General features: G+C 41.0%; 2 pseudogenes; one reads left to right on the plus strand and one right to left on the minus strand.

Moving 5' to 3' along the window:
- Positions 1-6,288: 6,288 nt before the first annotated feature.
- LOC128573455 (sphingosine-1-phosphate phosphatase 1-like) lies at positions 6,289-60,128 on the minus strand (annotated as a pseudogene).
- An 11,304-nt stretch (positions 60,129-71,432) lies between these two features.
- Positions 71,433-72,089, plus strand: part of LOC128573710 (diphosphoinositol polyphosphate phosphohydrolase 2-like) — a 2,311-nt pseudogene continuing 1,654 nt past the window's right edge.

Genomic DNA, 72,089 nt, shown 5'->3' on the forward strand with positions numbered 1-72,089 from the left:
TACTCAAGTCATGTTTGACTTCTGTAATTATAAGAGGTATTCAATGTGATTTGTATCATCTTTTGATACATTGGTATTGGTATATCCTGAGTATTAGATTGGTTATTGGTATATCCTGAGTATTAGATTTATATGCAGTAGATATTGACTTGTGTGCTTTTCTACAATACTTACTGATTACCATCTCTTAGATACTTACGAGCCCATAAGCAAATTTAAAGAAAACTGAAGGCTCGTAATAGCCAAGTCATGGAAGAAGCCCAAATGCCATTGGCCCATGAATGGATTAATAAATTGTGGTATATGTATACCATGGAATACTATGCAGCCTTAAAAAAGATGGAGCCTTTACCATCTTTAAGGCTTTATGTTTACATGGAGGGACCTGGAACATATTCTTCTGCATAAAGTATCTCAAGAATGGAGGAAAAAGTATCCAATGTACTCAGTACTTCTAAGAAACCTACTTATATTTACTCACACTTTCTTATGAAAGATAGAACACAACTATAGCCCAGGATGAAGGAGAGAAATGGAGTGGGGAGGGAGGGGAGGGAGGAGGTTTGATAGAAGGAGGGTAAATGATGGGACCGCACCTATGGAGCATATGTCAAGGGTACAAGTCAAATCTGTCAAGTGTAGAACATAAATGTCTTAACACAATAATCAAGTAAATGAGGTGAAAGCTATGTTGATTGGTTTGATCTAACCATGTCAGATTGTATATTAAAAAAAAACCCAACACGTTGTACCCCACATATGCATAAATGTATTCGTGATCTATGGGTATTTGAGTTAATAAAAAAAAAAGAAAAGAAAAGAAAACTGAAGGCTTACATACCAGCAATTGACACCCCATTTCATGCCTTAGAGGTGGGAGGGACACTGAATGGTGTAGGGAGCATTTTGATGGTTGCTTTGAGTTCTCATTTTATGCAAATTCTTCCCCCTAGGGAACTTACATGAGCCAATGGCCTTAAAGGTTTGCCACAGTTCAAGTTTTGATCTAGCCCCCAACATGTAATTCATGAACCCAAAGAGCAGATGGTGGCCATTTACATTGGAGTAACCCCAGAATGTCTCATTAGGAATTCACAGTATTTTTTTCCTTGGGAGAAATATTAACATACATTTTACAGGACCACTGGTCAATTTACAACCCCTATTTAGGTTTTTAGAATTCTACGACTGAACCTGGGATGTTCTGAATTCAGAGTATCATCCTGTTTTGAGCTCCAACAAAGAGCGAAGTCTAAGGACCATCATCAGCTTTACACTTCAACAGTATCAACTGCCTACAGTTGAATGGTGGTTTCCAAAGCACCATTCGTCTTGTGCTACAGTAGAAACAGAAATCACACACTGGCCTGACCAGGTGCTAGAAAGCATGGGCATTAGCAAAACTATTTGTAAGTGGCTGAAAGACAGACACTGTGGAACCAGAACTAGGGGATGAAGAAACGAAAAATAAAAGCATAGTACTTTAAGATTGCGAACACTCTGAGAATGTTAACATACTTGTCACATAATTGAAGACTTAGTTCTTGATCTTCAGCGTCCAGGGCCCTGCTCAGTCCAGGCTGAGTTCCAAGCCTTGCTTTTTCTGCTGCAGTAGGTGCATCTTGTAAGAGCCTTAGGGTTTATTCTGCATTATAACATAAACATCACATTTACAGCAGGAATGTAAGCTTATCTACTTATCATTGCCTTTCTTTTCTAAAGTTATAACGATATGTTGCTGGACATTTGACTATGCTAAATTATATATAAAAGGATAAACCTTATTTGGGTTACATTTTTCTGAGCAAACATCCATTAGTTCATTGAAAAATGAATCATTATCTGTTTCTCAAAGTAAACCCAGTAGAGCCTCTGTAAACTGACCACCAAAACACACCCAGTAGTCAACGTCAGGCACTAGGCCTACTGTGTGATACGTCATGTGACACATGTCCAGTCTATGAAAATTAGGTCAACTTAAAGAGGTGGTCAAGTATGGAGGTTTTACTGTAATTTCTTGTTTTGGTTAAGAATTGAGTGGCCCTTTTTCAAAAGCACATGCTGGTATTTTTCTGATTATGGGGACTTGGAAAGAAATCCCCAGTTTTTTGCAATATTTCAAAATGGGTTTCATGGAAACAGGAAGAAAGAAGGCACCAGAATCTCTTTCAGATGTGGCTTCTTCGTGAGCCAAGGATGTGCATCTTGAGGCTGGGTTTGGGTTTGGTTTCTCTTGGGCTCAGGAAATTAGAATCACAGGGAGGTTCTGCTGACTTTTAAAAACTCACTATGGGCTCGGTGCCTGTAGCTCAGTGGCTAGGTGCCAGCTACATACAGTGCAGCTGGCGGGTTCAAATTCAGCCCGGGCCTGCCAAACTCCAGCCAAAAAAGAGCCAGGTGTTGTGGCGGGCGCCTGTAGTCCCAGCTGCTTGGGAGGCTGAGGCAGGAGAATCGCTTAAACCCAAGCACTTGAGGTTGCTGTGAGCTGTGACACCACAGCACTCTACCCAGGGCAACATAGTGAGACACTGTCTCAAATAAATAAATAAATAAATAAATAAATAAATAAATAAATAAATAAATAAATAAATAAATAAATAAATAAAATGAAATAAAATAAAAAAATAAAACTCACCATGAAGTATCACCACTAAGTGTCTTCCTTACTTAGATAGTACCTCACCAGACACCTGGTTCAACACTTCTGACACCTTTTCCCCCCATAAGCCTCTTACCCCTCCTCCCAGCAGTCATAAGAGGAGATTGTCATTAGCAGGGAACTGATGGTTCCCAATCAAAACCTTCTGTGGGTCCCTTTCCATATTCAAAGCCCATTCCACTCAGCTCCTAATTCACCCTGCCTGCACCCTCCCCACCTGTGTTTACTTGCCTCTGTCATGTCTTCTCCTCCCTCAGACCCTGGAAGGCAGCCCCCATCCACCAAAAAAAATATTTTTTAAAAAAGGCTCAGTGCCTGTAGCTCAATGGCTAGGGTACCAGCCACATACACCGGAGCCAGCGGGTTCAAACCCAGCCTGGGCCTGCCAAACAACAATGACAACTACAACAATAACAAAAGTAGCCAGGTGATGTGGCAGGCACCTGTAGTCCCAGCTACTTGAAGCAAGAGGATCGCTTAAGCCCAAGAGTTTAAGGTTTCTATGAGCTGTGAGAGCCACGGCACTCTACTGAGGGCAACAAAGTGAGACTCTGTCTCAAATAATAAAATAAAATAAAGACATAAAACTTGAAGAGACGGTGTGGCACTTCTGGGCTCCGTGAATATCACTAGCTAGTGAAGAGCTTTGGACCATGGAGATAATTTTGCCCTCTGTGGTACACTCTGCAGCAGAACTGTTAACTTGGAACCTTCTTGCTTTAGGACACCAGTATTTAATAGTATGTTTTTCTAATGATGGCAGCTGGCTCTGGGCCCTTTTTGTATTGCCAGAACTCCAAGAACTCCTTGGCATTTATATGAGCTGAGTCTAGTCCTAGAGTGAGAGGAAATGAATTTCTTTGTGATGTTATTACAGCTCTTCATAAATCAGCCTCTTTCAGGGGCCCACAGAAGACAAGTCTCATTGAACACAGGTGTAGACTTCAGCCTTTATAAAGAACTTGCTTAATAGCCTGGAACTACGACCTAGGGAATCACTTAGAAAAATTAGCCTATGGGCCGTACCTGTGGCTCAAAGGAGTAGGACACTGGCCCCATATGCCGGAGGTGGTGGGTTCAAACCCAGCCCTGGCCAAAAACTGCAAAAAAAAAAAAAGAAAAAGAAAAGAAAAATTAGCCTAAAACACCAATTCTATGCCATTGCTATGACATTCAGGTGGCAAAAGAACTTGAGCATTTTAGAATTTTTTTTTAATTTAAAACCAATCTCTCTAGTTAAATTTTGATAATGTCATTGCTATTTTTTTTACAGAACTTTTTATTTTTGAGCAGTTTTAGACTCATATAGATGTTGCAAAAATAGTATGGTTTCATTCAGCTTCCTCACATGGTAATAACGTTTTACATAACCTTCTTACAATTATCAAAACTGGGAAACTGATACAGGCAGGATACTAAAGTACAGGCATTATTTGGAGAGAACTAGTTTTACAGGCACTCATTTTTTATGGTGGTTGTATAGTTCTATAAAATTTTATCATATATTATATATGTCAATACCACAATCATATTATTTCTTTTACAAATCAAAGATTTTTATTTTTACTTGAATACATTTTCAAATATGCAAAAGAGTATAGAAATTAATATAATAGATATCTGTTTTCAACTTAACATTTTGACACTTACATTTCAGAATGTTTCCAAGAATTAAAATAGCAAGATATTGCTAAAATGCCATCTGGTCCTTTTCCCTCTCTCTCTTTCTCCTCCTCAGTAAAGATTATTTCTTTGCAAGCAAACTTAAGCAAACAAACAAACTTACTCTGTAAATGCCCCTTACCTAGAAAGTTAAATCGTTACGGGGTGGCGCCTGTGGCTCAAGGAGTAGGGTGCCAGTCCCATATGCCGGAGGTGGCGGGTTCAAACCCAGCCCCGGCCAAAAACCACAAAAAAAAAAAAAAGAAAGTTAAATCGTTATTATGTTCAGGCTATTTTTCGCTCATCAGAATTTTAAATTGTATTGTAAAAGATATTTATCTAAGTTTTTTTAATGTGTGATAGATATTAAATAACAATAAAGGATGTGATAATAAAAATAAAGGATTGCATAAAAAATAAAAAAATAAAGGAGTTGTTTACCATAGTGCCTCAGGCACAGTAGAGACGTTATAAAGTTGTATTGAATTATAAATGAATAGATAATCAAATATTTCTCTGATAAATTTATTTTACATTACAACCTCAAGTCATGTAAGAAACCACTTATAAATATTCACTTTCACCAATTGACTTTTTCAGTGGATTGACCATTTTACTAAATGGGACCATTTACAATTAACCTATAATTCATGACCACAATCCTAAAAGGGCTCTCTTTGGAAGACTGGGAGAAGAGAAACAGCCAGGAAGACTTCCATCCTACTTTGTTTTATTAAATAATAGCTTTATTTATAATGCACATACCATAAAACTCACCCTTTTAAAGTATACTGCTCTGTAGCTTTTAGTATAGTCACAAGTGTGTGCAATTATCACAACTATCTAATTTCAGCATTTTGATTATCTCACAAAAAATCCCCTTTCCCATTAGCAGTAACGCCCCGTCTCCTCCTACTTCCAGCCCGTGGCAACCAAGAATCTACTTTTTGTCTCTATGGATTTACCTATTCTGGACATTTTATATAAGTGGAATCATACAGTATTTTGTGACTGTCAGTGATTTACGACAGACTAATATCCCATTATCTAGATATGATATGTTCCATAATCACTCAGCTGATGGGCATTTGGGCTGTTTCTACTTTTTGGCTTTTATAAATAACGCTCCTACAAACATTCTTACACAGGTTTTTGTGTGGATATGTTTGGGCTTTTATAAATAATGCTTCTACAAACATTCTCACACATGTTTTTGTGTGGATATGTTTTTTTGTTTTTTTTTTTGGAGACACAATCTCACTCTGTCACCCTGGATACAGTGCTGTGGCATTATCACAGCTCACAGGAACCTCAAACTCTTATACTTAAGTGATCCTCCTGCCTCAGCTTCCTGAGAAGCCAGGACTATAGGCGTCTGCCACCATGCCCAGCTAATTTTTATAATATTTTAAATATTGTATAATATACATAGGTTTCAACAATATTTTGTGGATATACCTAGGTCTGGAATTACTGGATCTTACAGTCACTCTAACATTTTAAGGAACTATGACCATCTCTGTGCCTTCATCTGCAGAATGAAAGCTCAGTCTAGCTTCCTTAACCTATTGATATTTTACGCTTACCACTTAAAAGTTCTCATTAAAACTAGAAAGGTATAAATCTTTCTAGTAGGTGATTAGAAATCATCCCTCAGTTTGTGTCTGGGGCTGTGTGAGGTTTTATTTGGCAACACAGACGTTTACTTCTGTACCATGAAAGTTGAGAGAGAAGGATTGGATATTTGTATTAAAATAAAAATCAATGCTGTGTTGAAACTCACGATTATACAGTGTGGCTGGGGCACCTGACATGTTGGTTACAACATCACAAAGTTTACTACTTGTCAGAGCAAACCATGTTCTTACCTTGGTAATAAAGAAAAAAGCAGGTAAGCAAGTAAGGGCAGAATTCCTCCAGATGAGAGCAGAAAGTGCAGAACGCACCTGCACCTTTGGAAAAAAGCTTCAGGAGAAAACAGTCCACTCTCTTGGGATAGCAGGCCTGCGAGAGGATATCCCTGTACTCGGCAAGGAGAAGACACCATCACATACCAGGCGCTGCAGCACCCGGCCCAGGCAGAATTCCCTCAGGATCTTCTCTTTGTAACTCACTGAGGTCTCTGACAGCCCCCAGTTCCTCTTTTCCTTTTCTGTCTGTGTCTTCGCTTCACAGTAGTAAAACCAAGACTTGGCTCCTCTTTCAAACATCCCGGCATGTGGGGAGCTGGGGAAGTCTCTCCCTCCAGGGCCTTGCTGCTTGGGGTCTTCCCTGGACAACATCCGCACCACAGGGACACCTGGAAACAAAGCTATCCCTGCCATCTGGAATTACGATAGATCTGCAGGAAGCAGGAAAGCTCCGGATTAAACCCAGGGGGCCACAGTGCTGCCCTTCTTGTCCAGAGAGGATTGAGCTGTACTCATTAATCCTTCACAGCAGTAAACTTCGAAAGACAATCCAAGAAATGTAGTCTGGCTAACCCCTGTTCAATTCTTACTTTCAATCCCAAATAACCATTTCCCCAAAGTCCTCCCTGCTGCCACCAAACAATTATTTTCTTGTTATTTTATTTTTGGGGATTCATTGAGGATACAGAGAACCAGGTTACACCACTTGCATATGTGGGTAAAGTCCGTCTTATAATTGGGTCCCTCCCCCAAGAGGTGTGTCACACATCGTGACCCCTCACCCTCCCCCTCTCTCTCCTCCCCCATTTCCCCACTCCCTGCCGTGTACTAGCATCAATTGTCCTCATATCAGAATTGAGTACATTGAATTCTTGCTTCTTCATTCTTGTGATGCTTTACTATTCTTGTGATGGGTTTCTACTCCATCCAGGTTAATACAAAGGCTGTAAAGTCTCCATCTTTTTTTGTGGCTGGATAGTATTCCATGGTATACATATACCACAGCTTGTCAATCCATTCCTGGATCTGTGGGCAGTTAGGTTGTTCCCACAATTTGGCGATTGTAAACTGAGCTGTAATAAACAGTCTAGTGCAAATGTCCTTATGATAAAATGATTTTTTTCTTTCTGGGTAGATGCCCAGTAATGGGATTGCAGGGTCAAATAGAAGGTCTAGTTTGAGTTCTTTGAGGGTTGTCCATACTTCCTTCCAAAAAGCATACTTTCTTCCAAAAATGTTGTATTGGTTTGCAGTCCCACCAGCAGTGTAAAAGTGTTCCCTTCTCTCCACATCCACACCAGCATCTGCAGCTTTGAGACTGTGATGTGAGCCATTCTCACTAGGGTTAGGTGATATCTCCAGGGTGGTTTTGATTTGCATTTCTCTGATAATTAGGGACAATGATCATCTTTTCATATGTTTGTTAGCCATTCATCTGTCTTCTTTAGATAAGGTTCTATTCCTCTCTCTTGCTCATTGATCTAAGGGATGGTTGGCTCTTTTTAAGTCAATTAATTTGAGTTCTCTGTAGATCCTAGTTATCAAGCTTTTATTTCGGATTCATAATATGCAAATATCTTTTCTCATTCTGATGGTTGTCTATTTGCTTTGGTTGTTGTCTCCTTGGTAGTACAGAAGCTATTCGGTTTAATGTAGTCCCACTTGTTTGTTTTGTTGTTGTTCCAATTGCCACTGGAGTCTTCTTCATAAAGTTTTTCCCCAGACCCATACCTTCAAGTATTTTCCTTATACTTTCTTCAAGAATTTTTACTGTTTTATGCCTTAGATTTAGGTGTTTTATCCATCTTTAATCAACCAAATGTTCGTTTTCAGCATTACGAATATACTGTGCTCAGAGGCTCCATCGTAAGCTAGAAAGATGCAGCAGGGACTGTGCCGTCATCTCTCTCTGGACTTTCAACACCGTAGTTGGGGTTAGCCACTGTGCTGTGCAGGAGAGCTATTGATAGTGAAGAAAAATAGGTAATGTCAGTTGTTCAATAGGTGTTGTAGTTTTATTAAACTGTCTAGCCTGGGTGTCCTATACCCCCCCCCTTTTATTTCTCTGCAGCAAATTGGAAGAATAAAAGTTGCCTCAGGCCACACATTAAATATCTGGACACTAAAGATAACGATGAGCAAAACAAAAGGTCTGCGCATACTTTTTGCAACATCTGCCACCACAAATAAGCAAAAACAGGGCCCCGATAAGTTAGCACATGGCTCGCAGGCCCTGGGTCAGACACCCCTGGGTGCTGCATTCTCCTTCTTAGTAACATAGTTCCTTTCTGTTTTAGAAACTCAAAAACTTGCAAGTGATCACTTGGTTAAATAATTCAATCCATAAATGACCTCTCTCTTCTGATCCAAGCCTCGTGCCCACTTAATGAAACCAGATTAGGAAAAGGGATTATGGTCAGCTCAGGGAGGTTGCCGCCAAAAGCGATGCCTCCCTACGGATTGTGCAGATACTAATACAATCACTCCGAGCCAGCCTTCGTGTTTACACCTGCCTGGCACCTGGCAGGCCCTGGAGCACCCTCAGAACACTCCTGGGCCCCATCTGTCCGGTGCCTCAGCCCTGTTTTTCCCCAGGGGTGGATCCGAGTGAGTTATGGCATGGGGGCCCTTCTCCCACTCACAGTGCCTGTGTCTTTCCTCTTTAAGACCATGTACAGATAAAAAGTGATTTAAAGAAGCTCACATATTTCTTATTTTTTTCCAGTTAGAAAACTGGGGAAAATATTATCATAACCAATGTGGTCATGGTAAAGTTCTTGGCAAATAAACCTTTTCTGTAGCATCTGTGTGGAAGATTTACTTTTCAGAAGATCAAAGCTCCTTTGCATGGCCAGGTCGTAGTAACTGTAAGTAATAACTTTTGCTGGCTTTGCTTCTGACCTTGTGTGTGACCTAGAGAGAATAACTTTGTCCCTACACTTCATCATGTTCACCATAGGGTCTGGGCCTTGCCGACCCTGCAGACACTACCCTTCCCAGGTTGACCAATTCCCAGAGTTAGCAAAGGACTCGCCTGGAGCCTGCCTTTCCTATGCAAACCAAACAACTCGGAGCCTGCTCCCCAAGCACCTGCCTCCTTTATCATATAACAATATCTGACTTCTTTTCACCCAAGTAGTTTTAGCTTACATGCCACCTCCCCACTCTATGAAAGGTAGCCCTGCCCCCATTCTGTTGGTATCTTTTCCCTACATTATTATTGTTATTTGTCAACTTGACTTTTTTCTAATCCTACCTGTACCACTTTCCAGGAGGAGAAAGGCTGTCTGCACTCTGGGCTACCTAATCACTCCAAGGGCCTGGTACCCAACACTAGTGACAGCTAGTATTGCCCAGAGCCCTGAAATTATTCAAACTAGCCAGTCCTAAACTTGCTTACTCTGCCTCACCCCTTCCTTCCCACGGAAACCACAATAAGGCTCATGCCCATGTTTCCTCCTGGTCCCTCTATCTCCTGACCTACCTGGTGCCACCTCCTCTCGGGAGCTGAGTAACAAGCTAGCTTGTAGCACTCATCTCCTCATCTGTTGGCCTCCCCATGCCTGAATAAGAAAAACTACATCTAAAAACACTGTGGCTCAAGAGGCTAAGGTGCCAGCCACATACACCTGAGCTGGCAGGTTCAAATCCAGCCCAGGCCCGCCAAACAACAATGATGGCTACAGCCAAAAAATAGCCAGGAGTTTTGGCAGGCACCTGTAGTCCCAGCTACTTGGGAGGCAGACGCAGGAGAATTGCTTGAGCCCAGGAGTTGGAGGTTGCTGTGAGCTGTGATGCCACGGCACTCTACCCAAGGTGACAGTTTGAGGCTCTGTCTCAAAAACAAAAACAAAAACCCCACACCCATTGCAAGTACAGACCTGGGGCTGGGCCAGGACAGTGCTGTGAAGCACTTTGAGCTTTGTGAAGAACTGGGGCAGAGACAGTCACAGAATCCCTGCTATGTTCTTCAGCATCAGCAATTTCTGTGAACACAGCCCTCATTGAAACTTCTGAGAGAAACAGTGCCATCCTGTGGCTTTTTTGTAGCCTCTCAGGTCATTAAAACACACACACACAAGAAAAACAGACTATTTTTAGAGAAGTGGGGTTCCCATATACCTCCTGCCATCAGCATCACTTCCAGACACATTTGTTACAATCATTGCACCTCCACTGATACAACATTTTTGCCCAAAGTCCTTAGTTTCTGTGAGGGTTGCATCTGGGTGGTGTACATTCAATGGGTTTGGACAAATGCGTAATAACAGGTGTTCACCATTAGTGCATCACACGGACGGTTTCACCACCTTAAACACCCTCTGCACTCTGCCTATTCATCCGTCCCTCCCCTCAGCCTCTGCCAACCACTGATCTTTTGACTGACTGCGTAGTCCTGCTGCAGGCCGTTTTTACTCCCATAGTTTCTTTATTTGGCTGCCCACTTTGTGCAGGGTGCATGAGGTAGAATAATGGTGAATCAGACAGATAACGTCCCTACTCCCGGAAAGAGGTGCAAGTAGGATTAGAAAAAAGTCAAGTTGGCAAACAAATAACAATAGTAATATAGGGAAAAGACACTAAAAGATACTGACGGAGAATGGGGGCAGGGCTACCTTACATAGAGTGGGGAGGCAGCATGTAAGCCAAAACGACTAGGGTGTAAAGAAGTCAGAGATTAAGAGGGGGCAGAAGATTTTAATATAGACTCGGAATGTGTGAAATCACAGACACAGAAGAGGGTGGGATGTACCCAAGCACTTACGAGTTGTATGAACTAGCAAGTGGGGTTGCAGGGTGTGGAGGTCATGTAGTAATGACAGGAAGGCCACCCGGAGCTCAACCACACTGGCCTGGTGGGTTTGGATAAGGAATTTGGATTTTACTCCGTGGACATTAAAAAGCTCTGGAACCCTTTACCCAGGGGAGTAACATCATATGTTAGATGTCTTAAGAAGCTTATATTTGAGGCTAATATTTTACTCTGTTTTAACATTTGTTCCCTCTCCTTAAATTATCTGGGGGAACCATTTGGACCTAAGTTACATATGTCATGATTAAATGCATCCCTTTGCTCTAAGGATGGAGACATATGTCTTTAGAATAATTACCGACTTCATAAATTTACATTAACACAATGCTTTTATCTAATATGCAATCTGTATTCTAATTTTGTCAGGTGTTAATAATGTCCTTTATAGCATTTTTATTCTGCCCCGGATCCAATCTGGAGTCAGGCATTGCATTTAATTGTTGTGAGTCTTTAGTTTCCTTTAATCTAGAGCATTTCTATGTACTTCATCTTTTATGATAATGTTTTTGTTGTTGTTGTTGCAGTTTTTGGCTGGGGCTGGAATGTTTTTGAAGAATACAGTTCCTCTTCCCCACCACTGCAAAAATATATATTCTTCATTTTGTGTTTGTGTGATGTTTTCTTTCAATACTTGTATCATCCTTGTCACTTGTGTTCTTCTACATTCAGGTATGAAATTTGTACAGGATGTTACACCTTCTTGAGAATATTACACATAACATACCCCTGTTTCTTTATTTTATTTAGTCATAGCTGTGTATATTAATGCAATCATGGGGTATAATGTGCTGGTTTTATATACAATTTGAAATATTTTCATCAAACTGGTTAACATAGCCTTCATAGCATTTTTCCAGTTACTGTGTTTAGACATTTATATTCTACATCTAGTAAACTTCACATGTACCCTTGTAAGATGCACTTTAGGTGTGGTCCCACCAATCACTCTCCCTTCACCCATCCTCCTTCCTCCCCTCCCCTCCATCTCCCCTTTCTCCTTCTTCTTGGGCTATAATTGGGTTATAGCTTTCAAGCTATAAACTGGTTTCATAGTAGGGCTGAGTACATTGGATACTTTTTCTTCCATGCTTGAGATACTTTGCTAAGAAAAATATTTTCCAGCTCCATCCATGTAAACATGAAAGAGGTAAAGTCTCCATCTTTCTTTAAGGCTGCATAATATTCCATGGTGCACATATACCACAATTTATCGATCCATTCATGGGTCAGTGGACACTTGGGCTTCTTCCATGACTTAGCAATTACGAATTGGACTGCAACTAAACATTCTGGTACAAAAATCTTTGTTATAATGTGATTTTTGGTCTTCTGGGTATATACCTAGTAGAGGAATTGTAGGATCGAATGGCAGGTCTATTTTTAGATCTCTAAGTGTTCTCCAAACATCTTTCCAAAAGGAGCATATTAGTTTGCATTCCCACCAGCAGTGTAGAAGTGTTCCCTTTTCTCCACATCCATGCCAACATCTCTGGTTTTGGGATTTTGTAATGTGGGGTAATCTTAGTGGAGTTAGATGATATCTCAAAGTAGTTTTGATTTGCATTTCTCTGATGATTAAGGATGATGAGCATTTTTTCATGTGTCTGCAGGCCGTGCCCCTGTCTTCTTCAGAGAAGTTTCTCTTCAAGTCCCTTGCCCAACCTGAGATGGGATCACTTGTTCTTGCTTGTAGAGGAATGGACACCATGCTTGCAAAGGATAATTACTGATTCTTATCACATTAAAAGGAAATGCTGAGAATGGGACAGTCTCCTGGCAAGCCTAGAGACGTTTTGTGACCTGGGGGCAGTCCCCCAAGTAACTCAGTGTTCCAGGATGAGATAAGATCAGTCACTCACTAGTAAGCATGTGTTAAACATTGATGCTTTGTAGTTCTTCATGAGGGTTGTGAGGAAAGAACACGTGGGGAAAGAGTATTTGAGGAAAGAGCAAGTGGGAATCCTTACGCATGCAACTCTCTACACCTGTTGTGCATGTCATGCCCTTAACTCTCCACACATGTTGTGCATAACCTTAATAAATAGCCATTGCAGAGGGGGCTCTGGGCTACCCTGCACTTAAGGTTAGCTCGCTTCCTGCAAGCTTGTACTTCTAATCCATGTCACGCCTGGTTCCTTCCTGCAGCGACCGAGACCAGTGCCTTAGGGGTCGTGACACTTGCTAATACGTTTGAGTTTTCTGTGGATTCTGGTTATTAAACCTTTGTCGGAGACATAACCTGCAAATATCTTCTCCCATTCTGAGAACTGTCTGTTTGCTTTACTTACTGTGTTTTGGGCTGTGCAGAAGCTTTTTAGTTTGATCAGGTCCCAGTAGTGTATTTTTGATGCTGTTTCAATTGCCCCGGGGGTCCTCCTCATAAAATATTCGCCCAGGCCGATTTCTTCAAGAGTTTTCCCTGCACTTTCTTCTAGCATTTTTATAGTTTCATGTCATAAGTTTAAATCTTTAATCTAGTGAGAGTCTATCTTAGTTAATCGTGAAAGGTGTGGGTCCAGTTTCAGTCTTCTACAGGTTGCCAGCCAGTTCACCCAGCACCATTTGTTAAGTAGGGGATCTTTTCTCCGCTGAATGTTTTTTAATTGCCTTGTCAAAGATCAAATAACGGCAAGTAACTGGGTTAATCTCTTGGTTCTCTATTCTGTTCCATACATCTACCTCTCTGTTTTTGTGCCAGTACCATGCTGTTTTGATCAATATTGATTTATAGTGCAGCCTGAGGTCTGGTAGTGTAATTCCGCCTGCTTTGTTTTTATTTCTGAGTAATGTATCAGCTATTCAAATTTTTTTCTGATTCTATATAAAACGAAGTTTTTTTTTTTTGAGATCTTTAAAGCATAACAGTGGAGCTTTAATAGGGATTGCATTAAAATTGTATATTGCTTTGGGTAGTATACATTTTAATAATGTTGATTCTTCCCACTCATGAGCACAGTATGTTTTTCCATTTGTTAACATCTTCAGCTATTTCTTTTCTTAGAGTTTCATAGTTCTCTTTATAGAGATCTTTCACGTCCTTTGTTAGATAAACTCCCAAATATTTCATCTTCTTTGGCACTACTGTGAATGGAATAGAGTCCTTGACTGTTTTTCAGCTTGACTATTGTTGGTATATATAAAGGCTACAGATTTGTGAATATCAATTTTGTAACCTGAGACACTGCTGTATTCCTTGATCACTTCTAAGAGTTTTGTAGTAGAATCCCTGGTGTTTTCCAGATACACAATCATATCATCTGTGAAGAGTAAAAGTTTGATCTCTTCTGACCCTATATGGATACCCTTGATCACCTTTTCTTCCCTAATTGTGATGTCTAAGACTTCCATTACAATGTTCAAAAGCAGTGAAGACAATGGACAACCTTGCCTGGTTCCTGATCCGAGTGGAAATGATTTCAATTTAACTCCGTTCAATATGATATTGGCTGTGAGTTTGCTGTAGATGGCCTCTATCAGTTTAAGAAATGTACTTTCTATACAAATTTTCTTAAGTGTTCTGATCATGAATGGATGCTGGATATTAACAAAAGCTTTTTCTGCATCAATTGAGAGAATCATATGATCTTTGTTTTTTATTTTGTTTATGTGATAAATTATATTTATAGATTTACGTATATTGAACCAGCCTTGAGACCCTGGGATAAAACCCACTTGGTCATGGTGTATAATTTGTTTGATGTGTTGCTGGATTCTTGTCCATTAGGATCTTGTTGAATATATTTGTATTAATATTCATTAGTGATATGGGTGTATAATTTTCTTTTCTTGTTGGGTCTTTTCCTGGTTTAGTGATCAAGGTGATGTTTGCTTCATAGAATGTGTTGGGTAGTATTCCTTCCATTTCTATATTTTGGAAAAGGTTAATATAGGTACTAGTTCCTCTTTAAAGGTTTGCTAGAATTCTGATGTGAAGCCACTGGTCCTGCGCTTTTCTTTTTTGGAAGATTTTGTATAGCTGATGCTATTTCAGAACTTGATATAGGCTTGTTCAACAATTCCACTTCATTCTGTCTAAGTCGTAGAAGGTGGTGTGCTTCCAAGTAATGGTCAATTTCCTTCAGATTTTCATATTTCTGAGAATAAAGTTTCTTTAATATTCATTAAGGATTTTGTGAATTTCTTTTTTTTTTTTTTATTGTTGGGGCTTCATTGAGGGTACAATAAACCAGGTTACACTGATTGCAATTGTTAGGTAAAGTCCCTCTTGCAATCATGTCTTGCCCCCATAAAGTGTGACACACACCAAGGCCCCACCCCCCTCCATCCCTCTTTCTGCTTTTCCTCCCCCCCATAACCTTGATTGTCATTAATTGTCCTCATATCAAAATTGAGTACATAGGATTCATGCTTCTCCATTCTTGTGATGCTTTACTAAGAATAATGTCTTCCACTTCCATCCAGGTTAATACGAAGGATGTAAAGTCTCCATTTTTTTTAATGGCTGAATAGTATTCCATGGTATACATATACCACAGCTTGTTAATCCATTCCTGGGTTGGTGGGCATTTAGGCTGTTTCCACATTTTGGCGATTGTAAATTGAGCTGCAAGAAACAGTCTAGTACAAGTGTCCGTATGATAAAAGGATTTTTTTCCTTCTGGGTAGATGCCCAGTAATGGGATTGCAGGATCAAATGGGAGGTTTAGGTTGAGTGCTTTGAGGTTTCTCCATGCTTCCTTCCAGAAAGGTTGTACTAGTTTGCAGTCCCACCAGCAGTGTAAAAGTGTTCCCTTCTCTCCACATCCACGCCAGCACCTGCAGTTTTGAGATTTTGTGATGTGGGCCATTCTCACTGGGGTTAGATGCTATCTCAGAGTTGTTTTGCTTTGCAATGATCTAATATATAGAGATGATACATTTTTTCATGTGTTTGTTAGCCATTCGTCTGTCATCTTTAGAGAAGGTTCTATTCATGTCTCTTGCCCATTGATATATGGGATTGTTGGCTTTTTTCATGTGGATTAATTTGAGTTCTCTATAGATCCTAGTTATCAAGCTTTTGTCTGATTGAAAATATGCAAATATCCTTTCCCATTGTGTAGGTTGTCTCTTTGCTTTGGTTGTTGTCTCCTTAGATGTACAGAAGCTTTTCAGTTTAATGAAGTCCCATTTGTTTATTTTTGTTGTTGTTGCAATTGCCATGGCAGTCTTCTTCATGAATTCTTTTCCCAGACCAACATCTTCCAGTGTTTTTCCTAGGCTTTCTTTGAGGATTTTTATTGTTCAGTAAGTTTCAGAAATGTGCCACCTATGCCTATACTCTTCAGTGTTCTAATTAGAAAAGGATGCTGGATTTTATCAAATGCTTTTTCTGCATCTATTGAGAGGATCATATGATCTTTATTTTTGCCTCTGTTAATATGGTGGATAACGTTTATGGACTTGCATATATTAAACCAGCCTTGCATCCCTGGGATGAACCTATTTGATCATGATGAATGACTTTTTTGATGATAAGCTGTAATCTATTGGCTAGGATTTTGTTGAGAATTTTTGCATCTATATTCATGAGTGAGATTGGTCTGAAATTCTCCTTTTCCTGGTTTTGGTATCAGGTTGATGTTTACTTCATAGAATGTGTATATAGTAGGTATATAGTCTTCTACACCCAGAAGACCAAAAAATCACATTATAACAAATATTTGTACCAGAATGTTTATTGCAGCTCAATTCATAATTGCTAAGTCATGGAAGAAGTCCAAGTGCCCATCGAACCACGAATGGATTAATAAATTGTAGTATTTGTACACCATGGAATATTATGCAGCCTTAAAGAAAGATGGGGACTTTACCTCTTTCATGTTTACATGGATGGAGCTAGAACATATTCTTCTTAGTGAAGTATCTCAAGAATGGAAGAAAAAGTATCCAATGTACTCAGCCCTACTATGAAACTAATTTATGGCTTTCATATGAAAGCTATAACCAGTTATAACCTAAGAATACGGGGAAAGAGGAGAGGGAGGGGAGGAAGAGGGGAAGATGGGCAGAGGGAAGATAATTGGTGGGTTTACACCTATGGTGCATCTTACAAGGGTACATGTAAAACTTACTAAATGTAGAATATAAATGTGTTAACACAATAACTAAGAAAATGCCAGGAAGGCTATGTCAACCAGTGTGATGAAAATATGTCAGATGGTATATAAAACCAGTGTATGGTGCCCTATGATTGCATTAATGTACACAGCTATGATTTAATAGAAAAATAATAATAATAATAGGGGAATTCATTTGTTGTGCAGGTTGAGAAATCCAAGGTCATGGGCTGTAGCTGGTGAGGGTCTTCTTGTTGGTGGGGGCTCTCTGTGCTGCTCCACAGGGTTGTGGGCATGATAGGGTGAGGAGGCTGACTGTGCTAATGTGCTGACTCAGGTCTCTCTTCCTCTTCTCATAGGGCCACCTGTTCCCCTCCCATGGTACCCATTGAGACATTCACCTGTTAATCCATGAATGAATTTATCCGTTACTGAGGGCAGAAACTTATGATTCGGTAACCTCTTAAACCCCCCTTCCGTCATACTGCCACGTTGGCTATTAAGTTTGTATATGAGTGTTGGAGGGGACATGCCAACCACAGCATTCCACCCCTGGGCCTGTAAAACTTATCCCCTTCTGACATACAAGTACATTCTTTTCATTTTCATAGCTACAAACTATTAAGTCCCTCCAGCACCAGTTTAAAAGTACAAAGTCCTATCTGTGAGCCTGTAAAATCCAAACCAGCTATATCCTTCCAAGATATAGTGGTGGTCCAAACATAGGCTACGTGATCCCATTTAAAAGGGAGCAATAGGGAAGAGCAAAGGGGTGACAAGGCCAAGCAAGTCTGAAACCTAAGACAGCAGACATTGGATCTAAAGCAGTGATTCTCAACCTATGGGTCACGGCCCCGTTTGGAACAAGGCAGTAATTAGGAAGGTTGAGAACCACTGGTCTAAAGGCTCCAGAATAATCTCCTTTGACTCTATGTCCACTCTGGTGTGCAGGATGAGTCCCCAAGGACTTGGGCAGTCCTGTGCCTACGGTTTGGCTGGAATGAGTCAACCTAGCTCTCCGTGGTTGGTCTTGCACACTGGTAGCTCTTTGGTTGTGGGGTCTTAGTGGCAGTCCTGCTACCATGGTTCCACTGGGCATCACCCTAGTGGAGACTCTTGGCAGTGGTGTTGCTCTCACAGCTTCAGTAGGCATTGCCCTCATTGTGAAAATTTCCCTCTATGCCTAGTCTTTGGTCTCTGAGTTGGAAGAATTAAACCATAGACCACACAGATAACCAGCATGATAGAGTTCATTGACAGGGAAAGATTAATAGAAAGAGTGATAAGCCAGTGGGAAAAGAACCTCCAGCAGTGGAGGCGGGGAATCCAATATGGAAGCCCCCTGAATTTTCAATGTAGGGGGTTTAAATGCTGCTTTTCCTATCCTGTGGGCGGGGGGGGGGTTAGGGAAGTATGGCACAATTAGCCAGAGGACTATGTGCAAAAAAATGATCCTGAGGCATCCAACCTTTCAGGTTTTGAATGAGGGAGCCTATTTGTGTTTTGCGAAGGGGGTCTGTAATGATACTGCTTTCTGTGTTCACCTAGGGTGAGAAAATAGGGTTCCCGGTCCTGCCCTGAGCAGCAGAGCACTGCATCACTCTAATAGGGACTCTCTGTGGCAGTTCCAATACCTACTTCCAATTGGCACAGCTTTTATGAGGATTCTCCTACTGAGACAGATCTCTGTGTGGGCATATCGGCTCTCAATGACTCTCTTAAGTTTTAAGCTCCTTTTCTTTTTATTGCAGGTTTTGGGCAGGGCTGGATGTGAACCCACCACCTCTGGTGTATGGGGCTGGAACGCTACTCTTTGGAGTCACAGGTGCTGCCCTGTCCTCCTTTTCGAAATGGTTTGTGATGTATATTTCTCTTTAATTTTCACTTTGGTACAAGTAGGGTAATACTTTAAATGAGATAACATTTATAAAATGTTTAACATTTCTGAAATACTGAAGATAGTATAATGTTTGTGATGATGATGATGATGATTGGATCAAAGTTTGAAAGATTCTTAAGTTAATAGGATATGAGTCAGGCAAAACAAAGGATGAAGTTGGAGTAAGGAAACTCCTGTTTGGAAGCTGATACCTTTTCCCTGCTGGATTGGCCACTTTTTCATCTGAAAACTAGGAATCAACCCAGGAAACTGGGATGAACTTTAGCAGAACACATGAGAGAGTTCTGAAACACCTGGCTTGTGCAGAGCAGTTGGTGGTAGAGCTCAAAGACATCATCAGGCTGAAGGATGTTCAGCTACAGCAGAAAGATCAAGCCTACCAGCTACAGTTTTTTCAGTTCTTGCAGAACATATAATAAAGCCCAGATACCTGTTCATTTAGATTTTTCTCTTCACGTAGATTATTAGAGAATCTGGTCCCTGTTTCCCAAATACAGTAACATGATGTCTACTGAACATAACTGTGGTTATATGATAGGTAAGTGATGAATAAACATTTGTCTATTGATATCCCTTGCAAAATGAAAAAAAAAGCTTCCAGTAAAAAAAAATAAATAAATAAATAACAAACCCCAGACTGCATGCAAAGGCTGAAGTCACTTTGCTGAACAAACAGATAGAAGAACTGAAGGCACAACATCAGCCGGGGGAGCCACTCTCCCAGGTATGGTGACTGCGTGGAATGTACATTTTCTCATTCAGAAATGCCTCCCAACATAGCAGAATAGTAAAGCAGATCTCCACTAATCACAGACATTTGAGATGGTAAATCATACATGTTGTCCTTTCCTAGTGTCCTTGGGGTCCAGCTGGACTACAGACTGCACACAGGGAGAAGAAAAATGCCATAGAAACATGGACGTGAAATGTCTCACTGTCACCCAGACTTGAAGACAAATAAAAAAAAAAAAAATTACGAGAGGAAAGCAGTACTGACAGGAAGCATTTAGAGAGGAGAGGTACATCTTTTTTGGAGGCGTTTCATCATTGGTTAGAAGATTAGCTGACCTCTAAGGTGTATTCCAGCTCTGAAATCCTTCATTTCAATTACACTACAGAGAATGTTCTGTGTCCTCCATGGCTTCATGGGTTCTTGTGTGCATGAGTTAGATTACCGTGGACTCCCCAGAGGGAGGCTCTCTAGTTTTCAACTGCTACCACTAACACAGTTTAAGACTGGGGACACAGAGGGGAAAAAGGGCAGCACTGCCTTTTGAGGATCAGAGCATTGACCCATAAGCATTTTCATCATCTTTCCTCTGTGGTTACAGATACTTGTGTTCAGCCAGCTATTTTGAGAAGCGGGGACTTCAGTCTTGTGGAGAGTTTGGCATATGGAGGCAGGAATATCACATGTGCACATTATTGTTATTGAGTCTAGATTTCGCCCGCATAAGAAATCTTTTTACTTTCACAATTTTCCTCTACTTTCCCCTTTGACCCAGTAGTATTCTTATTCTCAATTTGCTTTGCTCTTGTGAAATAGGTTTTAATAATTTATCTAGGCCCAACCCTTGGGGTCATTGGTTAGCTTTCTAGTACCCAGGTTAGTTATGTTTTGCTTTGTTTTCTTTTGGTTTTTCTGAGGGTTTATGTTTAGAGGACATTTCTTTTTCTGAATTGATAACCTTATTAACTTTGCAAAGCATATTTTAACAGCCCTTCTCAAATAATTTATTCATCTTGGTTCTTGTTTCCTTGCTGTTTGGTTTTTTCTCTGACAATTCTTACCCTCACCAGCTGTGGTAACACCCACCTCTTTCCCCATCTTGGTTTGTTCCTTTATCTTCCCCAGAGTTATGTCATTAGCTTTTTCAATTGTCCATTTTCTATGGTGCTTTTTAATTTAACTTTTAGCTCCGAGACCTTAACCTAAGCAATGTGATATAGCTCATTTCCTTCTGTTAAATAAATGATTTCTAAACTGCAAGCAGTTACAGCAACACTTTAACTACGATGCACCCAACAAAGGGCCAAGTATTTTATGGGAAATGTAAGGGTTATAATTAGCCTTTTAAGCAACTGAGCCTATTTCTCCACTGAATAAACAAGCACAATCCTTTTTATATGGCGAATAGGTTTGTAATATACCTGTGCAGTATTTATTCACATCCTCATGAATTTAAACAGGAGGTTTCCAGGGCAGAGATCAAACTTATTCTAATTAACATTGTAAAAATGATCTTTTTATAATGAAATGATAGAGAAATTATTAACTCATAATGCTTCAGTGAGGACTAAATCTCTCTTCCTGCTTTCTTTCTTTCTCTTTGTCTTAACTGAAAGCCTCTCAACCTGCAGCCCCAACCCTAACCCTAATTCTAACCATACCTCTATCCCTATCCTTACCTCTACGGCTAAAAAATAAAATATCAGTCTCCCCACTCTGTGGATTTCTGTTTTTACAAACCACCGGAGGAGCCTGGTATGGAGACCAGCCTGAGAAAGAGAAAGACCCCATCTCTACTAAAAATAGAAAAACTAGCTGGGTGTTGTGGCACATGCCTATAGTCCCAGGTACTCAAGAAGCTGAGGCAAGAGGACCTCCTGAGCCCAAGAGTTTGAGGATGCTGTGAGCTGTGACAACACAGCACTCTACCCCATGGTGACTGAGTGAGACTTTGTCTTAAAATAAAAAATAAATAAATGAATAAATAAATAAAACATTAAAGAGGAATAGGTGAAATTAATTTTTCAAATATATCTTATTTGGCCAGGCATGATGGCTCCTGCCTGTAAGCCTAGCACTCAGGGAGGCCAGGAGGGAGGATTGCTTGATGTCAGTTTGAGAACAGCCTGAGCATAGTGAGATTCTGTCTCTACTAAAAAATAGAAAAATTACGCTCAACTCCTTAGCTTAGCTCAGCTCCTATAGCTTAGACTGGCCATATGCACCGGGGCTGGCAGGTTCAAACCTGGTCCAGGGCCTGCCAAACAACATGACAATGACAACTACAGCAAAAAAAAAAAGCCGGACATTGCGACAGGTGCCTGTAGTCCCTGCTACTTGGGAGGCTGAGGCAAGAGAATTGCTTATGCCCAAGAGTTTGAGGTTGCTGTGAGCTGTGATGCCACAACAGTCTACTGAGGGCAACATAGTGAGACTGTCTCAAAAAAAAAAAAAATTAGCCTGGTGTGGTGGTGTATGCCTATAGTCTTAGCTACTTGGGAGGCTGAGGCAGGAGGTATGATTTAGCTGAAGAGTTTGAGGTTGCTATGAGCTATATTGAGGCCATGGCACTCTAAAAACCAAAACAAAACCAACCAAAAAGTCTGGGGCAACAGAGTAAGACTCTGTCTCAAACAAACAAACAAACACCTTGGGAGGTCAAAGGTGGTAGGATCACTTGAGGCCAGGAGTTTGAAAACAGCCTGGACAACATAGCAAGAACTTATCTCTAAAAAAATTTCTAAAAATGTAACAGGGCATGGCAGAATGCACCTGTGGTCCCAGATGCTTGGGTGCTGAGGCAGGAGGATCACTTGAGTCTAAACATTGGAGGTTACAGTAAGCTATGATGATGCCACTGCACTCTATCCTGGGCAACAGAACAAGCTCTGTTTGAAAAAAGTAAAATAATAAAATAAAAAGACTAACCATACATCGGGGAAGATGTACAGCATCTGGAACTCTCACACATTTTTGGTGGGAATGTATAATGATACAACCACTGCTTGGATGTTTCTTAAAGAGTTAAACATGCACTATATGATCCAGGCATTGGACTCCTAGGTATTTATCCAGGCTGCACTGCTGGTGGGAATACGTTCCTTTTGTAAAGAAGTTTGGAGAACTCTCAGGGATCTAAAAGTAGACCTGCTGTTTGATCCTGCCATTCCTCTACTAGGTATATACCCAAAAGACCAAAAATCACTTTGCAACAAAGATATTTGCATCAAATTGTTCATTGCAGCTCAATTCATAATTGCCAAGTCATGGAAGAAGCCCAAGTGCCCATCGACCCATGAATGGATTAATAAATTGTATATGTATACCATGAAATACTATGCAGCATTAAAAAAGATGGAGACTTTACCTCTTTTATGTTTACATGGATGGAGCTGGAACATATTCTTCTTAGTGAAGTATCTCAAGAGTGGAAGAAAAAGTATCCAATGTACTTAATACCTTTATGAAACCAATTTATAATTACTCACACTTTCTTATAAAAGATCACAACTATAGCCAGGATGAAGGAGAGACGTAGAGGGTGATGGAAGGGGAGGGGAGAGGTTCAACAGAGGGAGAGTAAATGGTGGGACCACACCCAGGGAGCATATTGTAAGGGTACAAGTCAAACCTATCAAGTATAGAACATAAATGTCTTAACACAATAATTAAGTAAATGAGGTGAAAGCTGAATTAGTTTGATGTAACCATTCCAAATTGTATAAAAAAACACATTGTATCCCACAAAAGCATAAATGTATTCATGATCTATGTATATACGACTTAAGAAAAGGAAAAAGTATTTATCCAGGAAAAATGAAAACATTTCTATAGGAAGACTTCTCTGTGAGTGTTCCTGTTTTGATCTGAAGTGTCATATTTTATTGACAAAGTTATTCATAATATTTTCTTATCTTTTAAATGCCTATAGTGTGAAAATAAAATTTAAAAGCTGTTGGAACTCCAAGAACACTTTTAAGTCTTGAAAGATGTTACTTCTAAGATTATACATTAACTCTCTTTCTTATTGTTCTTACTCTGTAAATGACTTGGAGAAACCAAAGACCAAACCTCCTGCTCTTAGAATCACTGAACTTTGTTGTGATTTAACTGCCTCTTCTTTGTCCTGAACCTAATTTAGACTAGATGGTGCAAAAGACCTTATGACTGTTACATCTTCAACGTGAAAAGTTAAATATACGTTTACCAACTCATTGACCAATCAGACCTTTTTTATTTTATTTTAATTTTTTGAGACAGAGTCTCACCATGTCACCCTGGGTAGAGTGCTGTGGCATTACAGCTCACAGCAACCTCAAACTCTTGGCTTAAGTGATTCTCTTGCCTCAGCCTTCCAAGTGGCTGGGACTACAGGTGCCTGCCACAATGCCCAGCCATTTTTTGGTTGTAGTTACCATTGTTTGGCAGGCCTGGGCTGGATTCCAATCCGCCACCTCCGGTGTATGTGGCTGGTGCTGTAACTACTGATCTACAGATGCCAAGCCCAATCAGACCATTTTGTAACTATGCATTGAGCCTTGCTTAGAAAGATGTTGAAGTTCTGTTAAGCTTCCCCAAACCTTGTCTATATAAGTGACTCCAAACTTCTACACTTTGTAACACTGAAATCTATTATTTGGAATCTGTGCTTCCTGGCTGGCTGTCCTTAAGCTTTGTGCTTGCATAAACTCTAAACTTAATTGTTTTTTTCTGAGTATCTGTATTTAACATCGACAACAGCAATGTCTACTTTTTATTTCAATTAGATAATTTTTGCTTTTGAGAAAGAGAAGTGACTCAGAGCAAGCTGAGAAATGTGAAGTATGCAAAATGTATCAGGCCCAGAAAGATATGAGCATGAGACTTCAGTTATATCCCCTGTACCCATGCTTGTTGGTAATTGTTTTAAGTAATTTATTTTTTCTTTCCTACCCAGTAGTTTCCAGACTAGCTGATAAATGTCTTAAATGACACTACAAGTTGCACAAGTGTGACCCTGACCCGCTATCTTTATGCTCCTGGAATTTTTGACACAGAGAACTTCAGTAGCTTATGTTATTTTAACAAACCAATATAAATTCTTGGTAAACAACTTAGAAAATACTCTCGTCTTTTTTTTTTTTCTTTAAAAACTTATCTGTAATTACTGCTAACCAGAGCATCTATTTAGAGTAACTTCCTATGACTTCCTGGCTGCAGTCCCCAACATTGGCCCAATAAACTCTCTCTACTTATGTTAATGTTTGCCTCTGTTTCTTCCTTTAGCTCAATATTTCCTGCCTTTTGTTGTGCTAGGGGTTTAGTAATTTTGTTATTCTTTCAAAATAACCAACTTTTCATTAATTTTTTCAATTGTATATCCATTTTCCATCACTCTTTATTTTTTCTTTTCCCCTTTTGAGTATAATTTGCTACTTTTTAAATAGGCTATTGGATAAGTGACTTTTAAGCTAAGTATTCATTTGAGGATTTCACGCTGTCCCCCAAGCTGGAGAGCAGTGGCATCATCATAGCTCTCAGCACCCTCAAGTTCCTGGTCCACAATCGACCCTCCCACCTCAGCCTCCCTAATAGCTGGGAGCCCAGGCTCACACCACCATGCCCAGCTGATTGGATCACTACGTTGTTCAGATCGCACTTTTTTTTTTGGTGACAGAGTCTTGCTTTGTCATCCTCAGTAGAGTGCCCCGGATTCATAGCTCACAGCAACCTCAAACTCTTGGGCTCAAGTGATCCTCTTGCCTCAGCCTCCCAAAAAGTTGGGAGTACAGGGGCCCACCACAACATTCAGCTATTTTTAGATTTGGGGTCTTCCTCTTGCTCAGGCTGGTCTCAAACTTGTGAGCTAAGGCAATTCATCCTCTTTGGCCTCGCAGAATGATAGGATTACAGGTCTGGGAAAGTATTTTATGAGGAGGACCCCCCCCGGGCAATTGAAGCTGGTTCAAAAATACACCACTGGGACCTGATCAAACTAAAAAGTTTCTGCACAGCCAAGAACAGAGTAAGTAAAGCAAGCAGACAGCCCTCAGAATGGGAGAAGATATTTGCAAGTTATGTCTCCGACAAAGGTTTAATAACCAGAATCCACAGAGAACTCAAACGTATAAGCAAGAAAAGAACAAGTGATCCCATTGCAGGCTGGGCAAGGGACTTGAAGGGAAACTTCTCTGAAGAAGATAGGCGCACGGCCTACAGACATGAAAAAATGAACATCACCCTTAATCATCAAAGAAAGGCAAATCAAAACTACTTTGAGATATCATCTAACTCCAGTAAGATTAGCTCATATCACAAAATCCCAAGACCAGAGATGTTAGCGTGGATGTGGAGAAAAGGAAACACTTCTACACGCTGGTGGGAATGCAAATTAATACATTCCTTTTGGAAAGATGTTTGAAGAACACTTAGAGATCTAAAAATAGATCTGCCATTCAATCCTGTAATTCCTCTACTAGGTATATATGCAGAAGACCAAAAATTACATTATAACAAAGATATTTGTACCAGAATGTTTACTGCAGCCCAATTCATAATTGGTAAGTCATGGGAAAAGCCCAAGTGTCCATCGATCCACAAATGGATTACTAAATTGTGGCATATGTACACCATGGAATATTATGCAGCCTTAAAGAAAGATGGAGACTTTACCTCTTTCATGTTTACATGGATAGAGCTGGAACATATTCTTCTTAGTAAAGTTTCTCAAGAATGGAAGAAAAAGTATCCAATGTACTCAGCCCTACTATGAAACTAATTTTCATATGAAAGCCATAACCCAGTTATAACCTAAGAATAGGGGGAAGGGGGAGACTGAGCAGAGGGCGGGGGGAGGATGGGCAGTGGGAGGGTAATTGGTGGGATTACACCTGCGGTGTATCTTACAAGGGTGCATGTGAAACTTAGTAAATGTAGAATATAAATGTCTTGGCACAATAACTAAGAAAATGCCAGGAAGGCTATGTCAACCAGTGGGATGAAAATATGTCAAATGATCTATGAAACCAGTGTATGGTGCCCCATGATCGCACTAATGTACACAGGTATGATTTAATAATAAAAAAATAAAATAAAGAATGCTAGGATTACAGGCATGAGCCACCACACCCAACCAGATTGAACTTTAAAATTATTATGTTGCACTTAAAACTATATTTTCCAAGTATTTCACAAATTTTATCTAGTCAAAATAGTTTTAAATTTCTCCTATATTTTCTTCTTGTTCTTCTTCCATTTGTTTTGGGAACTATTCTGCTCAATTTCCAAACATTTGAGAATTTTAAAATCATCTTGTCAGAAGAGTTTTGATGCTCTACATAGTAAGTTAACCATATATCAGAACTGTGACTAACATCTTTTGCTTATTTTATGTTTATTTGTTGGTTGGTTGGTAAGTATTAATAGCCTATTGACTCTGCAGTAAAATACTGTATCTACTCTCTGTGAAGCAAGTGTTGTATCTGGCAGACACTGTAAAATTCCCACTGTGCTCCCATCTGTCATATTTCCATGTAACTTCAGGCATAGGGAAACATTCAAAAGCTCACAAACAATTTTCTGGAGAGATTTCTTTTTCCTATTCTGTTAACAAATATGACGGGGGGGAATTGAACACAAAAAGTTCTTATTTATCTTTGTAATTCCTTGTATAGAGAAATGTCTTGAGTATTACAATTTTTAAATTGAAACATTATTATACTTTCTGTTTTGAAGAACTGGATCACAAAAAGGGCTGATATGTGAAAGAGAGAAAGGAAATTGGAGACTAACTGCCTTCTATCCTCAGAACAAAGCTGGTTCTGAAATGAAAACAGAACACAGGTCACAAAGAGTGAAAGGGCTCATCAAAAGAAGCTCAAATGGGCTCAGCACAGTAGCTTTGTGGTTAGGACTCCGGCCACATATACCTGGGCTGGCTGGTTTGAGCCCAGCCCTGGGCCTACTAAACAACAATGACAACTACAACAACAACAACAATAACAAAACAGCCGGGCACTGTGCTGGGCGCCTGTAGTAACAGCTACTTGGGAGGCTGAGGCAAGAGAATCCCTTAAAGCTGAAGAGTTTGAGGTTGCTGTGAGCTGTGATGCTACGGCACTCTACTGAGGGCTACATAGTGAGACTCTGTCTCAAAAACAAAAACCAAAACAAAACAAAACTCAAATAAACAGGTTTACAGGAAAATTAAAAGTTTTTTTATGGGGCTGCTTTTTACAAATTTGCCATTCTTGAGGAGGCTCTGGATGCTTCTAGATCTTGCTGAATCCTCCTTTTTCTTTCTTTCTTTCTTGCTTTTTTTTTTTTTAGAAAACGAGTCTCTTTCTGTTGCCCAGCATAGAGTGCAGTGATATCATCCTACCTCACAGTAACCACCTCAAACTCCTGGGGTTCAAATGATCCCAGAGTAGCTGGGACTAGGGCGGCTAATTTTTTTTAATATTATTATTTGTACAGACAGTGTGTAGGGGGTGTCTCATTCTTGTTCAGGCTGGTCTCCAACTTCTGAGCTCAAGGAATCCTCCCACCTTGGCCTCCAAGAGTTTTAGGGTTACAGGTGTGAGCCACTGCACTGCCCAAATCCTCAATTCTGCACAACAAATTCCATCTTGATTTCCCTTTGAAGGAAATTATCTTGGAATAAAATCAGTCTGGATAATCTGGTGGTGTCTTCTGTTAGAAGAAAGAATGAAACATGCCATCCTGGGGCTAAAGAACTTTAGTGAAAGACCACTTTTCAAGTACAACAGTGACATCTAGTGGAAGAAATACTTCAGTAATTTACCAAATAGAAGAATTAAATATTTTTTTTTCTTATTATTATTTTATTTTATTTTATTAAATCATAGCTGTGTACGTTAATACAATCGTGGGGCACCATGCACTGGTTTTATATACAATTTAAAATATTTTCATCAAACTGGTTAACATAGCCTTCCTGGCATTTTCTTAGTTATTTTGTTAAGACATTTATATTCTACATTTAGTAAGTTTCACATGTACTCTTGTAAGATGCACTGTAGGTGTGGTCCCACCAATCACCCTCCCTCCACCCATCCTCCCCCCTCCCTCCCCTTCCTCTTCCTCTTCCCCATATTCTTAGGTTATAACTGGGTTATAGATTTCATATGAAAGCCATAGATTAGTTTCATAGTAGCGCTGAATACATTGAATACTTTTTCTTCCATTCTTGAGATACTTTACTAAGAAGAATATGTTCTAGCTCCATCCATGTAAACATGAAAGAAGTAAAGTCTCCATCTTTCTTTAAGGCTGCATAATATTCCATGGTGTACATATGCCACAATTTATTAATCCATTCGTGGGTCCATGGGCACTTGGGCTTCTTCCATGACTTGGCAAGTATGAACTGGGCTGCAATAAACATTCTGGTATAAATATCTTTGTTATAATGTGATTTTTGGTCTTCTGGATATATACCTAGTAGAGGAATTATAGAATGGAGTGGCAGGTCTATTTTTAGATCTCTAAGTGTTCTCCAAACATCTTTCCAAAAGGAATGTATTAGTTTGCATTCCCACCAGCAGTGTAGAAGTGTTCCCTTTTGTCCACATCCACGCCAACATCTCTGGTTTTGGGATTTTGTGATGTGGGCTAATTTTACTGGAGTTAGATGATATCTCAAAGTAGTTTTGATTTGCATTTCTCTGGTGATTAAAGATGATGAGCATTTTTTCATATGTCTGTAGGCCATGTGCCTGTCTTCTTCAGAGAGGTTTCTCTTCAAGTCCCTTGCCCAGCCTGATATGGAATCACTTGTTCTTTTCTTGCTAATACATTTGACTTCTCTGTGAATTCTGGTTATTAAACCTTTGTCGGAGACATAACCTGCAAATATCTTCTCCCATTCTGAGGGCTGTCTGCTTGCTTTACTTAATGTGTTCTTGGCTGTGCAGAAGCTTTTTAGTTTGATCAGGTCCCAGTAGTGTATTTTTGATGCTGCTTCAATTGCCTGGGGGACGGGGGTCCTCCTCATAAAATATTCGCCCAGGCTGATTTCTTCAAGAGTTTTCCCTGCACTTTTTTCTAGTATTTTTATAGTTTTTTATCTTAAGTTTAAATCATTAATCCAGTGAGAGTCTATCTTTGTTAACGGTGAAAGGTGTGGGTCAAATTTCAGTCTTCTACAGGTCACCAGCCAGTTCACCCAGCACCATTTATTAAATAGGGAATCTTTTCCCCACTGAATGTTTTTTTTTTTTTTTTAAACATTTTTTTTTTTTTTTTATTGTTGGGGATTCATTGAGGGTACAATAAGCCAGTTACACTGATTACAATTGTTAGGTAAAGTCCCTCTTGCAATCATGTCTTGCCCCCATAAAGTGTGACACACACTAAGGCCCCACTCCCCTCCCTCCGTCCCTCTTTCTGCTTCCCCCCCATGACCTTAATTGTCATTAATTGTCCTCATATCAAGATTGAGTACATAGGATTCATGCTTCTCCATTCTTGTGATGCTTTACTAAGAATAATGTCTTCCACTTCCATCCAGGTTAATACGAAGGATGTAAAGTCTCCATTTTTTTTAATGGCTGAATAGTATTCCATGGTATACATATACCACAGCTTGTTAATCCATTCCTGGGTTGGTGGGCATTTAGGCTGTTTCCACATTTTGGCGATTGTAAATTGAGCTGCAATAAACAGTCTAGTACAAGTGTCCTTATGATAAAAGGATTTCTTTCCTTCTGGGTAGATGCCCAGTAATGGGATTGCAGGATCGAATGGGAGGTCTAGGTTGACTGCTTTGAGGTTTCTCCATACTTCCTTCCAGAAAGGTTGTACTAGTTTGCAGTCCCACCAGCAATGGAAAAGTGTTCCCTTCTCTCCACATCCACGCCAGCATCTGCAGTTTTGAGATTTTGTGATATGGGCCATTCTCACTGGGGTTAGATGATATCTCAGGGATGTTTTGATTTGCATTTCTCTAATATATAGAGATGATGAACATTTTTTCATGTGTTTGTTAGCCATTCGTCTGTCGTCTTTAGAGAAAGTTCTATTCATGTCTCTTGCCCATTGATATAAGGGATTGTTGGCTTTTTTCATGTGCATTAATTTGAGTTCTCTATAGATCCTGGTTATCAAGCTTTTGTCTGATTGAAAATATGCAAATATCCTTTCCCATTGTGTGGGTTGTCTCTTTGCTTTGGTTATTGTCTCCTTAGCTGTACAGAAGCTTTTCAGTTTAATGAAGTCCCATTTGTTTATTTTTGTTGTTGTTGCAATTGCCATGGCAGTCCTCTTCATGAAGTCTTCCCCCAGGCCAATATCTTCCAGTGTTTTGCCTATGCTTTCTTTGAGGATTTTTATTGTTTCATGCCTTAAATTTAAGTCCTTTATCCATCTTGAATCAATTTTTGTGAGTGGGGAAAGGTGTGGGTCCAGTTTCAGTCTTTTACATGTAGACATCCAGTTCTCCCAACACCATTTATTGAATAGGGAGTTTTTCCCCCAAGGTAAGTTCTTGTTTGGTTTATCGAAGATTAGGTGGTTGTAAGATGTTAGTTTCATTTCTTGGTGTTCAATTCGATTCCAAGTGTCTATGTCTCTGTTTTTGTGCCAGTACCATGCTGTCTTGAGCACTATGGCTTTGTAGTACAGACTAAAATCTGGTATGCTGATGCCCCCAGCTTTATTTTTGTTACTAAGAACTGCCTTAGCTATACGGGGTTTTTTCTGGTTCCATACAAAACGCAGAATCATTTTTTCCAAATCTTGAAAGTACGATGTAGGTACTTTGATAGGAATGGCATTCAATAGGTAGATTGCTTTGGGAAGTATAGACATTTTAACAATGTTGATTTTTCCCATCCATGAGCATGGTATGTTCTTCCATTTGTTAATATCCTCTGCTATTTCCTTTCTGAGGAGTTCATAGTTTTCTTTATAGAGGTCCTTCACCTCCTTCGTTAGGTATATTCCTAGGTATTTCATTTTCTTTGAAACTATGGTGAAGGGAGTTGTGTCCTTAATTAGCTTCTCATCTTGACTGTTGTTGGTGTATACAAAGGCTACTGACTTGTGGACATTGATTTTATATCCTGAAACATTACTGTATTTTTTGATGACTTCTAGGAGTCTTGTGGTTGAGTCTTTGGGGTTCTCTAAGTATAAGATCATGTCATCGGCAAAGAGGGAGAGTTTGACCTCCTCTGCTCCCATTTGGATTCCCTTTATTTCCTTGTCTTGCCTAATTGTATTGGCTAGAACTTCCAGCACTATGTTGAATAGTAAAGGCGACAGAGGACAACCTTGTCTGGTTCCAGTTCTAAGAGGAAAAGCTTTCAGTTTAACTCCATTCAGTAAAATATTGGCTGTGGGTTTGTCATAGATAGCTTCAATCAGTTTTAGATATGTGCCACCTATGCCTATACTCTTCAGTGTTCTAATTAGAAAAGGATGCTGGATTTTATCAAATGCTTTTTCTGCATCTATTGAGAGGATCATGTGATCTTTATTTTTGCCTCTGTTAATATGGTGGATAACGTTTATGGACTTGCGTATGTTAAACCAGCCTTGCATCCCTGGGATGAAGCCTACTTGATCATGATGAATGACTTTTTTGATGATAAGCTGTAATCTATTGGCTAGGATTTTGTTGAGAATTTTTCCATCTATATTCATGAGTGAGATTGGTCTGAAATTCTCCTTTTTGTTTGGGTCTTTTCCTGGTTTTGGTATCAGGGTGATGTTTGCTTCATAGAATGTCTTGGGAAAGATTCCTTCTTCCTCAATTTTTTGGAATAATTTCTGCAGTACAGGAATAAGCTCTTCCTTGAAGGTTTGATAGAATTCTGCAGTGAAGCCATCTGGACCAGGGCATTTTTTAGTTGGAAGCTTTTTTATTGTTTCTTTGATCTCAGTGCTTGAAATTGGTCTGTTCAGGAGGTCTATTTCTTCCTGGCTAAGTCTAGGGAGAGGGTGTGATTCCAAATATTGATCCATTTCCTTCACATTGTCAAATTTCTGGGCATAGAGTTTCTGGTAGTATTCAGAGATGATCTCTTGTATCTCTGTGGGATCAGTTGTTATTTCCCCTTTATCGTTTCTGATTGAGGTTACTAGAGATTTTACTTTTCTATTTCTAGTAAGTCTGGCCAATGGTTTATCTATTTTATTTATTTTTTCAAAAAACCAACTCCTTGTTTCATTAATTTTCTGAATGATTCTTTTGTTTTCAATTTCATTGATCTCTGATTTGATTTTGGATATTTCTTTTCTTCTACTGAGTTTAGGCTTAGATTGTTCTTCTTTTTCCAATTCCATAAGATCTCTTGTGAGACTGTTGATGTGCTCTCTTTCTGTTTTTCGAATGTAGGCATCTAAAGCGATGAATTTTCCTCTCAAAACTGCTTTTGCAGTATCCCACAGGTTTTGGTAGCTTGTGTCTTCATTGTTGTTATGCTCAAGGAAGTTAATGATTTCCTGTTTTATTTCTTCCTGCACCCATCTGTTATTCAACAGAAGATTGTTTAATTTCCATGCCTTTGGGTGGGGTCGAGCATTTTTGTTAGAGTTGAGTTCCACCTTTAGTGCCTTATGGTCTGAAAAGATACAAGGTAAAATTTCAATTCTTTTGATTCTGTTGATATTTGTTTTGTGTCCCAGGATATGATCAATTTTGGAGAATGTTCCATGGGGTGATGAGAAGAATGTATATTCTTTATCTTTGGGATGGAGTGTTCTATATGCGTCTATCAAGCATAGTTGTTCTAGGGTCTCATTTAAATCTCTTATATCTTTGTTTAATTTCTGTTTAGAGGATCTGTCCAACTCTGTAAGAGGTGTGTTAAAGTCCCTTGTTATGATGGTATTATCAGATATCATATTGCTCAGACTGAGTAAGGTCTGCTTCAAGAATCTGGGAGCATTTAAATTGGGTGCATAAATATTTAGAATTGAAATGTCTTCTTGTTGTAGTTTTCCCTTGACCAATATAAAGTGACCATCTTTGTCTTTTTTGACTTTAGTTGCTTTAAATCCACATGTATCTGAAAATAAGATTGCAACTCCTCTTTTCTTCTGAATTCCATTTGCCTGAAAAATTGTCTTCCATCCCTTGACTCGGAGCTTTAATTTGTCTTTTGAAGCCAGGTGTGTTTCTTGCAGACAGCAAATGGATGGCTTGTGTTTTTTAATCCAGTCAGCCAATCTATGTCTCTTCAGTGGGGAATTCAAGCCATTAACATTTATGGAGATAACTGATAAGTGTGGTAGTATTCTATTCGTCTTATTTGGTGAGAGTCCATTGCTTAGTTTTATCTTTTGCATCAGTGTGGAGGTTAGGCTCTGTCCTTTGATTTCTGAGTTCTTACTTTGCTGCTGAACCATTGTGGTGGTCAGTGTGCAGAACAGGTTGAAGTATTTCCTGTACAGCTGGTCTTGTTGTGGCGAATTTCCTCAATGTTTGTATATCCATAAATGATTTGATTTCTCCATCAATTTTGAAGCTTAGCTTAGCAGGGTACAGAATTCTGGGCTGAAAATTGTTCTGTTTAAGTAGATTAAAGGTAGATGACCATTGTCTTCTTGCTTGGAAAGTTTCATTAGAGAAGTCTGCGGTCACTCTGATGGATTTGCCCCTGTAGGTCAACTGGCGCTTACTCCTGGCAGCTTGCAGAATCTTTTCTTTTGTCTTGACTTTGGACAGGTTCATCACAATGTGTCTTGGAGAAGCTCGGTTAGAGTTGAGGCGACCTGGGGTCCGATATCCCTCTGAAAGCAGTGTGTCAGAATCTTTGGTGATGTTTGGGAAATTTTCTTTTATAATATTCTCTAGTATGGCTTCCATTCCTCTTGGGCATTCTTCTTCCCCTTCTGGAATTCCTATAACTCGTATGTTGGAACGCTTCATAAAGTCCCATAATTCTGACAGTGAACGTTCTGCTTTCTCTCTCTTCTTTTCTGCCTCTTTTACTATCTGAGTTATCTCAAAAACTTTGTCTTCTACCTCTGAAATTCTTTCTTCTGCATGGTCTAACCTGTTGCTGATACTTTCCATTGCATCTTTAAGTTCCCTGATTGACTGTTTCATTTCCTTCAGCTCTGCTATATCCTTTTTATATTCTTCATATCGTTCATCTCTGATTTGATTCTGTTTTTGGATTTCCTTTTGGTTATTTTCCACTTTATTAGCAGTTTCCTTCATTGTTTCCATCATTTCTTTCATTGTTTTCAACATGTGTATTCTAAATTCCCTTTCTGTCATTCCTAACATTTCTGTATAGGTGGAATCCTCTGCAGTAGCTACCTCATGTTCCCTTGGCGGGGTCGTTCTGGACTGGTTCTTCATGTTGCCTGGAGTTTTCTGCTGATTCTTCCTCATGAGTGATTTCTTTTATCTGTTTCCTTGCCCTAGTTTTCCTTTCACTTCCTCTTGCTCTTTAAGATCTTGTGCCTGTGGACTAAGGGTTACAGGACCAGAAGGGTGAGAAGATTGAAGAGCAAAAAAGGGATGAAAGAAAGGAGGACCGAGTGCTAGAAAAGAAAAAAAAAAAAAAAAAGAAAGATAGAGAAAGGAGAGGGGGTGGGGATAAGGAATATTGACAAAAAGAAGAGAGGCACAGAAAGAGGGAGACAGGGAATATAGGTGTACAGTAGGGTACTTTGACACAACCTTAAAAAACCCCACCTTCTGGGGGTGCCCCAGTTGGGTGGTTCCCTTGAGGTCAGCAGCTCTTTGCTAACCTGATCAGACACAGTACCCCACCTCCACCAAGTAGAGAGGAAAGACAAAAATGCTATAAATCAAACCAAAACAAGCAAACAGAAAACTTTTCGGGGATACAATGGGGTGAAAAACCAAATGGTAGCGGTAGAAACACTAGCAAAAATGAAGTTGTAGTTATTAAAAAAGGCAGCAATGGGAAATTATAATTAAACTAGAAAAATTGAGAAAGAAAAAGGGATCTGTATGGAAAAGATTGAAATTAAAAAACAAAAGAGCATCAACAACGTCAAAATAAACAAAAAAAAAAAAAGAAAAAAATACACAACCAAAAACAAAGCAGTTTGTATATGTTATTGAATATTGTCTGGGCAACACGTGGTCTTGTGGGGTATGAGATGTTAGTCACAGTTCTGATACGACTGGAGGCAGCTGATTTCTCAAACCCCAGCAGGTAGACAACCTAAATCTCTCTTCAGCCCACTTAAAAGGCACTTTGAACTTGTAAACTTGCTGAGCAGAAGCTTTCCCAGCTTTCTTGCTGGAATCACTGCTGAAGTGGCTATCCACTTACCCAGGGTGCCAAAACCGGTCTCACTCTGCCCCTGAGGGTTAGGGCTGCAAGGCGGCTCAGACCCCACCCTTAGGCTACTTGGTTGCTGGGTTACCAGCTCCCACCCGTTTCTAGCTCTGCGACCCTGAGGGCGGAGCTTGCCGGGGCAGATCACTGACAATGGATCTGTGTGACCCACCGCCAAACACTATTAGCTCCGTCTGGCTCAGCGGCTCAGACTGGGGCCCTGGACAACGGCCAAAGTTCTCCGCACTCCCGCTCAGGCCTTCCCCAAGGCAGTTCAACTCAGTGCCAAGTCCAAGGACATCAAAACAGTTCACAGGTAAGGCCTTTCTGGTTTGCAGTCTCGCTGCTACTGAACTTACAGTTGTGGGCGGGTTTAGACGGATTGAACACACGCGACCACTTGCCGGTTTTCCACTGTTTTAGTCCTCCTCTTGGGGTCCAGAAGTCTCTCGCTGACTCCCTGTAGCCTCATAGGAGTGATGATAGGCAGTTCCCACCAGGCAGAGATGCCTAGAGTCCTATCTCCCCCGACTCATGGTGCCCAGATGCAAGGAAGCTGTTACTCGGCTGCCATCTTCCTGGCGACGACCAGAATTAAATATTTTTTGTTTCTGTTGGTTAGAAAAAATATGCTTTAATTGCTAAAATTCTTATATTTCCTTCTTTCTATTTTTAAAGTGTTTATACTGACTTTTCTTCTTGATGATTTTTTATCCATGTATTTGTTTTGAAATAAATACTGGAGAAATTTTAAAAAAGAAAAAAATACATTATTTTATTTTATGACAGAGTCTCACTTTGTTACCCTTGGTAGAGTGCCACAGCATCATAGCTCACAGCAACCTCAAACTCTAGTTCTCAAGTGATCCCCTTGCCTCAGCCTCCCAAGTAGCTGGGACTACAGGTGCCTGCCAGAGCTGGGCTATTTTTTTTTTATTTTTTTCATCAGATCACTTGAATTTTATTTTATTTTTTATTAAATCATAACTGTGTACAGTGGTCTTTTTTTCCAGAGATGGGATCTCGTTCTGGCTCAGGCTGGTGTTGAACTCATAAATTCAGGCAATCTAACTGTCAGCCTCCCCAGAGTGGTAGGAATACACATGTGAGCCACCAAAAAAATATGTTTTAAAAAGAGGTGCTTTTTTGGGGGGGTGGAGGGAGGTGGCAGCGCCTGTGGCTCAAAGGAGTAGGGCACCAGCCCCATATGCCAGAGGTGGCGGGTTCGAACCCAGCCCTGGCCAAAAACTGCAAAAAAAAAAAAAAAAAAAAAAAAAAAAAGATGTGCTTTTTAATAAATGCTTGTTTGTTTCCTAACTATAGGTCAGTGCACGGATAGAAAAAGTTTCTGGTCCAGGTGTGGTGGCTCACACCTGTAATCCTAACACTCTGGGAGGCTGAGATGAGAGAATCCCTCGAGTTCAGGACTTTGAGACCAGTCTGAACAAAGTGAGAACCCATCTCTACTAAAAATATAAAAACTTGCTGGGTGTGGTGGTAGTTTAGTGGATAGGGTGCTGGCCACATACAACGAGGCTGGCGGGTTCAAACCCAGCCTGGGCTAGATAAAACAGCAACAATGACAACTGCAACAACAACAAAAAAAGTCAAGCATTGTGGCGGGTGCCTGTAGTCCCAGCTACTTGGGAGGCTGAGGTAAGGGAATCACTTAAGCCCAAGAGTTTGAGGTTGCTGAGAGTTGTGATGCCAAGCATTCTGTCTAGGAAAAAAGAGGGGAGGGAAGGGGAGAAGATGGAAAAGAAAAGAAAAAGTTTCTGACACTTATACTAACAAGGCTCTAGTGACCCATGCGACCAGGACCTTCGTCCCTATGTTCAGCAGGATATTGGGTAATATTTGGCATCCACAGAACTTATTTGGGCCAGGGAACAAGTCTGCTCCTAGCCACCTTCCTTCCCTTCAGTAAAACTCTGATCAATTTTCATCACACTGGTCAACACAGCCTTCCTGGCATTCTCCGAGTTATTGTGCTAAGACATCAAATGTGTCAAACGGTATATGAAGCTAGTGTATAATGCCCCATGATCATATCAATGTACACAGTTATGTTTTAATAAAAAAATTAAAAAAAAAAACTCTGATCAAGTTTTTTGACAGTGGCCATGGAGACTATGGGTGGGGCTTTGACTATCCCCCTCAACAATGTTTAGAGATAATGATGACATTGTAGCTAGTGGCCTCTGAGTGGAGGTTTTTCCAAGCTTCTTGGTCCGCTTTTAAAGAATCTGGGTACTTAGAATTAATGTTCTCTCTCCCATTTTCATACTTCGTATGGTTGTTTTAGAACTGTCAAGGGTGGCGAAATTGTAAAACCACAATGTAAATGATATAATTAGCCAAAGTTTATGCAGGGTGGCAGAGATAGTTGACAAGCCAGTTAATGCTGGTTCTCGTCTGTGGTTATCAGCTCCTGGGTGAGCTTCTGCCTCAGGGTGTACATAGGCTTGAGTTCAGAAGGGGAGAAAGGAATTCAAGTAAAATTTCTACATAGATACATACGAGAATAAGAGGAGTTTAATTTGCTATCTCCTCAAGCAAATAAAAGAAGATTAAATAAACAAAGCCTGTTAGTAAGTTCTATGTTGTTCTTTATTCTCTTTCATGTTCGGTCTTGCTAAGAAGTCCTAGGAAATTGCCTTGCCCTTCTCTAGCAGACATGGCTGCTTCTTATGTTTAGAAGAATCCTGAGGAGGACAGAAAGCTCCCATTTGTTCAGCGTCCACTATGAGCTAAGATTTTACACACAGTAACTCAGACCATGCTTCTTATGCACCATCCTGATGTGTAGACTTTTTTTTTTTTTGTAGAGACAGAGTCTCACTTTATGGCCCTTGGTAGAGTGCCGTGGCCTCACACAGCTCACAGCAAACTCCAACTCCTGGGCTTAAGCGATTCTCTTGCCTCAGCCTCCCGAGTAGCTGAGACTACAGGCGCCCGCCACAACGCCCGGCTATTTTTTGGTTGCAGTTTGGCCGGGGCAGGGCTTGAACCCGCCACCCTCGGTATATGGGGCCGGCGCCTTACCGACTGAGCCACAGGCACCGCCCTCGTTTTTGTTTTTTAAAGACAGGGTCTTGCTTTGTTGCCCAAGCTGGAGTGCTGTTATGCAATCATAGCTTATTGCAGTCTGGAACTCCTGGGCTCAACAGTGCTCCCATCTGAGCCTCCTTAGTAGCTGGGACTACAGGTACACACTACTGTGTCCAACTAATTAAAAAATACATCATTTTTGAAAGATGGAGACTTTTACATTTTTTGTATTTACCTGGATGGAGTTGAACATTCTCTTTCGTAAAGTATCTCAAGAATGGAAACGCAAGCGCCCTATGTAGTCATTACTAATTTGAAACTAGCAGATGAACAATGATAGGCCCACATGAGAGAAAAACACAATTAAATTCAAGTGGGGGTGGGGGAATGGGGGAGGAGACTCAGTAAGTTCCTACCTAACCACAAAATGTAAGGGTATGTGGCCAGCTACAACTTGGATGCTACCTAAGAAATGCAAACAAATGAAATACAACTGTATGTACGCTTTTATTAATCTGAAATTTAAAAATCTTTTAAATTTTTTTTGAGGCAGAGTCTTACTCTGTTGCCCTGGGTAGAGTGCTGTGGTGTGATCATAGCACACAGCAACTTCAATGTCTTGGGCTCGGGGGATCCTCTTACCTCAGCCTCCTGAGTAGCTGGGACTACAGGAACCACAGGTGCTTGCCATGACACATGAGAGATTAAGGAGCAAAAATAAGAAAATATTCTGAGAGGTGAACCGAAGGAAATTGGAGTCCAGATTCTGTGTGGGCAACGTGGCCTTTATTCCACTCAGGTGCGAGTGAGCTGAGTTCGAAAAAGAGGTCAGCATGTGGGTTAAGGTAGATGGGAATGTAAAAATTTGGGGCTGTAGGGACTGCCATATTCATTTCTTCCTGGGCAGGATGTTCTGTTTGGGTGTTCTATTTGGGCGAGTCCTTACGTTTTGCACTCTCAACAACCAACTAGTTTTTCTACTTTTAGTGGAGCTTGGGTTCTCACTCTTGCTCAGGCTAGTCTCCAACTCCTGGACCCCAGTAATCTACCTGCCTTGGCCTCCCAGAGTGCTGGGATTGTAGGCCTGTGCCACCATGCCTGGCTGGGAGCAACAGTTTCAAGGAGAACTCTCTGGGTGATCCTCTGAGTTTTTCTTGATTTTTCCAATGAAGTTTCTGTGAATCCCAAAGTGGAGTCCGGGCTGTGCCCCTGAAGTCGTTATGTTCCAACTTTGGCTTTAAAGCTCCAAGGTGTGAACTCCAGCTGCTGGGATTCACATGTGCAAAGCTGTGCAAGTCCATGCTGGGTACTCTGGGGTCATCTACAGAGGAGCATTACAATTAGACCCTTACTATTCCTGTCTCAGTCCTTCTTGCCTTCATCTCCTTTATTGATTGAGTTCCTTCATCTTATGGGTGAATAAAAAAGGAAAAACTAGGGTGAGGATGCTTCTTTTCATAGTTTGAGTAAATAAAGGAGGGGTAAGAATTTAAAACTAAGAGTTCAAAGGAAGTTTGTGGCCACGCTAACCCTCACTCTAGTGCAGTGGTTCTCAATCTTCCTAATGCCGCGGCCCTTTAATACAGTTCCTGTGATTATAAAAATCTCCTCTTTTCTTTTTTTGGAGACAGAGCCCCAAGCTGTCACCCTGAGTAGAGTGCCGTAGAATCACAGCTCACAGCAACCTCCAACTCCTGGGCTTAAGCAATTCTCTTGCCTCTGCCTCCCAAGTAGTTGGACTACAGGCGCCCGCCACAACGCCTGGCTATTTTCTGTTTCTAGCTGGATTCGAACCTGCCAGCTCTGGTGTATGTGGCTGGTGCCTTAGCCGCTTGAGCTACAGGCACCAAGCATCAAAAAAAAATCTCCTCTTTTCAATGTTCATTAACTTTCTTATCACCATGCCTGCTCAGAGGCTAGGACACCAGCCACATACAAAGGAGCTGGTGGGTTCGAATCCAGCCCAGGCCTGCCAAATGAAAGGAAAAGTAAGTGAAGCACCTTATTACTTAAAATATTAATAAATAAATAATTTTGGAGAGTGACTGTTCTGGTGATAAGAAAGTTGTTTGTTTGTTTTTTGAGACAGAGTCTCAAGCTGTCACCCTGGATAGAGTGCCGTGGCATAACAATTCACAGCAACCTCAAACTCAAATTCTTGGGCTTAAGTGATTCTCTAGCCTCAGCTTCCCAAGTAGCTGGAACTACAGGTGCCCGCCACAATGCCCAGCTATTTTTTTGGTTGTATGTGTCATTGTTGTTTGGCAGGCCCAGGCCGGGTTCGAAGCCACCAGCCTGGGTGTGTGTGGCCAGTGCCTACCCACTGAGCTATGGGCAACGCAAGAGGAGTAATTTTAAATAAAATTTACACAAACAGGCTCAGTGCCTGTAGCTCAGTGAATAAGGGCTCCAGCTACATACACCAAGGCTGGTGGGTTTGAGCCCAGCCAGGGCCTGCTAAACAACAATGACAACTGCAACCAAAATATAGCTGGGCATTGTGGCAGGCACCTGTGGTCCCAGCTACTTGGGAGGCTGAGGCAAGAGAATCACTTAAGCCCAAGAGTTTGAGGTTGCTGTGAACTGTGATGCCACAGCACTCTACTAGGGTGATGTAGTAAGACTCTGTCTCAAAAAAAAGGATATATTGGATATTTACCTCTACCTCCAAGATACATCAGTTTAATTGGCACTTTTGGATAACATTACTAACAACTGTTTGCGTAATTTTTTTTTTTTTTGGAGGCAGAGTCTCACTATGTCACCCTCAGTAGAGGGATATGGCATCACAGCTCACAGCAACCTCAGACTCTTGGGCTTAAGTGATTCTCTTGCCTCAGCCTCCCAAGTAGCTGGGACTACGGGCGCCCACCACAATGCCTGGCTATTTTTTGTTGCAGTTGTCGTTGTTGTATAGCAGGCCCGGGCTGGGCTCAAACCTACCAGCCTCAGTGTACATGGCTGGTGCCGTAACCACTGTGCTACAGGAGCCCAGCCAATATATCCTCTTTTTTGAAGGAATGATCTGTAACTTGTTGTGATCAATTAATTGTAAACTCCCCAGGCCTCAGCCTGGCCAAGAGAATTGAGATGTAACAGATGTAAATATTGTGCCAGTTAGGAACGAGTTTGGTTGTCCATGGTGAAAGCTAAGTGTATGAAAGGTTGACCAGATACGTGATATTCAGAGTGTGACAGTCCTCCAACTGATCAGACACTACTTGGGGGGTAGTGTTCCCACTGTAGGAGGGTGGGCATCTAAGACCTGCTCTTAGGAGGTTGTTAGGATGGTGAGAGGACTCAAAATCATGCCTATGAAAAATACTTGAAGAAACAGATTTCTCCCCATGGCACTACGGAAGGCAAAAATAGAGCCAACTGCCTCTTTTTCCGGCTGGAACCATGGGGGCTGTTGAAGAGAAGAAAAAGAAGGTTCCTGCTGTGCCAGAAACCCTTAAAAAAAAAGCGAAAGAATTTCGCAGAGCTGAAAATCAAGCGTCTGAGAAAGAAGTGTGCCCAAAAGATGCTTCGAAAGGCAAGGAGGAAGCTTATCTATGAAAAAGCTAAGCATTATCATAAAGAATATAGGCAGATGTACAGAACTGAGATTCGGATGGCTAGGATGGCAAGAAAAGCTGGCAACTTCTATGTACCTGCAGAACCAAAATTGGCATTTGTCGTCAGGATCAGAGGTATCGATGGTGTGAGTCCAAAGGTCCGAAAAGTGTTGCAGCTTCTTCGCCTTTGCCAGATCTTCAATGGAACTTTTGTTAAGCTCGACAAGGCTTCCATTAACATGCTGAGGACTGTAGAACCATGTATTGCATGGGGGTACCCAAATCTGAAGTCAGTAAATGAGCTAATCTACAAGTGTGGTTATGGCAAAATCAATAAGAAACGAATTGCGTTGACTGATAACAGTTTGATTGCGCAGTCTCTTGGTAAATATGGCATCATCTGCATGCAGGATCTGATTCATGAGATCTATACTGTTGGAAAACGCTTCAAAGAAGCAAATAACTTCTTGTGGCCCTTTAAGTTATCATCTCCATGGGGAGGGATGAAGAAAAAAACAACCCACTTTTTACAAGGTGGAGATGCTGGTAACAGGGAAGATAAAATCAATAGGCTTATTAGAAGAATGAACTAAGGTATCTGCCCTGATTGTTTTTGTAATCTGGTCAGTTAATAAACAGTAACTGCTTTCAAATTGAAAAAAAAAAAAAATAGAGCCAACTGATAGATACCACAGAAATGCAGATTTTAGCTCGAATTGAGGAGTTATTCATGCTAGAACACTCCCAAAATAAAATGAGTTGTTGGAGGAAGTAGTTAAATTTCTAGTAGTAGTAAAAGTAATAGCCTTCCAACAGCTTAAGAAAAGCACAGCCCATGGAAATAGGACATAGCCAGATGTGAAATGTTTCAGGCAGCCCTATTCACTTAGGCTTGTCCTGTTCTGACTCAATTTGCAGTAGCCTCCATCCTGGAATGCTTGTTCACTGTAAAATTTGGTTCCCACTTTTTCTTAAAAAATTAAAGTGTTAGAAGAGTTAAAAGAAAAAAAAAGAAAGGCCATAATTTATTGAAGATTTACAGTGTACCAATTACTATTCTAAATAGTTTACATGAATTAACTGATTGTATCCTCCAAAATCATCCTAGAAAAGAAGGGCGGTGCCCATAGCTCAGTGGCTAGGGCACTGGCCACATACACCGAGGCTGGTGGGTTCAAACCCAGCCTGGGCCAGCTAAAAAACCAACAGTGAAAATTGCTACAACAACAACAACAAAAAATAGCCAAGCATTGCGGCAGATACTTGTAGTCCCAGCTACTTGGGAGGCTGAGGCAAGAGAATCACTTATGCCCAAGAGTTTCAGGTGATTGTGAGTTGTGACACCATAGTACTCTACTCAGGGCAACAGCTTGAGACTCTGTCTCAAAAAAAAAAAAAAAAAAAAAAAAAAGAAAATCCTAGAAGGAAGTATTATTATCCTCAGTTTAACTATAAGGAAACTGGGCATGTTTCTCACCTTTTGGCTACGATCAAGTGAAGATAAGGAAACTGGGTCTGGGTGCAGTGGCTCAGGCCTGTAATCCCAGTACTTTGGGAGGTCAAGGCAGGAAGACCACTTGAGGCCAGGAGTTTTAGACCATCCTGAGCAACAAAGCAAGACTCCAGCTCTATACAAAAAGAAAAAAGAGAAAAAAGGGGAAACTGAATTTATTTGCCCAAGGCCAGGCAGCTAGAAAATGGCAAATTTGAATCCACAGAGTCTGACTCTAAAGCTTGAGTTCTATCTATCATTTATTTATTTCTGTGACACAAGGTCTAGCTTTATTGCCCAGCTTGCAGTGAGCTGTGGTCTGGCTTGACAGACAGGTCTCATGCCAGACCACAGCTCACTGTAACCTCCAACTTCCACACTCAAGCAATCTTCCTGCCTCACCTTCCCAAGTAGCTGGGAGGTACAAGACACCACTCCCAGGTAATTTTTTATTTTTATTTTTTAGAGACCGGTGTCTTCTTTTTTTGTCTTAGGCTGATGTTGAGCTCCTGGCTTCAAATGATCTTCCTGCCCTGGCCTCCCAAAGTGCTAGGTTTACAGATATCAGCTGCCATGCTCAGTGTATTTTTAATTTTTATTTTTGTTTCTATTTGTTTGTTTGTGGAGATAGGATCTCCATCTGTTGTCTAAGCTAAAGTACAGTGGCATCATCATAGCTCACAGCAACCTCAAACTCCTGGGCTCAAGCGATCCCCCTATCTCAGCCTCCTGAGTAGCTGGAACTACAGGTGCACCTTACCACATCTGCCAACTATTTCTACTTTTTGTAGGTATGTGGTCCTCCTTGTGTTGCTTAGGCTGGTCTTAAACTCCCAGCCTCAAGTTATCCTCCTGCATCAGCCTCCCAGGTAGCTGGAATTACAGGTGCTTGGGCCACCATTCCTAGTCCAAATCCTATTCAAGTAAAGGCTTGTAGACTAATGATAGGGGTGGGGTGGGGTGAAAGGTGTGCTGGGAGATCAGTTCTGGCTAGGATGAAATTTACATGAGACTAATAGCTACATTTGTTGGACATTTATTGTGTGTCAGGCATTGGACTAAGGATCTCACATACATTAAGAGATAATACAGTAAAGCACCTGTCTGAGGGTTGAGTACATTATAATACTCAATTTACTACTCGCTGGTAAGTTACTACTGTGATCACTTCTAATCCTCTCTACAACTATATTAGATGGGTTTTAGTGTATCCACTTTGTTAATGGAGAAGTGAAGTCTTGAGAGATTAAGTAAATCACCCAAGGTGAAACAGCCAGTTATTCCTGCAGCCAGCAAATGAACTCAAATCCATCTGCCTGAACCTATAACCCTATCCTATGCACTTTACCCTGCTTCCCCTCGAGCACCCACTCTTCCAACGTGGAAGTTTTGTGGTTCTCTGAAACCAGACAGAAAATGATAACTTTAACTTGAAAAAAGAAGTCTACACAAACTTAGATAAATCTTACAAATTAGTAGAACATTTAGCTATTTGAAGTTAAATCACAAATAGTATGACAAATGTATATCACAAGTACAAGGAAATTGCATCGTTTTTGTCTTTTAATTTTCAAACCCTCTTATTTATCAGCTACAGATAGTCTTCCTGGTTCTTCTCTTTCCAGGTGCCAATAAATGAAGAGAAACTCAGTGTCAGAACAGTGATTATGAAAGTTAAATGGCCCCGAAGGATCAGAAGTGAATAAAAAAGGCTTAGGGGCTACGACTTAAAAGCCTTTGAAGAAAAAAGGACTTGACACCATAATTGCAGTCTCCTGCAGAGGGTTGAACTGTAATTGTGTTCTCTGCCTTAAGTGAGCAGCTGGAAAAGGCTGCTTGGTCTGTTAGAGGTACAGAGAAAAGTCCAGCACTGGTCTACGTAGATATACATGGAAACTGGCCAACAGGCTGGGCACAAATGGTGAAGAAGTAAACCAAGAAAAATCAAACCCAAAGCCTCTGCTACAAGTGCATGAGTACAAATGTGGCCTTCAAGGTGAAGAAACCCCAAGTCAAAAATCTGGCCCATATTGTCCCAATATGTTCATATTATGCATATTTTCAGGCTTGTCAGAAGTCCCCATTTATAGCATGTTCTTCCTATAGACAAAGCTCCTTTAGGCTGTGGCTCATGCCTATAATCCTAACACTCTGGGAAGCATAGGATGCCTTGAGCTCAGGAGTTCAAGACCAGCCTGAGCAATGGGCTAGACGGGTGTTATGGCAGGTGCTTGGCGTCCCAGCTACTCAGGAGGCTGAGGCAGGAGGATCACTTGACCCCAGGAGTTTGAGGTTGCTGTGAGCTAGGCTGATGCCATGGCACTCTAGCTTGGGCAACAGAGTCAGACTATCTCAAAAATAAAGAAATAAAACAAAAATTCAGATAGAACCAGAGAAACAAACCCATGGGGACTTAGCAGAGCCAAATTAGAAACGATTCCATAAGGACCTTTCATAAATAGAACACATAGAATTCCCACAACAAATAACTCAGAGGAGGAACTCAGTCAAAAACAAGAAAGGAAGCAATATCTACAAAAGTCAACAGAGCCAACCATAAATGTAACAAAACACCAGACACTGAAGGAGACCAACGATATGAAAGTGTATTTAGGAAACAGTAGGGACTCTGACGAGGGGGCTGGAAAGAACATTATAGAAAAGAACAGAGAGAGAATGAGAGATGTGATTTAAAAAAAAATCCAGAAGGTAGTGCAAAAAGGAAAAAGAATACTATGTGAAAGAAAATTTAAGGAATATAAAAACCAGAATGCCTCTAGTAAAAACTTCTAGAGGAGATGTAGAGAGAATGGAAGATAAATATTCAGAGACAAATAATAATGGAGAATTTTCCCAGACATGAATCCTACGATTAAAAATTCTAGTTACTTAGAGGCGGAGCAAGATGGCAGCCGAGTAACAGCTTCCTTGCATCTGGGCACCATGAGTCTGGAGAGATAGGACTCCAGGCATCTCTGGCTGGTGGGATCTGCCTATCATCACCCCTGAGAGGATACAGGGAGTCAGCGAGAGACTTCTGGACCCCAAGAGGAGGACTAAAACAGTGGAAAACCGGCAAGTGGTCGCGTGTGTTCAATCCGTCTAAACCCGCCCGCAACTGTAAGTTCAGTAGCAGAGAGACTGCAAACCAGAAAGGCCTTACCTGTGAACTGTTTTGGTGTCTTTGGACTTGGCACTCAGCTGAACTGCCTTGCAGAGAGCCTGAGCGGGAGTGCAGAGAACTTTGGCCTTTGTCTAGGGCCCCAGTCTCAGCCAGACGGAGCTAAAAGTGTTTGGCTCTGGGTCACAGGCAGCCATTGTGGGCAATCTGCCCCGGCAAGCTCCGCCCTCAGGGGCGCAGAGCTAGAATTGGGTGGGAACTGGTAACCCAGTGACCAAGTAGCCTAAGGTGGGGTCTGAGCCGCCTTGCAGCACTAATGCTCGGGGGCAGAGGGAGACCAGTTTTGGCACACAGGGTAAGTGGATAGCCACTTCAGCAGTGATTCCAGCGACAAGCACTTCCCTGGGAAAGCTTCTGCTCAGCAAGTGAACAATTTCAAAGAGCCTTTTAAGTGGGCTGAAGAGAGATTTAGGGTGTCTACCTGCTGGGGTTTGAGAAACTAGCAGCCTCCAGTCGTATCAGAACTGTGATTAACATCTCATACACCAGAAGACCACGTGTTGCCCAGACAATATTCAATAACATATATACTGCTTTGTTTTTGGTTGTGGTTGGTTTTTTTTTGTTTGTTTGTTTTGTTTTTTGGGGTTGGTGGTTTTTCTTGTTTATTTTGATGTTGTAGATTGTTGTTTTGTTTTTTAAGTTCAACCTTTTCCATACAGATCCTTTTTCTTTCTCAATTTTGCTAGTTTAATTATAATTTCCCATTGCTGCCTATTTCAATAATTAGAACTTCATTTTTGTTAGTGTTTCAACCGCTATTATTTGGTTTTCCACCCAATTTTATCCCGTAAAGTTTTCTGTTTGCTTGTTTTGGTTTGATTTATAGCATTTTTGTCTTTCCTCTCTACGTGGTGGAGGTGGGGTACTGTGTCTGATCAGGTTAGCAAAGAGCTGCTGACCTCAAGGGAACCACCAAACTGGGCACCCCCAGAAGGTGAGTTTTTTTTAAGGTTGTATCAAAGTACCCTACTGTACACCTATATTGCTCTGTCTCCCTCTTTCTGTCCCTCTCTTCTTTTTGTCAATATTCCTTTTACCCACCCCATCTCCTTTCTCTGTTTTTCTTTTTTTTTCTTATCACTCGGTCCTCCTTTCTTTCATCCCTTTTTTGCTCCTCAACTTTCTCACCCTTCTGGTCCTGTAACCCTTAGTCCACAGGCACAAGAACTTAAAGAGCAAGAGGAAGTGAAAGGAAAATTAGGGCAAGGAAACAGTTAAAAGAAATCACTCATGAGGAAGAATCAGCAGAAAACTCCAGGCAACATGAAGAACCAGTCCAGAATAACCCCGCCAAGGGACCATGAGGTAGCTACTGCAGAGGATTCCACCTATAAAGAAATGTTAGGAATGACAGAAAGGGAATTTAGAATACACATGTTGCAAACAATGAAAGAAATGATGGAAACAATGAAGGAAACTGCTAATAAAGTGGAAAATAACCAAAAGGAAATTCAAAAACAGAATCAAATAAGAGATGAACAATATGAAGAATATAAAAAGGATATAGCAGAGCTGAAGGAAATGAAACAGTCAATCAGGGAACTTAAAGATGCAATGGAAAGTATCAGCAACAGGTTAGACCATGCAGAAGAAAGAATTTCAGAGGTAGAAGACAAAGTTTTTGAGATAACTCAGATAGTAAAAGAGGCAGAAAAGAAGAGAGAGAAAGCAGAACGTTCCCTGTCAGAATTATGGGACTTTCTGAAGCGTTCCAACATACGAGTTATAGGAATTCCAGAAGGGGAAGAAGAATGCCCCAGAGGAATGGAAGCCATACTAGAGAATATTATAAATGAAAATTTCCCAAATATCACCAAAGATTCTGACACACTGCTTTCAGAGGGCTATCGGACCCCAGGTCGCCTCAACTCTAACCGAACTTCTCCAAGACACATTGTGATGAACCTGTCCAAAGTCAAGACAAAAGAAAAGATTCTGCAAGCTGCCAGGAGTAAGCGCCAGTTGACCTACAGGGGCAAATCCATCAGAGTGACCGCAGACTTCTCTAATGAAACTTTCCAGGCAAGAAGACAATGGTCATCTACCTTTAATCTACTTAAACAGAACAATTTCCAGCCCAGAATTCTGTACCCTGCTAAGCTAAGCTTCAAAATTGACGGAGAAATCAAATCATTTACGGATATACAAATATTGAGGAAATTCGCCACAACAAGACCAGCTCTACAGGAAATACTTCAACCTGTTCTGCACACTGACCACCACAATGGATCAGCAGCAAAGTAAGAACTCAGAAATTAAAGGACAGAACCTAACCTCCACACTGATGCAAAAGATAAAACTAAGCAATGGACTCTCACAAAATAAGACGAATAGAATACTACCACACTTATCAATTATCTCCATAAATGTTAATGGCTTGAATTCCCCACTGAAGAGACATAGATTGGTTGACTGGATTAAAAAACACAAGCCATCCATTTGCTGTCTGCAAGAAACACACCTGGCTTCAAATGACAAATTAAAGCTCGGAGTCAAGGGTTGGAAGACAATTTTTCAGGCAAATGGAATTCAGAAGAAAAGAGGAGTTGCGATCTTATTTTCAGATACATGTGGATTTAAAGCAACTAAAGTCAAAAAAGACAAAGATGGTGACTTTATATTGGTCAAGGGAAAAATACAACAAGAAGATATTTCAATTCTAAATATTTGTGCACCCAATTTAAATGCTCCCAGATTCTTAAAACAGACCTTACTCAGTCTGAGCAATATGATATCTGATAATACCATAATAACAGGGGACCTTAACCCTCCTCTTACAGAGCTGGACAGATCCTCTAAACAGAAATTAAACAAGGATATAAGAGATTTAAATGAGACCCTAGAACAACTGTGCTTGATAGATGCATATAGAACACTCCATCTCAAAGATAAAGAGTATACATTCTTCTCATCACCCCATGGAACATTCTCCAAAATTGATCATATCCTGGGACACAAAACAAATATCAACAGAATCAAAAGAATTGAAATTTTAAGTTGTATCTTCTCAGACCATAAGGCACTAAAGGTGAAACTCAACTCTAACAAAAATGGTCGACCCCACCCAAAGGCATGGAAATTAAACAATCTTCTGTTGAATAACAGATGGGTGCAGGAAGAAATAAAACAGGAAATCGTTAACTTCCTTGAGCATAACAACAATGAAGACACAAGCTACCAAAACCTGTGGGATACTGCAAAAGCAGTTTTGAGAGGAAAATTCATCGCTTTAGATGCCTACATTCGAAAAACAGAAAGAGAGCACATCAACAATCTCACAAGAGATCTTATGGAATTGGAAAAAGAAGAACAATCTAAGCCTAAACTCAGTAGAAGAAGAGAAATATCCAAAATCAAATCAGAGACCAATGAAATTGAAAACAAAAGAATCATTCAGAAAATTCATGAAACAAGGAGTTGGTTTTTTGAAAAAATTAATAAAATAAATAAACCATTGGTCAGACTAACGAGGAATAGAAAAGTAAAATCTCTAGTAACCTCAATCAGAAATGATAAAGGGGAAATAACAACTGATCCCACAGAGATACAAGAGATCATCTCTGAATACTACCAAAACTCTAGGCCCAGAAATTTGACAATGTGTAAGAAATGGATCAATATTTGGAATCACACCCTCTCCCTAGACTCAGCCAGGAAGAAATAGAGCTCCTGAACAGACCAATTTCAAGCACTGAGATCAAAGAAACAATAAAAAAGCTTCCAACCAAAAAATGCCCTGGTCCAGATGGCTTCACTCCAGAATTCTATCAAACCCTCAAGGAAGAGCTTATTCCTGTACTGCAGAAATTATTCCAAAAAATTGAGGAAGAAGGAATCTTCCCCAACACATTCTATGAACCAAACATCACCCTGATACCAAAACCAGGAAAAGACCCAAACAAAAAGGAGAATTTCAGACCAATCTCACTCATGAACATAGACACAAAAATTCTCAACAAAATCCTAGCCAATAGATTACAGCTTATCATGAAAAAAGTCATTCATCATGATCAAGTAGGCTTCATCCCAGGGATGCAAGGCTGGTTTAACATACGCAAGTCTATAAACGTTATCCACCATATTAACAGAGGCAAAAATAAAGATCACATGATCATCTCAATAGATGCAGAAAAAGCATTTGATAAAATCCATCATCCTTTTCTAATTAGAACACTGAAGAGTATAGGCATAGGTGGCACATTTCTAAAACTGATTGAAGCTATTTATGACAAACCCACAGCCAATATTTTACTGAATGGAGTAAAACTGAAAGCTTTTCCTCTTAGAACTGGAACCAGACAAGGTTGTCCTCTGTCACCTTTACTATTCAACGTAGTGTTGGCAGTTCTAGCCAATACAATTAGGCAAGACAAGGAAATAAAGGGAATCCAAATGGGAGCAGAGGAGGTCAAACTCTCCCTCTTTGCTGACGACATGATCTTATACTTAGAGAACCCCAAAGACTCAACCACAAGACTCCTAGAAGTCATCAAAAAATACAGTAATGTTTCAGGATATAAAATCAATGTCCACAAGTCAGTAGCCTTTGTGTACACCAATAACAGTCAAGATGAGAAGCTAATTAAGGACACAACTCCCTTCACCATAGTTTCAAAGAAAATGAAATACCTAGGAATATACCTAATGAAGGAGGTGAAGGACCTTTATAAAGAAAACTATGAAATCCTCAGAAATGAAATAGCAGAGGATATTAACAAATGGAAGAACATACCATGCTCATGGATGGGAAGAATCAACATTGTTAAAATGTCTATACTTCCCAAAGCAATCTACATATTCAATGCCATTCCTATCAAAATACCAACATTGTACTTTCAAGATTTGGAAAAAATGATTCTGCGTTTTGTATGGAACCGGAAAACACCCCGTATAGCTAAGGCAGTTCTCTGTAACAAAAATAAAGCTGGGGGCATCAGCATACCAGATTTTAGTCTGTACTACAAAGCCATAGTGCTCAAGACAGCATGGTACTGGCACAAAAACAGAGACATAGACACTTGGAATCGAATTGAAAACCAAGAAATGAAACTAACATCTTACAACCACCTAATCTTTGATAAACCAAACAAGAACATACCTTGGGGGAAAGACTCCCTATTCAATAAATGGTGTTGGGAGAACTGGATGTCTACATGTAAAAGACTGAAACTCGACCCACACCTTTCCCCACTCACAAAAATTGATTCAAGATGGATAAAGGACTTAAATTTAAGGCATGAAACAATAAAAATCCTCCAAGAAAGCATAGGAAAAACACTGGAAGATATTGGCTTGGGGAAAGACTTCATGAAGAAGACTGCCATGGCAATTGCAACAACAACAAAAATAAACAAATGGGACTTCATTAAACTGAAAAGCTTCTGTACAGCTAAGGAGACAATAACCAAAGCAAAGAGACAACCTACACAATGGGAAAGGATATTTGCATATTTTCAATCAGACAAAAGCTTGATAACTAGGATCTATAGAGAACTCAAATTAATCCACATGAAAAAAGCCAACAATCCCATATATCAATGAGCAAGAGACATGAATAGAACTTTCTCTAAAGACGACAGACGAATGGCTAACAAACCCATGAAAAAATGTTCATCATCTCTATATATTAGAGAAATGCAAATCAAAACAACCCCGAGATATCATCTAACCCCAGTGAGAATGGCCCACATCACAAAATCTCAAAACTGCAGATGCTGGCGTGGATGTGAAAAGAAGGGAACACTTTTACACTGCTGGTGGGACTGCAAACTAGTACAACCTTTCTGGAAGGAAGTATGGAGAAACCTCAAAGCACTCAAGCTAGACCTCCCATTTGATCCTGCAATCCCATTACTGGGCATCTACCCAGAAGGAAAGAAATCCTTTTATCATAAGGACACTTGTACTAGACTGTTTATTGCAGCTCAATTTACAATCGCCAAAATGTGGAAACAGCCTAAATGCCCACCAACCCAGGAATGGATTCACAAGCTGTGGTATATGTATACCATGGAATACTATTCAGCCATTAAAAAAAATGGAGACTTTACATCCTTCATATTAACCTGGATGGACGTGGAGGACATTATTCTTAGTAAAGCATCACAAGAATGGAGAAGCATGAATCCTATGTACTCAATTTTGATATGAGGACAACTAATGACAATTATGGTTATGGGGGGGGGAACAGAAAGAGGGAAGGAGGGAGGTGGGTGGGGCCTTGGTGTGTGTCACACTTTATGGGGGCAAGACATGATTGCAAGAGGGACTTTACCTAACAATTGCAATCAGTGTAACCTGGCTTATTGTACCCTCAATGAATCCCCAACAATAAAAAAGAAAAAAAAAAAGACAGAAAAAAAATTCTAGTTACTCTTAATTAGGATACATACAAGCAAAATAACACTTACATGCACTGAAGTTAAACAGTAGAAATCAAAGACAACTAGCAAATATCCAAAAGTACTGAAAGGATGGAAGGGTAGGAACTGGGGAACAGATCAGGGTCAGGTTCAGACGGTCCTGGATTTCTCTTCAGTAGGCTTGTCATTAGCACTTTACCAGATCTGAAATTTGGACATCGAAGCTCAGTGTAGTTAGGGGTATTTCTTCTCAATAGCTACAGTGCTCAGATACAGGCAGCAGGGATAGCTCTTCCATTATTTCTGCTACCAGGTTTCCAGACAGAAGGAGAGTTTGAAGAAGACCCAGTGAAAATGAAGCTTCCATTAGGGAGAAAACAAGTAGCATAAAAGTTATTATATCCTCATGTTGCTCTTTGAAAAATTGTGGACATTCTTTCTGCACAGAGCCAGAGCCAGTCTCTCGGTGACAAACTCTGTTCAGTAGAACTACGTGATCCCTTTACTGACCTTCCGTTTGTCAGCCTGTCTCTTACTTCTATTCTCCCTCATCACCCATTGCTTAGAAACTCTTTTTTCTTTTTTTGAGACAGAGTCTCACTCTGTGCACTGGATAGGGTGTCGAGGCATCCTAGCTCACAGCAACCTCAAACTCCTAGGCCCAAGCAATCCTCCTGTCTCAGTCTCCCAAATAGCTAAGACTACAAGCAACTGCCACAATGCCCTTCTAGTTTTTTGATTTTTAGTAGCGACGGGGTCTTGCTCTTGCTCAGACTGGTCTGGAACTCCTGAGAGCGAACAATCCACCTGTGTTGGCCTCCCAATGTGCTGGGACTACAGGTGCAGCCATCACCCCCAGCCAGCTTAGAAACTCTTTATTCTATACCTTAGAACACTCGTGTGCTATGAGAGGATCTTAGATGTGCTGTGAAATTTTTAAAAATCATTGATTAAGTTCTTTTACTTTTTAATTTTTTTATTTTCACATATACATGTGTTCACTAGGCTCCCACTTTTTGCCTTCACAAAATTAAAAAGCTTAAAATGTAACAACAATAACAATGTTTAAGGTAGGGAACAGAAACAAAAACCTTGCAAAGACCGAATGAAATCAAATACATTCAGAAAAGAAATCAGACAATTGCTGCAACAAAGTATTAAGCAATAATAATAATAGTAATGCAAAGAAAGTAACATTCACATTGTCAAGTAAGAGTCGGTAGGGCGCCGGCCCCATATACCGAGGGTGGCGGGTTCAAACCCGGCCCCGGCTGAACTGCAAACCAAAAAATAGCTGGGCGTTGTGGCGGGCGCCTGTAGTCCCAGCTACTCAGGAGGCTGAGGCAAGAGAATCGCTTAAGCCCAGGAGTTGGAGGTTGCTGTGAGCTGTGTGATGCCACGGCACTCTATCGAGGGTGATAAAGTGAGACTCTGTCTCTACAAAAAAAAAAAAAAAGAGTATGTCTATTATAGACTGCTTTGACTCTGAGTTTCAGTATGGAGTCAGATTAACCTCTTCTTATTATTTTTTTCCCAAAGTATCAAAGAAGAGAAAACTAATATTTATAAACAAAAATAAAAGATAATTTTTGAAAACAGATCATGCCAAATCTTATAGACAATAGAAAAAGAGAAATACTTCAAAATAATTCTACTTAATCTGGATACACCTGATGGTTAAGTTATTATCAAAAGAAGTTCAAGGCACAGTAAGTATATTCCTTTTTCTTTTTTTTACTCTTTTTTTTTTTTTGATCAACATAATTTAAGTGTGATATGGAAGTTTAACTATAGGTTTGAGTGTGCTGTGAGGTTTAAAAAAAAAAAAAGGTTGAAAAACATTGCTTTACACTTTTTTTTTTTTTTTTTTTAGTTTCCTTCAGATTTTGCCACAAGATGGAAACAGCTACTGAAGGAGGAGAGTTAACAGCAGCCAGAAATGTACCTGGAGAGGTCAAGTTTGAACAATGCTACAAACGCAGATATACAAAAATAGAGTATCCCTTATTTTCCACAACTGACTGAAACCTCTCTTGAGCACTGGATCTACAGATGGAAGGTGGGAACGTAAGCCTGCCATTTTAAGGTATCTCCATTTCTCCTGTTTCTTTCTTTCTTTTCTTTGCTTTCTAAAATTGAGATAGGGTCTCTCACTCTGTTGCTCCTGCTGGAGTGACATGGTGTTATCATAGCTCACTGCGACCTCGACCTCTTGGGCTCAAGGCAGCCTCCTGCCTCAGTCTCCCAAGTAGCTGGGACTACAGGCGTGCTCCACTGTGCCTGACTAATTTTCTTGTTTTTTGTAGAGACAAAAGAGACTTATCTGTCTTCCTCAGGGTGGTCTCAGACTTCTGGCCTCTGCCCCCCAAAATGCTAGGATTACAGACGAAAGACACCACTTTCTGCATGTTTCAACACTGCATTCCAGGTAAGTGTATTTGGGAAGTCTTCCAGAATCCACTCCTAGCTCAGTGCCTGTAGTTCAGTGGTTAGGGCGCCAGCCACATACACCTGGGCTGGTGGGTTCAAACCCAGCCCAGGTGTGGTAAACAACAATGACAAGTACCAAAAAAAAAAAAAAAAAATAGCCGGGTGTTGTGATGGGTGCCTGTAGTCCCAACTACTTGGGAGGCTGAGGCCAGAGAATTGCTTAAGCCCAAGAATTAGAGGTTGCTGTGAGCTGTGACGCCACAGCACTCTACCGAGGATGGCACAGTAAGACTCTGTCTCAAAAAAAAAAAAAAAAACCCAAACCAGAATCCACTTCTGAATTTTCAGTCGTTAGCTTTACCACACATTTTTTATCTCCACCTTCATTTCTTTTTTTCCTTTATTTTAAAATTTTACGGGGATACAAATTTTTTTTCATGGATACCTTGTATAATGCTTAAGTCAGAGCTTTTAGTGTGCCCATCACCAGAACAATGTTCATTGTACTGATAAGTAAGATTTTATTCCTCATCCCCACCCCACTCTCGGTTTCCAGGGTCCTTTACAGCTCTTTGTGCTTGTGTGTGCCCATCTGTTAGCTCCCAATTATAAGTAACAACATATCTACACTCATTTCTTCTATTCCCAATCTTACTGTCCTTGGGAGGGTTCCTTATTCTAGGTCCTATTTCTCACAACTCAAGTATAAGATGGGGAATAGGAAGACTTCGGACATGCAAAGACTCAAAAGACAAACAAAATGGGTGGCACCTGTGGCTCAAAGGGGTAGGGCGCCGGCCCCATATACCGAGGGTGGCAGGTTCAAACCCAGCTCCGGCCAAACTGCAACAACAAAAAAATAGCCAGGCGTTGTGGCGGGCGCCTGTAGTCCCAGCTACTCGGGAGGCTGAGGCAAGAGAATCACGTAAGCCCAAGAGTTAGAGGTTGCTGTGAGCCGTGTGACGCCACGGCACTCTACCGAGGGCGGTACAGTGAGACTCTGTCTCTACAAAAAAAAAAAAAAAAACAAAACTATAATGTAAGCTTATTTTGGTAATTCAAATAACCGTGAATACTAGATCATTTAAACCGGTAATTAAATACTAGATCATTTAAAAACTACAATGTAAGCTTATTTTGGTAATTCAGATAACCGTGAAATGTGAGAACACTGATAGCTACATCACATAAACAATCCAGCTATACTGCTCTCAGACTTCCTGTTTAGCATGTGTCCTGAATACATAAAGAGCAAAAATAGAAACTTCTCTTACTGAGACTGTTAATATCATAGCATACAACATAGCTACTTGCTGAGGTGTTATAACAGGCCCTATTTTTATAGAATCCTAAAAGTCCCATGAAAATAAGAGAAACATCAGCTAGTGAGCAAATACCATGCCAAACACAGTTCACTGACAATCTTAGATTATGAACTATTTAGATTAAACGAAAAATTTCAGATATTGATTTATTGTGCAAACAGGCAGCATTGCTTCACAAATAGGAAAAGACTTCCAGACGACGCTTCCCTCCTAATCCTGTCATCCTCACTATGCACATTACATATTTTCCATGTTATTTTAAGAGAGATGCACTACACAGAGTACCTAGGGGGATAAAGTTTTATCTACACTGAAATCAAACGTGGGATAAGTAAGGTTATCAGAAAGGAGTTTTGGCATTAATGTGTATTTGTCGATCTAAGAAGATTTTGTTCTGTAAAGGGGGAAAATAGAGGATGTCTGCTTCCTTAGAATCGCCATAATCATGCACTTTATTCTTTTTTTCCTTACTGTCACTGAAGACGGAACACACTTTATTCTTAAATTAAGGGACTGATTTACAGCATAAGTAAATCTTTTAACAATGTAAAAGACAAATAAAGCAATCCCAGAAATCTAAGAATAAACAGTTCTTCTATACAAAAGACATTTAGTTTTTTTTTTTTTTTGCCTTTTCTTGCAAATAGACACAAGACCAGTGCAGAAAGATAATTAGTTTTAAACCTAAGTAACATTTATGGACCATGGAGAACTCAAAATTGGAGGGCCAAAAGAAGTAGGCAAAATAAAAATAACTACCATTAAAAACTCTTTCCTGGCTAGGCACCTGTAGCTCAAGCAGCTAGGGCACCAGCCACATACAATGGAGCTGGTGGGTTCAAATCCAGCCGGGGCCTGCCAAACAATGACAATTTCAACTTAAAAAAATAGCTGGGTGTTGTGGTGGATGTCTGCAGTCCCAGCTACTTGGGAGACTGAGGCAAGAGAATTGCTTAAGCTCAAGAGTTTGAGGTTGCTCTGAGCTGTGATATCACAGCACCCTATTGAGGGTGACAGCTTGAAGCTCTGTCTCCAAAAAACAAACAAAAAAAAAACTTTTTTGATGGTCAGGCTGACCTTGCTGTCCTATTTGCCACTTTTATAAACCCACCAGTCTGATTAAGGACCCTATCTTTAAGAAAAACTTTTAAACCATGCATTTTTTAGAGTTATTGCAACAATAACACTGTTGTAGCCTAACAATTGATACTTGCAGATCAATGGTCCAGAAGATTATTAAACCTTCTATCAGCAAAACAGCAACAACATCTCTTGAGACCATGCTCCATTAACTTCCATTAAGGGTAGATTTCAGCTGAAAATTCTTTACTTCACTATTTGGAACTAGCATGTTTGTTTTGAAATTATACTAAGGTTTTATAAACAGTCTCAGTGAATCTAATGACTTTACCTAATACCTATGTCTGAAATAGAATAAGTTTTAGGGAAAACAACATATGTTAACTATAAAACTGGGTCATAGTTTCCTAACAATCAGTTACAAGGAAAATACACTTCCACTGCGCATCACAAGAATTAAAGCAGTTTATTTATTTTTTAGAGGCAGAATCTCACTATTTCACCCTCGGTAGAGTGCTGAGGCGTCACAGCTCACAGCAACCTCTAACTCTTGAGCGCAAGCGAGCCTCTTGCCTCAGCCTGCCTAGTAGCTGGGACTACAGGGGCCCGCGACAACTCCCAGCTATTTTTTTGTTGCAGTTTGGCCGGGGCGGGTGTGAAGCCCAGTGAGCCCAGTAATTAAAGCAGTTTAAAAACTCAAAGTCCAACCATAATGTATTACTCCATTAAAGGTGTTCCCTTTGGGTTCTAAGAAGGGCTCTGGTATCACAACAGAAATTATTCGAATCTCTAGGCTTCCCTTATTACTTAATTTTTTTAAACCCAGAAAGGCCTGTTTGAGGAAACTGACAGACGGTAGAAAGACAGATTTTGGAGCGGACTGGCCAAATTTAAAATAACTGTACAGAGCAAAGAGAACTCCAAGCTTTTAATTGCCCCAAGCTGAGCGGGGAAAGGGGAGGGATTCTTACCTGCCAGCGGCCATAGGTGAGGAGGCCCATGGAAATGGGGATGGCGGTGCCGGACATGGCATGCGTGGAGGGCATGCTGTACTCGGAGTTGTAGAAGACCTCCAACTTCACCAGGGGCGGCGAGGCGGCGGGGCCAGCGGATGATGTCTTTGGTGCACTGGCCCAGGAACATGACCAGCACCCAGATGACCACGAGCCTCCGGCCCACCAGGGGGGTCCAGGTTCCAGATCCAGAAGGGGAAGAACATGATGTAAAAGAGTTCGTTGCCCAACTCCGGGCCGAAGCAGAACAGGTAGTAGAGCGGCCAGTCGCTCACGCAGGCCAGCTCGCCCTCCTCGCCCGTCAGCGAGTTGCGCGCGCGCGCGCGGTGGCGAGGCCGGGCCCAGCTGGGCGGCCAGCCTGTTCCGCAGGCCGTTGGGGGCCCCGCCGCCGCCCGGCGTGGCGGGGCACTGATTGCGGTCGCTCCCTGGGCGGCCGCGCCTCCCCCGGGGCCCTCGCCTGCCGCTCTCGCCGCCGGGGGTCTCCGGCTCGGGGCGCCTCCGCCTCCTCATTCTCCCTCAGGTGGCGGAGCGGCTTGGCAGCGCTTCCACCCCGCACAGCCGCTGGAAACGAGCCACTTTCTGCGGCTCCTGCAGCCAGCCGGCCAGTCGGGCCAGGCGCTGCCTCAGCGACATGATAACGGGACCCGCCGGGACGGCAGGCTGGCCCCCCGCGAAGCCCGGAACCGTCCCCGCGCGCCCGGTCAGCAGCAGCGGCAGCTGCGCCTCCCTCTAACCGCGCGAGTCCGACGGGTGACGGCGCCACAGGCTGCAGAGACCGCTGCGCGCCCCCGCCCCGCGCGCCCCGCCTCCTCCCACGGCCTCCACGCGCCCGCGCACTTGTGTAGTTACATTGGACTGAGATCCTCCTCTTAGTTCACAGCTGTTACTTTAGCTCACACCCAGAATCAGACACATTTGCAAAAGATTTTCATTGCTTAAGAATTTATGATGCAATTATTTCTCTTATATGTTGCAAGTTTCAGGTTGTCCACATCTGGACATTCCTGTTCATCAGGAGTTTGAGGTTGCCGTGAGCTATGAGGGATGATGCCATGACGCTCCAGTTGGGGCATCAGAGCCAGACTCAGTCTCAAAAAACAAACACAAAAACACATAAAAATATAACTTATTAAAATTTAAAACTAGCATTTTTTTTTTGAGACAGAGTCTCACTATGTTGCACTTGGTAGAGTGCCATGGCATCACAGCTCACAGCTCAAACTCTTGGGCTTAAGCGATTCTCTTGCCTCTGCCTCCCAAGAAGCTGGGAATACAGGCGCCCACCACAACGCCCAGCTATTTTTTTGTTGTAGTTGTCATTGTAGCACTTAAATAAAATTACGTTAATAATGATAAATAAAATATAATTTAGTGAAATAAAATGTATTATGTAACAATAAATATAACATGTAGATGACTTATTTTAAAATTTTAATATAGCTTATCAGATTTTTGAAATGTAAAACAGCTGTTACTGGTGGGTAGCTTGATGGTGATAAGAAATACAATTTTTAGAATTGAAACTAACAAGTAGTGGATGTGGAGAAAAGGGAACACTTTCACACTGTTGGTGAGACTGCAAACTATTACAGCCTCTTTGGAAAAAGTATAGAGAATCCTCAAAGAACTCAAAATAGTCCTTCCATTTGATCCTGCAATCCCATTACTAGGCATCTACCCCAAATAAAAATAATCATTTTATTGTAGGGACAATTTGTACTAGATTGTTTATCGCAGCTCAATTTACAATTGCCAAGATGTGGAAATAACCAAAGTGTCCATCGACCCAGGAGTGGTATATGTATACTATGGAATACTATTCAGCTATTAAAAGGTGGAGACTTTGCATCTTTTACATTAACCTTGATGGAGTTGAAATACGTTCTTCTTAGTAAAGTATCACAAGAATGGAAAAGCAAGTATCCAGTGTACTCAATTCCAATATGATGCAGTAGATGAACTAATACATACCCTCATAAGAGAAAAATTCAATTCAATTCAAGTTGGGGGGGAGGGGAGAGGAGAGGAGGGAGAGGATTGCTATGCTCCCATCTAATGGGCACAATGTAAGGGTATATGACACACCTCCTAGGGGTGAGACAATTACAACAGGGACCTTACCTGACAAACACAAACATTGTAACCTAATCGTTTAATCTAAACATATATATATATATATATAAACAAATCAATCAACAAAAGGAATTAATGAATAGTAAGCATAGCAGAAGCAAAGGCCCAGAACTGAGAAAACTCACAGTGTGTGGTTTGGCATTAGTGAGTGGATCAAGGAGGCTACAGCATATGGTGTTGAGGTCACACGGGGTCAAACTAGCGAGGGCCTTGAATCTCCTGTTAGTCTGAGCAGTTGCATTTCATACTGTGGTTAGTGGGAAGCTGTGATGTGTCTGAGCAGGGATCTGATTGTGAATCGTGTGGGAACGACTCTCACAATGACGTGGAGCAGCAACCAGGAGCAGGGGGAATCGCACCTAATAGCACAGAATATAGAACTTTTAAAATGCTTTCTATTATATTTTATCACTGTGAAATACAGTGTAAATGCAAGCTTAAAACACAGTAGGTATATATAGTGTAAAGAATGATAAACATCAGCTCTTAAACTTATAAAATACAATACTTTTTTGCAACTTATTAATACATTCCAAAGTGTTACGCTCTATTTTTAGTTTCACCTCTGTTTGACTTTGACCTAAGGACACCAGACTCTAATTTTTCTGTGATAGCTTTCCCCCGACTTAGCATGTTTGAGCTTCTCATCTATATTTGTGCCTATACTTTATCCATTTTCACTGCTATATAGTGTTCCATCTTTTGAATACACTAGTTCTACCTTTCTGTGATGTTTCTAGTTTTTTCTATTAAGAATAGTCCAGCCAAGAAATTCTCACATATGCTTGCTGGTGTTTGTGTAAAAGTTTCTCTACGGTAAATACCTAGAGTGAAATCACTGGGTCATTAGAAATGCCATTTTTAACTTACAAAACAATACTAAATTGATATCCAAAGTCATTAGCAAATTTTTGGTCACATCAGGAGTGTATGAGCATTTCTCTGGCTCCAATTCCTTATCAAAAATTAACAAATTTAAGAGGCCAGGGGTGGTGGCACCCATTCTAGCACTTGGGAGGCAGAGGTGGGTGGATTGCCTGAGGTCACAGGTTCCAGACCAGCCTGAGCCAGAATGAGACCTTGTCTCTAAAAATAGCTGGGCATTGTGGTGGGCACCTGTCATCCCAGCTACTTGGGAGGCTGAGACAAAAGAACAGCTTAAGCCCAGGAGTTTGAGGTTGCTGTGAGCGCTGACACCACAGCCCTCTACCAAAGGTGATAAAGTGAGACTCTGTCTCAAAAAAAAAATTTAACTGATGGGCAGTGCTTGTGGCTCAGTGAGTAGGGTGCCAGTCCCATATACTGATGGTGGTGGGTTCAAACCCAGCCCCGGCCAAACTGCAACAAAAAATAACCGGGCGTTGTGGCAGGCACCAGTAGTCCCAGCTACTTGTGAGGCTGAGGCAAGGGAATTGCCTAAGCCCAAGAGCTTGAGGTTGCCATGACCTGTGACACCACAGCACTCTACCAAGGGTAACAGAGTGAGACTCTGTCCCTCAAAAAACAAAAAAATTAACTGATTTAAAGAGACACAGTGTTTCATACCTGTAATCCTAGCACTCTGGGAGGCCAAGGTATGTGGATTGCTTGAGCTCAGGAGTTTGAGACCAACCTGAGCCAGAGCAAGACCCTTGTCTCTACTAAAAATAGAAAACCCAGCCAGGCATCGTAGTGAGTACCTGTAGTCGCTGGTACTTGGGAGGCTGAGGCAGGAGGATCATTTGAGCCCAGAAGTTTGAGGTTGCTGTGAGCTATGATGCCATGGCATTCAAATCCAGGGCGACTGAGTGAGACTCCATCTCAAAAAAAAAAAATTGTTTTTGGCAATCTGGTAGGTGTAAAGTAGCCTCTCCCTGGTTTTAGCTTGTGTTTATCTTATCACTAATATCACTAATGAGTTGGAGAATCTTTCCATATGTTTATGGGTCATCCGTGCTTCCCATCTTTGAAATATCTATTGTATATTTTCCCACTCTTCGGCTGTTTTGTGTTTTCCTTACTGATCTACCAGGATACCTCTGTCTTAAATCAGAGTTCCATGCATCTGTGGGCTTGTTAGACATGCATCTTTTGGTGAATTCATTTTTTACTTCTTTGAATATTTGTGTTTGGCAGGCTGAAAAACTATCTTCAGGGAAGATTTCGTCACAGGGATTTACAAGAGATTCTGGACATCAGTAGGTTATCGCTGAGGATTGGTATGCTACCAGAGGGAGCCCACAGTGACTCAAATCCAGCATAGTCCCCTTCAAGCATGCGCAGGGAAGGGGGTCCCAATTGACTTTCATGGTATTTTCCACTATTACGTACATCAAGGTCTCAGGGTTTTGAAACATTTTTGCAATAGGTCACATATTCCCTTGGGTATTTCATTATTTTAATTTCATTTTCCCATATCACTGAATATAATAACACACATCATAAAACAAAATAACTGGCCAGGCAGTTGGCTCACACCTGTAATCCTAGCAATCTGGGAGGCCACGGTGTGTGAATTGCTTGAGTTCAGGAGCTCAGCACCAGCCTGAGCAAGAGCTGACCCCATCTCTAGTAAAAATAGAAAAACTAGCTGGTTGTTGTGGCAGGTGCCTATAGTCCCAGCTACTTGGGAGGCTGAGGCAGGAGGATCTCTTGAACCCAGGAGTTTGAGGTTGCTGTGAGCTAGGCTGATGCCATCGCACTCTAGACTGGACAACAGAATGAGAATCTTTCTCAAAAAACAAAACAAAACAAAAAAACTAATCTTATGTTACTCCTATTCAGTGACCTACCTGATTCATTACAGCCCCAGCCACGGCACTCTTACCCCTTCCCTGTGTTTGGGAACCAACCTTGACAGTGAAAAGGTAAGTTTATCAGCTTTACTTCCTATGAGTTAAGCTTGGCCTATTCTAATCTCATCTGCCAGAACTAGCAATGGGCTTCTGCTACCTCATAAGCCCTCGCTGATAAGGGTTATATTTTGTTCTTTATTGTCTAGTTTCTGAAAACTAGTTCCTCTACAACCACATTCCTTCAAGTGAGCAAAGTTCTGTCCTGAAAGCCAGACAGTGATTACAGACTCTGTACCTTGCTCCTCAAGACACTAACACTAGGAATAAAGCAACTTTCTTAGCTCAGTTTTGGTTTGTTTGTTTGTTTTACTCACACTGCCTTCTGGGATGGGATAATCTTAGACTATGGACAGGCTGCAGGCCAAAATCCTTGGCTGCTTCTTTCTTTGTCCTGGCTACTAGGACCATATTTTATGTTCATTCTTTTTTTTTTGAGACAGAACTTCAAGCTGTTGCCCTGGGTAGAGTGCTGTGGCATCACAGCTCACAGCAACCTCAAGCTCTTGGGCTTAAGCGATTCTCTTGCCTCAGCCTCCCAAGTAGCTGGGACTACAGGTGCCTGCCACAATACCCAGCTATTTTTTGGTTGTAGTTGTCATTGTTGTTTGGCGGGCCCAGGCTGGCTTCCAACCCGACAGCTCTGGTGTATGTGGCTGGTGCCTTAGCCACTTGAGCTACAGGTGCCAAGCCACATTTTCATCTATTTATTGAATTAATGAGGCCCTGTGCCATGCACTTTGGAATATGGCAATATATGAGATCGAAAAAGTCTCCGCTATTAGGAGTTTATATTCCAGCAAGGGTTCAAGGCAAACAAGTTTTAACTGGATAAGTGCCTCAAAAGGGAAAGACCCAAAGGAAGCTGACATTATGGAAACCTAACCTCAGCTGGTTGACTTTTATTCTGGAACTTTTTACTGCTTTTGCATTACAGTCTAATTTTTTAGTTCAAGCCAACTCAAAATCTTTCAGTTGTAGCCAAAGATGCCTTTGTGCAGGTAATCACACAATGAAGTTCATGCTTTCTTTTTTCCATAAAGAATCTGATATGATGAGCAAGGCCTGGTGGTATACACCTGTGGTCCCAGCTATTGAGGAGGCTGAGGCAGGATTATCACTTGAGCCCAGTAAGATCAGCCTGGGAAATACAGCAAGTCCTCACCTCCACAAAAGAAAAAGGATCTGAAATGATGTGTCATTCAGATAGTCATTAGAGTTTCTGAGCTATGTTTTCACTAATTCAACTTGTGACTTAGCAAGTGGACCCTCAGCATTATAGAAGCAGATCTATAGGCCGAGCACAATGGTTCATGCTTGTCATCCTAGCCCCCTGGAATGCTGAGGCAGGTGGATTGCCTGAGCTCACAGGTTCCAGACCAGCCTGAGCCAGAGCAAGACCTGGTCTCTAAAAATAGCTGGGTATTGTGGCAGGTGCCTGTAGTCCCAGCTATTTGGGAGGCTGAGGCAAAAGAATCGCTTGAGCCCAGAATTCTGAAGTTGTCACAGCCCTCTACCAGAGGGGACAAAGTGAGACTCTGCCTCAAAAAAAAAAAAAAAAAAAAAAGAAGAAGAACCAGAAGAAGATCTAATACAAAAAGTAGAATATGAAGGTAATAATTAGCCCAAGTTCTAAGCCAGCCTACGATGAAGAAAAGCAAAGAAAGAGTATGGCTTGTCTGTAGGTAAGCCTGGGATGTGGGGAGCTAGAGAGGGCTCGAATGCAGAAATGAGGGCCCTGCATGGACAGAGCTTCCCCATCTATGAGAGAAGACAGAACTTAGATTTTTATGTTAAATTCTCAAAAAAAAATTTTTTTTTTGAGACAAGAGGCTCACTCTGTCACCCTGGGTAGAGTTCTGTGGTATCATTGCAGCTCGCAGCAACCTCAAACCCCTGGGTTTGGGCAATCCTCTTGTCTCAGCCTCCCCAGTAGCTGGGACTACATACAGGTATGCACCACCAAGCCACACTAGTTTTTCTGTTTTTAGTAGACAGTGGGATTTCAGTCTTGCTCAGGCTGGTCTCAAACTCCTGAGCTCAGGGAATCCATCTACTTCGGCCTCCCAGAGTGCTGGGATTACAGGTGTGAGCAACTGTGCCCAGACTGAAATTCTCATTTTTTTTTTTTTTGTTTTGTTTCTGAGACAGAGTCTCACTTTGTCACCCTTGGTAGAGTGCTGTGGTGTCATAGCTCACAACAACCTTAAACTCTTGGGCTTAAGTGATTCTCTTGCCTTGGCCTCCCAAGTAGCTGGGACTATAGGTGCCTGCTACTACACCCAGCTATTTTTTTATTAGAGACAAGGTCTCACTCTGGCTTAGGCTGGTCTCAAAACTGTGAGCTCAGGCAATCCACCTGCCTCGGGCTCCCAACTGCTAGGATTACAGGTGTGAGCCACCATGCCCAGCCTGACATTCTCAATTTTTAATGCCAAATAACTTAATTTTTAAAATTCTGCAAGCTGAAGACAGCACCCTTGCCTTCCTGAGATCTTTAATTCAGGCTCTGAATTTTATGGTGACGTTCTAAGTATGAACTCATCAACAACAGCTGAGCAGATCTTGTTTCTTCCCCTGTTTGACTTATCCCTCCCTTAAACTCCCCATTCACTTACTTCCAGTATCACCGAGTCACCTAGCTAAGGAAGAAGTTGGTCAAAGGGCTTTTTGTTCCTCTCTCTCCAGAGAGGTTTTCTTTACAGAAGGAAGGGGAGCAGGTAGGAGAGGCTAAGTCCAAGGTTTTTATTTTCTCTCTCTTCCCCTGAAGAGGAAAACTTTTCTTTTCTTTTTCTTTTTTTTTTTTTTTTTTGAGACAAAGTCTCACTCTGTCACTCTGAGTAGAGTGCTGGGGCATCATAGATCACAGCAACTTCAAACTCCTGGGCTCAAGTGATAATCCTACTTCAGCCTCCCGAGTAGCTGGGACTACAGGTACCCACCACAATGCCTAGTTATTGTTCTATTTCTAGAAGTGATGGGGTCTCACTCTTGCTCAGGCTGCTCTCAAGATCTCCTGAGCTCAAGCAGTCTACCTGCCTCAGCCTCCCAGAGTGTTGGGATTATAGGCGTGAGCCACTGCACCCACCCAGGACTGGAAACTTTAAACACCACTGTCGCAGAATTTGTCTCCTGTCTGTAGATTGTCTACTTAGAAGAGAGCAATTAATGAAGAGTTTCACCATTGGCAAATCTATCCTTCACTAATATTGCCACATTGCACAACTCCCTGCCAGTAGATAACACATATGGTGTGATATAACCACACAATAGAAGGAAACTGCTCCCCAGGTGACACCCACTGTCCTGACAGCAGTTTCCATATCACAGTGATGATGCTCTACCTTCAGGCAACCTAGTGTTCAAAATTAGGATGGTAAATTCTCCTGAGAAAATAATTCTGCTCTTCAGAGATTTTTGTTCACACACTAGTGAGGTAGCAACAATGGCAAATATGTGAGTATTTACTACAAAGTGAATTTAATATTTTTTGCAACCCTATATAAATCCAGACATGGTTAGGGCATGCTATTTTTCAAATCCTGTCTTCTCAACTTGACCATTATTACTAGTTTCATATCTCCTGTTGTTTCTTAAAAAAAAAAATATTCACATAAGACTATGAATTTGAGAAATTTTAGCAAAATTTGGTTTTCCTTAATGTGCTCTTTATCACAAGAAATCACTTTCCTCAACTTTCTTGCCCTGTAACTCATAGAGTATGGACCGGGCACGGTGGCCCATGCCTGTAATCCTAGCACTCTAGGAGGCTGAGGCAGGTGGATCGATTGAGCTCAGGAGTTTGAGACCAGCCTGAGCAAGAGCAAGACGCAATCTCTACTAAAAATAGAAAAACTAGCTGGCCATAGTGGCAGGCACCTGAAGTCCCGACATGCTCCTCCCATTGTTTCATCACCACTACAGATGGTGGCAGCTTCCTGCTGCCTTAACTCAGAGTTGCTTCACTGTGCACTTGGAACTTCTCAGCCTTGGCTGTTCCATCACCTATACACACAGGTGCATTAAATTCTCTCTCTCTCTTTTTTTTTTTTTTTTTGCAGTTTTTGGCCAGGGCTGGGTTTGAACCTGCCACCTCCAGCATTTGGGGCCAGCGCCCTACTCCTTTGAACCACAGGTGCCACCCCTTAAATTCTCTCTTTCAAACAGAGGTTTCTATGTTTCTGACTCAGCCTTCACTAATAGAAACACAATGGAGCTCTTCCCAAAACACTCTTCTAAGCTTTCAGGTCCGTGTCATAAATCCAGTGTTTTTGTAGTGTAGTAAAGGCTAAATGATGTCGTAAGTGAGTATTCCTCTGGATTGCCTAATCTCCTCCCCCATTTTAGTAACAGCATACAGGTTTTCCTTTGAGGAAGCATTCCTCCCTCAGTTGAGTACATCCTGATTTCCATTTTCCCATTCATTAAGGTAAAGATACCGACCTCTATAAAATGACTGTAATTTTTCTGGACCTAGAGAACTGGTTGCATTTTTTAGAAAGCTACTTCTTTTACTGTCGGCTTCTTTCTCAATAGGCTCAGATTTTCTCTTTAGACATACTTACCTTTAATTTCTTTGCTTGATTGCAAGATACAGGGTAGTATTATCATTTTAGCCACTCTAAAATGCAGTTACAGGTTATGCAATCTCTTTAAGAAAAGAATTACTTTGTATTTGGCTTGAAACATTTTCTTAAAGTTATATACCTGCATATAGTATAAAATTCAAGGGCTATAAACTGGCATATTATGAAAAACATTTTCATTCTCTCACCATTTTTTAGGTAATCATTGTGTGTGTTTTACACAAATAATGGCATATTATACATGCCATGTCTTGCTTTGTATTTAGAAAAATAGCAAGATAATATGCAATATCAATATAAAATGTGAACTAATCACCTAAGTTTACTTGCAATTACAGTGTGTTTTTAGGGATGTATTTATTGGGAAGATATTGTGCACCTCTCATGCTGTAAGCACTATGTTGGACAGGGTATGTGGTGCTTGTTCTGTGACTTGATGTATGTTGGTTATCTTTTCTCATTGGACTGGTTTGATATTATAGATACTCCAAATTTTCTTTCTTTAAAAGAAATAAACGATAAAATAACACTTGTCCTCTGATAATGAAGAAAGAGTATGTATAAAGATAACACAGGTGGGAAACAGCTTGGTGCTTTTGGACCATTAAATGTATTTCAGTGGGCCTACAGCGTAGGATGTAAGGGGCTGGTGATAGAGTTTGAGAGCTTTTGCATCTATTCTGTCTCATTCCTATGATTTTTCTCTAGGCCTGTGTTTCTCAACTATGGTGGGTTTACTAATGAAGTGATACAAATTTAGGTGGTATATAGACAAATGCTGTTTTAATAGCTGTGGGTATTTTTTAATTTTAAAACATTAAGGGGGTACAAATGTTTTTGTTACATGGAGTGCTTTTATAATACTAAAATCAGGTCTTTTTGTGTGTACCCATCACCTGATAGTGTTTATTGTGCCCATCAGGTATATTTTTGTCCCTCCTTTCCTCCCCTTACCCTCTGCTTGATTTCCCATGACTATTACTTCTCTCTGTTCATTTGTGTGCCCATTAGTTCAAACTTGTTAGAAAGTGTGTATGGTGTTTGTTACTTCACTCTTCAGATACTTTACTTAGGATAATAGTCTCCAATCTCTTCCAAATTCCTGTAAAAGGCATTAGTTCATCCTTTTTAAGGCTGAGTAGTACTCCATAGTATGAATATACCACATTTTAATAAGTCTTTCATGAATTGATGGGTTTGATTCCAGATCTTTGCAATTGCAAATTATGCCACAATAAATACTGAAGTGCAGGTGTCTTTTTGATAAAATTATTTCTTTTCCTTTGGGTAGATACCCAATTGTGAGATTGCTGGATTGAATGGTAGGTCTACATTTAGTTCTTTGAGAAATATCCATACGGTTTTCCATACGGGTTCTACTAATTTGCAGTCCGCCTGACAGTTTATAAGCATTTCTGCCTCTGCATATACTCTACCATCTATTGCTTTTGGACTTTCTAATAAAAGCCATTCTAATAGGAGTAAGGTGATAAGTCATTGTGGTTTTAATTTGCATTTCCATGATGATTAGTGATGTTGAGCATTTTTCATATATTTGTTGGCTATTTGTCTATCTTCTGAAAATCTACTATGCATGTCTTTTGTTCCCTTTTTAATGCTTTAATGCTTGCTTTTTTCATCCTGATTTGTTTGAGTTCTTTGTACATTCTAGATATTAGCTCTTTATCAGGTGTATAATTTGTGAATATTTTCTCATATTCTGTAGGTTGTTTATTTGTTTTTATTTCTTAGCTGTGCAGAAGCCTTTTAATATAATCAAGTGCCATTTATTTATTTTTGTTGTTGTTGTAATTGCCATTGGGGTCTTAGTCATAAATTCTTTGCCTAGGCAAAGAGTTTTCCCTGCCTCTAAATCTTAAGTAGATTAATAACCACAAAAATAACTGAAAAATGTAATGAACCCTTTGTTAGGTAAAGTACACAGTTATTATTTAATAGAAAAAAAAAAGAGAGAGGAAGAAGAATGTAGTGAAAAAATCATGAAATTAAAATATCACCTCAGTCGCGGCGGTGCTGCTCAGCCGCTGGGGTCTTCGCAACTGTCTGGCGCGGCGCGAGCCTCAACTGTCGCTCTTTCCCTGGCGGCAGCGGCCGCAGGGAGCGGAGTCTAGCGTGAGGCGGACTCCATGGAGAACGGCGGGCGCCCGGGCAGAGGCGGCATTTCCATCTCAGTTCCCCGGCTCCAGTGACCGACGCTCGCGTCCCGCACCGCGTCCGAGCAGCCGCTGTTTCCGGGACTGACTGACCGACCGGCCTCGCTGCGTCCCCCACGCCGCTGCCTCGCAGACCAGCGCGCTTGGCGCCTCAGCGCCGAGACTTCCCCTCGCCCCACTCCTCGGCGGGGTGGCGGCGGCGGTCGGAGCAGCAAGAGCCCGCCTCTAGGATGAAGTTCAAGCCCAACCAGACGCGGACCTATGACCGCGAGGGCTTCAAGAAGCGGGCAGCGTGCCTGTGCTTCGGAGCGAGCAGGAGGATGAGGTGCTGTTAGTGAGCAGCAGTCGGTATCCAGACCAGTGGATTGTCCCAGGAGGAGGAATGGAGCCCGAGGAGGAGCCCGGCGGTGCTGCCGTGAGGGAAGTTTATGAGGAGGCTGGAGTTAAAGGAAAATTAGGCAGACTCCTGGGCATATTTGAGAACCAAGACCGAAAGCACAGAACATACGTTTATGTTCTTACAGTCACTGAAATATTAGAAGATTGGGAAGATTCTGTTAATATTGGAAGGAAGAGAGAGTGGTTCAAAGTAGAAGATGCAATCAAAGTTCTCCAGTGTCATAAACCTGTACATGCGGAGTATCTGGAAAAGCTAAAGCTGGGTTGTTCCCCAACCAATGGGAATTCCATGGTCCTTTCTTTTCCAGATAACAATGCCCTGTTTGTAACCGCTGCACAGACCTCTGGGTTGCCATCTAGTATAAGATAGAAAGAATTGGGAAGACCTCTCCCTCCGTGGGCAGTGTCATGAGGGGAGGCTTCTTTGTATTCTTTGGTGAACATCTGAATGATGCTTGCAAACTGTCTGAA

Source organism: Nycticebus coucang, chromosome 21 (assembly GCF_027406575.1).
Source record: "Nycticebus coucang isolate mNycCou1 chromosome 21, mNycCou1.pri, whole genome shotgun sequence".
Lineage (NCBI taxonomy): Eukaryota > Metazoa > Chordata > Mammalia > Primates > Lorisidae > Nycticebus > Nycticebus coucang.